The sequence below is a fragment of the Nuphar pumila genome, chromosome 12 (assembly GCF_984573655.1).
Source record: "Nuphar pumila chromosome 12, dmNupPumi1.hap1.1, whole genome shotgun sequence".
NCBI classification, from domain to species: domain Eukaryota; kingdom Viridiplantae; phylum Streptophyta; class Magnoliopsida; order Nymphaeales; family Nymphaeaceae; genus Nuphar; species Nuphar pumila.
In genome coordinates this window covers 44,594,757-44,666,845 of record NC_143260.1, presented here as the reverse complement: position 1 = coordinate 44,666,845, position 72,089 = coordinate 44,594,757, and the positions used below count along the sequence as shown (strand labels likewise).

The 72,089-nt window shown below is 37.5% G+C and overlaps 1 protein-coding gene across 1 annotated transcript; it reads left to right on the top strand.

Annotated features, from left to right (window-relative positions):
* The first annotated feature begins 36,812 nt into the window (after positions 1-36,812).
* LOC149820856 (WRKY transcription factor 71-like) lies at positions 36,813-38,615 on the top strand. Its single transcript, XM_089983441.1, has 3 exons — positions 36,813-37,261; positions 37,676-37,819; positions 37,991-38,615. Exons 1-3 carry the CDS (start codon positions 36,894-36,896, stop codon positions 38,340-38,342), a joined length of 864 nt encoding a protein of 287 aa, XP_089839567.1. The 5' UTR covers positions 36,813-36,893; the 3' UTR covers positions 38,343-38,615.
* Positions 38,616-72,089: the final 33,474 nt, after the last annotated feature.

Here is a 72,089-nt window from a genome sequence, read left to right as displayed (position 1 = left end):
GTTGTTTTCAAAGGAAATGCATGAATCACATAATCATGATATTGCAGAAATTCAAACTATATGATATGCATCCTAATCTAAGCAGAAAAGTAAATCTCTTATTCCAAAGTTGCATTTAATTATTATATCACCAAATAAAATGAAAGAAGGAAAATTGCAGATTTTGGCGCCTTCCTTTGAATGCCCCTGCCAAGCTTGAAATGGGGTTAGCTCAAATATGTGGGTTTTACCAAGGTTTTTCAATAATATCCTAAGATTATTGGACTTAGCTGGATATAAACCTGATTTTCATACTTCCTTGATATTTTAATGATGCAAATGCATGAAAATTAGGTAATAAGTAGTTTCAAATTCAGAATTGTAGTCAAAATGACCAAAATATATTGAGGTTATACCTTTAAAATCAGGGTTTTGGAAGGAGTTTTGACAAAATTTAGGGATTTTAAAATACAAATGGAATCAAACGATGATGAAATGCATGATGACATGCTACTAAATATGATGGGACTATAAAAATCAGAATGATCATTTAAAATTTGGCCAAAATAACGAATTTCGCTTGTTTTTCGCCTGGATCAAGGTTTCGTGAGAACCCTGATTTGATGATAGGGCTAAACCGATCTTCAAACGGTTCTCAAATCATGACAATTTCAAGGCATCCGCAACAACATTGGTCTTTCCAACCTTGTACTCCAAGGCAAAGGCAAACTCAGCCAAAAACATCTACCTCCGAGCTTGTTTAGGCGTCAGCTTCTTCTGTGTCTGAAAGTAGCTCGTGGCCACATTGTTTGTCTTGACGACAAACTCAACACCCATAAGGTAGTGCCGCCAGGTCCTGAGGCAATACACGATGACGATCATCTCACGTTCATGCACCGTGTAACGCCTCTCTGCATCCTTCAGCTTCCGACTCTCATATGCAATCGAATGACCCTCCTGCATAATAACTCCGCCAATGGCAAAGTCTGAGGCGTCTGTGTGGACCTCAAAGGGTTTTGAGTGATTAGGCAGTCGCAACACTGGCTCCCTCACTAAGGTTTTCTTTAAGCCATCAAAGGCATCTTGGCACGCTCCTGTCCAGAGCCATACCCGATTCTTTTTTAACAAATCTGTGAGGGGCGCAACAATGAGGGAATAACCTTCAATGAAACGTCGATAATAATTTGCCAAACCAAGGAATGACCGTAATTCTGACACTTTGCTTGGCGGAACCCATTCCTAGATGACCATTATCTTCTGCTCATCCATACGCAGCACACCACGTCCCACAATGTGGCCAAGGAAGTTGATCTCCTCTTGTCCAAAGAGACACTTCTCTCATTTGACACAGAGGTCATTCTCCTTCAGCACCTGAAACACTGTTCGCAAGTGCCCAACATGTTCTTCCATGTTGCTGCTGTAGATCACGATATCATCCAGGTAGACTATCATGAACTTGTCTAAGTAAGGGTAGAATATCTGGTTCATTAAAGTCGTGAACGTGGCTAGAGCATTTGTCAACCCGAATGACATTACTAAGAATTCATAAGCACCATAGCGAGTGACACAAGTTATCTTCAACTCATCACCTTTAGCAATCCTCACCTGCCAGTAACCCGATCGCAGATCTAACTTGAAAAAGATACGGGCACTGCCTAGCTGATCGGACAAGTCTGCTATCAATGACAATGAGTACTTGTTCTTCACCGTGACCTTGTTCAAAGCACGATAATTCACACATAACCATTTGGAGCCGTCATGTTTCATCTGAAAAAGAACTGGGGTGCCAAATGGGGCTTTCGATGGATGAATAATGTCTGCGTCCAACATCTCATCTAACTGCCTGCGTAGCTCCTTCAACTCAGCTGACCCCATACGGTATGAAACCATTGCGGGAGGCTTCACTCCCGGGGTCAACTCAATTTTATAGTCGACCTCACGCCTTGGTGGAAGACGCTTTGGCAATTTCGGAGGCATCACCCTCCGAAACTCCTCCAACAGTGGGGCTAGGGTCGGTGGCACTATTGCTTCTACCTTCCCTTCTTCTGTATGCACAACAATTAAGAATGTCTGGTCCTCACGCTTGGCACCCATTTTCAGCTGCATCGCCGATAACACTAAAGACTTGCCTTTCTGCGTAAGACACTGCACTGTGTGGGGCAAGTTTGGCCCCATAATCGTCAATGTGTTAAACTTTGGTAGCATCATAACATTATAGCTTCGCAGAAACTTCATACTCAGAATCATCTTGAAATCGTCCAGAGGCACCACAAATAAGTTGACTTTGCCGACCTAACTCCCCACTTGGATAGCCACATCTCTTGCTTCACCAAGGATGAGCTTGGCCTCAGAGTTTACCATTTTGATGGTCCTCTGCTTTGGCTCAGGCTTCAAGCCCAACCGCTCTGCTTCTTCTCGCGAGACAAAGTTGTGTGTGGCCCCGGAGTCTACCATAGATGAAGTAGACTTTCCATTCGTAATGACTTCAAGATACATCAGTTCTTTGCTAACCTGCCTGTTCTCAACTGCGCAACTTTTAGCTGCGTTGATCGACCGCATGGCTCCTATCTGCGGTTGTATGGTCTCAGTGTCACTGCATTCTTCCTACGTTACATTGGCTTGCCCGTTGTCCTTTACGAGGCGCTTGGAGCACTGTCTGGCGATATGCCTATCGCCATAGAACCAACATGTCACAATTGTACCCTTGTTGTTGTTATGCTTTGTGTAGTTATGTTTCTTTTCGAATTGATGGCGTATTAACGCCTCACCTTTGTTGTCGCACCTCTCATCCTTATTTTCTCTGTGGTCAGGCTTCTTCCCGACTTTGTTTGATGGGGTGAAAGGATTGCGCTGAGTGTCAACTAAGCGCTTAGCCGCCACATATGCATCTTCTAAAATATGGGGGTTGCTCCTTTCCACTTCAGACGGTGCCCATGTCTGAAGTCCCACAATGAACTAGTTGAGCTTATCCTCTTCTGGCATGTTAGGCAACTCCAACATAAGCTTCTGGAACGTTCTGACATAATCTTGTAAAGAACCAGTATGTTTAAGCTTACGAACCATCCGGTACGCCTGTCTGTATGCATTCTTCAACATAAAGTAGTTGTGCAGCTCTATTTTGAAGTCGTCAAAGGTGTTTATCACACATTGACCCCTCTCCATGTCGTTGCGCTTCTGCCTCCACCAAGCGATAGCATCCCCATCCAATAACGTTGCTGCATCCTTAATCAAGAGATCTTCAAGCGTCATATTTTAAATATCCAAGTAGTCTTCTACTTGAAACAAAAAGTTCTCAATGGCCTTGCTGTCTCGAGAACCATTGAACTTTGCAAGTCTTGGCACATCAATCCTTGATGGCCTCTCACAATTTGTGTCATTTAGGGTCACTGACCGCTACAATGTACAATTTTTCAACTGAAGCTCCCCTACTTTAGTCTGTAAGTCAACCACTGTTGTTGTCAATGAAGTGATCTGCCCTATCTGTAAGTTCACCTGCTCTTGCAGGCTCTCCACCATATCATTCAGTCCACTGAATGATTCAACTGCGCGTGAAATTGCTTCCTCGTGCGAAGTCACATCTTCTACCAACTTGTTGACAGTTGCATCCATCTCTTCTTGGCCCCGAGGTGAACCCATCTTCTTAGCTTCGGCAACTGCCTTGCCTTTGGTGTTGCGTAGATTTTGATAAGGCGCCACGGTATCTTGCTCACAAATCACAGCCTGTCGGCATGTCAGTCGACACCGACTCTGGAGTCCCTTCTTTAACACGAGAACGAGCTCTGGTACCACTTGTCACGGGCCTATTTCCTTCAATGGGCTAGTGCGACACGATGGTCCTTCCTTACTACCGCAAGCCTACTTGTCAGCTCGCTTGCCAGTCGTCGAAGCTTGTAATCAGAGTGCAAGAGAGCAAGAGAGAATAGAGGGAGAAGAATTGCAATCGCAACGAGGGCAAACAAAAGAAAGCTCAACGCATTTAATTCATTCACAATTTTGCCCAAGGGCTATTATAGTTCAAGCATACGGGCTGCCCCTTCGGGGTATTGATTCACCTGAACCGAGCAGCTTACATCAGACTCAACAAAAGAAAAACAGGCTCTAAGCACAACTTTACAATGTAAGTCGCAAGGGAACAATTGGATTCAAGCATATAAATGATACCTATGACATCAAATGCCTACATGAAAAATGGGTATGAAGATGCAACCGAATGCAATGTAGATGAAGGTGCATTAATGACATTAACACTCTCTTGACATTTTATATATTTTCTGACATGAGAGTAGCAAGCACGGTCCATGGTCAATCAATAGTATCGTGCTCTTAAGATCTTCTTAACTATCATTTGGAAGCCGGTGTGTCCACCACAAATATCACCATGAAATTCTTCTAGAACTTTCTTGGACTCCTCTTTATTCAAGCACATAAGAAGCTCACTACCGTAACCCTTCTTATATAGGACACCACCAATAAGATTATATCTCTAGGCTAGTCTCCTAATGACTTTCTTATATCTAGGATGTTATTCTCAAGAACCGTTTGATTCCAAAATAAACAATGGGGGGACAAGGGATCCCTTTGACTAAGGCCCTTGCCAGATTTGTAAAAAGGCCTCTCTTTCCATTGATATATACCAAGATTGAGGAGGAGGTAAGGACCTGTTGCACCCATCGGACCCATTTGTCACCATGTCCCAACATTTGCAAGCATTAGATAAGAAAATGTCAGTTCAAAGAGTAGAAGGCCTTCTCAAGATCGATTTTCAGCATGAATGATTCTATGGACAAGTGAATTGAGTGAACGACCTCATGGGCCAAGAAGCAACAATCATGAAACCTTCGACCGAGGATAAAAGCTCATTAAATCAAGGATACAATATGGTGAACTACCTACTTGAGTCTTGAAGCCAACATCTTGGTAATAATTTTGAAGGGGTACCAATGAGGGAAATAGGCCTGCATCGTTACATCCTGAATCTTTTTGGAAGAACAAGGGGTGATTTGCCCCATCTTCTAGGGATTTGTGAATTATGAAAAAATTCTGATGCTACATTGAGAAGATCCAACTTACACTAATCTCATAGCGTTCTGAAAATTTTGATTGGAAACCCATACACCCTGGGTGGTTTGCCTATAGGCAAGACCCAAACAGCCACCTTAAGCTCATCCATGGAGAATGGCCTTTGCAAAGAAAGCTGCGTAGATGATGGTAGTTTCTTGAAGCTCATATCTTGTAGGTCGAAAATTTCCTCATCTGAATGTGCAAATTTAGCCTTGAAGAATGTGGTGGCTTCATGGATGATGTCGTTCCCTTGCCAACGTATACCATTTATGATCGTGGAATAGAGGTGATTAGTTCGCCTTCTAGAAGAAGCCGAAATGTGAAAATAGCTGGTGTTTGCATCCTCATTCCTAAGCCAATGCTCCTTAGCTCATTGTTGCCATTGTAACTCCTCTCAAGCCCTGCATTCGCCAATTAAACTAACAAGAGTAACTTTCTGCGATTTCAATTCCTGAATCGCTGCCTTGCTTGTTTCAGAAGATAGTTGATTTTGAACTTGACGTAAGTCCGTCTCCCATTTTTCTAGACGATGAAACATGGGGCCTCCCTTTTCCTTGGGCCAGGAAACTTCATAGTTATTCTCAATGCAACCTAGCGAGCTGCTTGCAGCATGGCCCACCATTCCTTAATACGATGATCCCAACTTTCCCCCCTTAACCACCATAATTCAAGCCTAAAACCATTGTGGGAAGAGTGCCAATCATCTCTCCATTGTAATGTGATTGCTCTGTGATCCGAGATAGAGATGGGATCTGCGAAAGCAGGTATATCATGGTGCAGCTTAAGCATATCCTTGAAGATAAGGAAACGATCCAATTTGCACATGGTAGGAAAGTCGTGCTTGTAAAACGCCCCCTACCACCTTACCCAATTGATTTCAGCTGTTCCCAAAATAGAGACCTGAGCTCATAAGTAGCCGATTCATATACTGACGTAAGAGTACTGAAGGGAAGATCAATGCTCGTCCCTCTGAAAGCTACAATGATGCATAATCTTACATATATAGTTTATATTCTACCCATCAAGACCTCTCGCCAAGCAACCAACAGACACCCAGAACGACCCCTAGATGGAAGAAAAATATGACGGCAACCTCTCACAATATGTATTTTTGTATTTGAGGAAATCTTGAGTACGATCTTTTGCAGCACCTCGGCTAGAGTTGTTCATCCTCGGTTTCATTTTTAGCAAGAAGAGCTTCCGAAGGCTGCCTAGAGAGCTAGTTGGAGATATGGTTCACCTGCACAGGACCTAGGTCAATCCAAAGATCTCATTTTCTTATCATGACAATGGTCTCTTTAACATTTTCGAGTTGTATAACATACAGTCCTCATTTTCTTCAAATCTCCTTTTAAATGCATCTTTTTATACTTGTAAGAAGGCTCCCATGGTGGGCAGGGCATCCACCACCGTTTTCCCCTTTTCTTATTTTCTCTATTCTACATTCTCTTTTTCACACCTTTGTACGAGTTCTTCTAAAACATATCAGGTCAAAAGCAAAGCACATTGCATTTTTAAACATGACGTACGTGCTCGTTCTAAGCTGAATGATCAAACAGCCATCTTAAATTGCGTTTAAATTCCAATAAGTTATGTGCTTTCAGTTGGCAAAAATCAAATGGAAACACAACTTACCGAAAGTCGCCATCATCAGTCCAGTCAAGGCTTGCATAGATGTGGGTGGTTGGCCTTCTCCTCGGCCTATTGACGCCCTCGATGAATCCAGACCATTAGGTCGAAAGGTGATCAGGATCCTTGAACCCAATGTGAGAGAAAGAGAGATCACCTTGGTTATTCTTATCAAACAACCATGCATCTCTTTATATAGGAGAGAAGAGTGGGGTTACATGCATGACATTCATGCATGTGAACCTCTAACACTCATATTGAATGTGAGCTTTTCACATTCACTTAATAGCCCTCCCCACTCTCATTCCTTGTCTTTTGGTGTGCTCTATGTCAAACCAGGTCACATCCGGTTGGACCCAATCTAAAAAGTTCAACATTCTCACATTTGACCCATTAACATTGAAAACCACATAATCGAGGTTCTTTACCGTTATCTTGATTTAATTTTTATGTAGGCTTACATGTTATCCTGTATCACAAGAATGAATCATATGAGTTATGGAGATGAACACCTCTATACAAGATGTCATATTTTCATGTACTATAATATTATTCATTTTTAATGTTTTAGCATGTTAAGATTACCTTTATGAATAGGTTGGTCTCTAACCTATTTTATTGGTCTCTTTTAATATTGTTATTATGTTATTCTCTCTTCTCAAATATTAGATACTTTACACAAAATCAACAATACACAAAACTATAGAGAATCAATTTAGTTTCATAAATGTGATCACATATAACCATAACATATTGTCATACATCAGAAGGAATCAAATAGACTCATCCTTATTACATGTTGAGAATATAATCCTAGTGCTAACCCTTTAGTAATAGGATCCATAACCATTTCCTTCGTATCAATTGTATTAATACACACTAAATAATTTTTAGTTATTTTTTTAACAAGAAAGTACTTTAACTCCATGTGTCAACATAAAGTAAAGCTTCTGTTGTTATTCAAGAAGGACACAATAACTTCATTAACACATAAGATCTTTGGTAGCCTCTCAATAAAGTCCACTATACCAAGACCCATAATGAAGTTTTTGATCCAAATGATTTGATATGAAGTCTCGTATAGAGCAATAAATTTTGCTTCCACGGTATGAGCTACAGTTGTATACTGCTTTCTACTTCTCCATGAAACGTCACCACCTGTCAGTAGGAAAACATATCTAGTAGTAGACTTTCTATTGTCGAGGCATCCTCCTAAGTCTACATCAGAGTATCCAATGACCTCTAAGCAACCAACCTTTCTGTAAGTCAACATATAATCCTTCATTCCTTGTAAATTTCACATGACCTTCTTCACCGCCTTTCAGTGCGCAAAGCCTGTATTAGATTGATATCTACCAAGTATCTCCACAGAAAATACGATATTTGGTCGTGTGCAGGTCTGCGCGTATTGCAAACTCTCAACTAACAAAGTATATCAAGTACTTGCTATATGAGTCTTTTCATTATCATCTTGAAGACAACCCTTTAGACTCAATATATCTCTTTTTACTATGGGTGCTAATCCATGCGAACAATTCTCCATCCCATATATTTTAAGAACCTTAAGGACATAGGATTTTTTAGAGAGGCCAAAGACACCATTAGTTTTATTATGATGGATCTCAATTTTGAGGACATATGCAGCCTCACCCATGTCCTTCATATCAAAATGAGAGGAAATTTTTTTTTGTCTCATGTAAAAAATTCAAATCATTAGTTGCAAGAAGAATATTGTCAACATACAGAACTAGAATCATGAACTTACTCCTACTAGCCTTAAGGTATATACATTGATTAACAATATTTTCAGTAAATTCAAAGTTCAAAATTACTTGATTGAACTTTTTATGCCACTGATAGGAGGCTTGTTTAAGTCCATAAATTAATTTTTTCAATTTATAAACTAAATTATGCATCATCTACACTGAAACCAGGAGGTTGTTGTATGTATACCACCTTTTTGAAAGCCATTTTTCACATCCATTTGATGTAGATCTAAATCAATATAAGCTACGATGACCATGATTATTCTCAATGATTTCTTAGTTGAGATAGGAGAAAAGGTTTTATTATAATCAATACCCTCAATCTGTGTGAATCTCTTTGCAACAAGCCTAGCCTTATACCTCTCTACTTTCCCTTTAGAGTCTATTTTACTCTTAAAGACCCATTTACAACCTATAGGTCTGACTCCATTAGGTTGAGGTACTAAATCTCATACTTAGTTCTCTGCCGTAGAGACAAACTCTTCTTCTATGATATTAATCCAATGCGAACATTTATCACTATCAATGGATTTTGTAAAGATTAAGGGATCATCATCAATATCTATAAAATCATTAGGCGCTTGTAAAAACACTACATAGTCTGGATGAATAGTAGATTTTATGGTCCTTGTGGACCTCCATACAAGAGCTATAGGTGGATCAGATTGAATTTCTACATCCTGTTGTTGTATATCCTCATTAACAACTTATTCTACTTAGAATTGATATTAATTGACCGAATTTTTTCTAATATCATCCAAAGAGACAGTGATTGAGAAAATTGGATTTTTTTTTGCAAGTATGAAAATTGAACTCTGCAATTTCTCAAATTCATAACATTGAGATGCATATATCTCAATATAACTATTTTAAAAAAATCTTGCTTTATCTGTTTTCACTATCTGTAGTGTATAAGATGGACAATAAAACCTGAAGCCCTTTGATCTTTCTTGATAACGAATAAAATTTTTACTAGTCACCCTACTATCAAAAACTTTTATATATGAGTTATACAATTTAGCTTCTGCTGAATATCCCCATATACACATATATGATAAGGAAGGTTTCCTACCAATCCATAGCTCATAAAGAGTTTTTTTAATAATCTTTGTAGGAATATTTTTCAATATGTGTATTGTTGTCATAATAGCTTCACCCCATAAGGTCAAAGAAAGGTTTGACTGATTTAACATTACTCGAACCATTTTCTCAAGCATATGATTTCTCTTTTCATCTATACCATTTTGATAAGCACTATCAGGCATGTATTAAGGTATATTATCTTTCTCTTTTAGAAACCGCGCTAATGGCCATTCTTTTTGTTTCATCTCAGTGAAAAGACCATAATATTCACCACCTCTATCAGACTTAACTACTTTAATAACTTTATCAGTTTGTTTCTTTACTTCTTTTTGAAGTCCTTAAAAACCTGAAAGACTTCACATTTCTCAAATAATAAGTAGAGATACATATACCATGAGTAATCGTCTATAAAGGTGCTGAAATATTTTTTACCTATGTAACACGGGAAAAATGACCCATAAACATCTGTATGCACAATCTCTAGTTTTTTATTACTTTGCTTGGCATCTTTCTTATATGTATTGGTCTGCTTAGCCTTTATGTAGTCAACACATGGTTTTATATCCGTGAAATCAAGGGATAAAAAAATCCCTTATTTCATAAGTCTTTGGACTCTCTCTTTCAAGATGTGTCCTAACCTTCGATGTCAAATCAAATTAGATCGATCATCCTTTAGACCATATTTATTGTTAATCATTATATTATCAATGGAGTGAGATTTTCATATTTGAAATTTGGTTTTCAAATGGTACAAAACATCACACACATATGCAAAACCAAAAGGAATAAATTTTTTAATAATTATAAGCTTGGAGTTTTCAAAATTAAATGCAAAACTAAACTTATCAAGTTTTGAAATAGAAATGAGGTTCCAACTATAGGATGAAACATAAAAAGTATAAACCAAATCCAAAATAAATCCAGACTCCAACATAACTCTGTAGGCCCCAACATTCTTGACATGCAAACACATTTTGTTTCTTGAGAAGATGCTTATTTCATGCTCTGTTGCTTTTCTTTTATTCAAAAATACCCGCAAAGAGTTGATAATGTGCACCGTGGAACTGAAATCAATCTATCAACTATGCAATGAAACATTGATTAAATTGCAATCATAAAAAATGAATGACTCATTACCTTTCTTTTTAAGTCATTTTTTATGCTTCAGGTTGTCCATCTTCTTATGTCCATTATTCTTACAGAAGAAATACTTTATAGAAGAACCTCATGTCTAGGATTTGCCATTTACCTGAGAGTTAAAACTCTCTCCAGAAGTCTTCTTTTTATTTTTCTTCTTGAAGGAACCCTGCTTGAAGCCTGTCCAGATTTTATCTCTGCTGAAATAGAATTATATCTTCAGTATGGCTGAAACTTCGAAATGGGATTCCAAAAATAAACATATTAGGGAGTATAAGGCATTTGCCAATCCCTTTTCGTACGACTCTTCTGTAAGGTTGAATGAAACTAACTATGCCATGTGGTCCAAAACTCTTATGATGTCGGTATCTGGACATCGTAGAAAACATATCTTGTTGGAAGACGAACCCACTGAAAAAGTGGGAAAATATGTTACTTGGGATGTATGTATATATATATGCATACATGTATAGATGGATATATAGGTATGTATCCATCTATACATGTATGCATATATATATATATACATATATATATGTATATGTGTATATATATATATATGTCTGTGTCTTTAGGCATATTTCTTCATATACATTTTCATGTACATCTAGATAGATTCATTCCCTCATGTATATGCATTTAGTTTTACGCCTCTCATGTGTATTTTCTTTAGACATGTGATATTTCATTATATTGATAGAATGTTATCTCCTTTCCAGATGCATTTCTCTACTTTATGCCAAAATTTACTTTTGCAGGAGATATGTAAAGAGTACTATTAAGGTAATTCCGGTTCCATTAAACGAAGTGATAGCTAGATCGATGAGAATTTCCATTTTTAGCTTAGATTAGAATGCATGAGTATGCACATATCTTCTAGAATTGATTGATCCATGACATTTTCCTCTTTTATTTTCAAAATTACACAAATGGGAACAAGAGTGACTCGTGCACCATTTCGTAAGAGGTAATTAATCCTAAGTTGATGATTTACATCAATGGCCATAGTCAGGATGTAAACAAAACTTAGGATTTTTATCTTTTATAAAATAACACTGGATCCACACTGGACCCTTTTTCAAAAATCATCATATTTTCTTTAAATATTTTTCTCTTTTATCAGGGTTTAATGTAAAATTAATTCAATATATATATCAATGGCCATAGTCAGGGTATATTGAGAGTTAATTTCATTTTAAACTCTATAAAAGCACCAAAATATATTTTATTCTTTACTTGAATTGAAATATGATTATTATATAATACATTCAATGACCATAGTCAGGGATGTATTATACATAATGAGAAGTCATATGTGCACTCAACACATTCTCACCCTTCAATCTTTCTTCCTTTTCAATACACTTGATCAAGAGGTCATTGAAGAACTACTCATCATTATGTGTTGTAAGAGATCTTAAAAGATCTATATTCAGTAGATAATAGGGTTAAAATAAGATGGACTAGAAAAGATTATGAAATGACCAACTTCATGTCATTCAATTGAGATGCAATATTTTTCATTTCCAAAATATATTGTCGAATGTGACTATCATCAGAATATTTTATAGACACCAACTTGGATATCAGGGTAATGGCCCTTGCCTTATTAGAATTGATAAATTGAGCCTCAATGTCTCTAAGAAATTCTTTTACTGTCCTATAGTGAGAGATGATGCCTCAAATGTTCTTAGTCACTATCAATTACAAAAACAACAAGTTAAGTCTATTCTAGCGCTCTCACTTCTCATGGGTAGCCTTCTGATCGGCTGTGCTTTGTTCTATAAGAGCGGGAGGTTCGTCAGTTCTAAGAGTCAAATCTAAGTTTATGTAACCCAAAGCGAATAACACTATTTCTTTGCAATCTGAAAAATTTGATCCATCTAATATGAAGATATTATTAGAGCCGTCAATGATTAATAAACTTGGTATTGCAAGAACGAAAGAAAAAGACCATATAAAGGCTCATAACGAGACTCATATTGAAAAAATAAAATTGAGACCCTTTATTATTCACCTTTTTTGCAACAACTATAATAGGGTCACTATCATTCCATTTTGGTGTAAACGATAATACTCAAAGTTGCTTTGCCTTCTCAATTATCAAGGAATTGACTTTAATTGGTGAAACTAGCAGATCATGTAACCAGAGGCAATTCAACACTCTACCTTTGGGTACGAACATGCTTTATGGATTGATATATATACTTACTCTTATACCATTTGTGAATTTGGAAAACAATGACCTTTCTTTGGGTAAAATCATTGTTTCATAAAGTCACACACAATCAAAATACAAAATCTTAACATGGTTCAAAGAATCTTCAATCAACACAACTCAGATCACTTTGGTGATTGCATGAGTTAGTTAATTAAGATATTTTATCGTAAACATATTTATATTATAGTGCAGGCCAATGCACTTATGATAATGCATGTATATTCATGATAAATTATATATAATAACATCAAAAATACAAATTCATGCTTCATCTCATATGCATAAATAAAAATTTGATGAAATACATCACATATGTGATGAATTTAGTTATAATTCATGCTTAAATATCATGGATAACTAAAAACAACATAAAATGCATGCAAATTCATGCATTCATGATAGTAAATACACATAAAGCATGAGAAAATGATAAAAAACATGGTGTTATATGTAATACTCGGGGTCTCGCGATTGGAATCGGCTAAAAAGCACTCTAAACTGGTTTGAAACGGTCTCGAACATGTAAGGAAAGTCTCTGAACTTGTCTAAGAACTGACAAACAAGTCTAAAACATGTACAAAGTCTATAAACCCCTAAAACTGAATGAGAAAACCCCTGTTTTTTCTTAAATAAAATAAAATAGGGTTTTCTTATACAAGAACTAGAGAAAAACTGATTTGAACCGGCCAAAAAAGGCTTCGAACTGGTCCCAAAAAGCACCAAATCAATTATGCTCCTTAAAAGGGGTATACAATATATTGATCTAGTTTTGGACCTAATCTGACCCAGTTCAGATCCAGATCTAAACTCAATGGATCTCGATTCTGATTCCATGGATCCAGACCCGGTCCGAATCCAAGCTCAATCCTAACTGGATCCCGAGTTGGATCCAGACCTTGTCTAATCGAGTCCCGGGTCATGGATCGGGACAAAATGGTCAGTCACAGACTCGGTCCATCCGAAACTCAGGGATGGGTCTGGACCTTGAACTGGATTAGGTTCATACCCAAACCCAAACCCATAATGGATTCGGATCTAGGTCTGGATAAGGTCCCCGAGGTTGAGTGGAGACCTGATCCACCTTGTAAGACCCATAATTTTTTAGTAAAATTCAAAATAAAACTAAGAGGTATTTTATGTAAATTTATTGTATTAACTCAGAATGCGAAACAAATGAATTTTGCAAAGCTAATTATACTTAGGATGTAGAGGGAGAGGAGGATATTTATAGGCTTGCAAAGATGAGAGATAGGAAATCGAGGGATCTGGGTATGGTTAGATGTATCAAAGATGAAACACAAAGGGTTTTAGTCAAAGATGAGGAGATTAAGGAGAGATGGAAATATTATTTTGATAAGATATTTAATGGAAGTCATGCTCAGGATCTTGGAGACTTCTCCATTCATTTTCATGAGATGAATCGTGACATCATGTGCAAGATTCAAAAGAAAGAAATTGCAGATGCTTTGAAGAAAATGAAATTAAGAAGGACAGTTGACCCAGATGGTATACCTATCGAGGCTTAGAAATGCTTGGGAGAGAAATGTTTAGAATGGTTGACAAATCTTTTTAACAAGATTTGGTGGACAAATAAGATGCCTAATGAGTAGAGAAAGAGTACTTTGGTGCTTCTATATAAAAATAAGGGTGATATACAAGATTGCACAAACTATCGTGGTATAAAAATCATGAGTCATACTATGAAACTTTGGAAGAGGGTGATTGAGTCTAGGTTGAGGAAGGTTGTCATGATATTGGAGAATCAATTTGGTTTTGTGTCTGGAAGATCAACTATGGAAGTTATACATCTTTTTTAGACAACTTGTTGAGAGATATAGAGAGAGGAACAAAGATTTGCATATGGTTTTTATTGATTTGGAGAGGGCATACGATAGAGTACCTAGGGATGTTCTCTAGTGGACAATGATGAAGAAATGTGTTTCTCTCAAGTACATTAGTATAATTAAATATATGTACGAAGGAGTAGTAACCAATGTCCACACTTGTGGAGGGGTGACAACCAATTTTCCTATAATAGTTGGGTTACATCAAGGATTTGCATTAAGCCCTTTCCTATTTGCTATAGTGATGGATGAGCTTACGAGATCAATTCAAGAAAATGTGCCGTGGTGTATGTTGTTTGCTGATGATATTGTTTTGATTGATGAGTCTAGAGCTGGGGTTAATGCTAAGTTAGAATTATGGAGACAGACATTGGAAGCAAGAGGTTTTAAGTTGAGTATGAGTAAGACAGAATATATGGAATGTCGGTTTAGTAAGCAACGAAGTAGTGATGGGAGTGTAGTAAAGCTTGGTGAGCAAGAAATACCGGTAGATGACTATTTCAAATATTTGTGATCTATCATTCAAAAGTATGGAGAAATTGATGGAGATGTAAATCATAGGATAAAGGTTGGGTGGATGAAATGGAAAAGCGCAACTGGAGTGTTGTGTGATCGTAGAATGCCATTGTTGTTGAAGGGAAAGTTTTATAGGACAACTAGGCCTGTTTTACTATATGGTACAAAATGTTGGGCTGCCAAGAGACATCATATTTAAAAAATGAGTGTAGCTGAGATGCGTATGCTTAGATGGATGTGTGGAAATACAATAAAAGATAAGATTCAAAATGAGGAGATATGTAAGAAGGTAGGCATTGCATCCATTGAAAATAAGATGAGAGAGAATTGTTTATGGTGGTTTGGACATATTCGGCGAAGTCCTAATGATGCTCCAGTTAGAAGAACAGAGAAATGAGAAAATATATTAGTTAAAAGAGGTCAAGGTAGGCCTAAAAAGACTTGGATGGAGATGATAGGAAAGGATATGAATGCTTTGAACCTCATTGAGGACATGGCATTGGATAGAAATGATTGGAGGAGAAGGATTCATGTGGAAGACCCAGAATGATTTTCTTTTTTGTTCATATCGCCGACCCCATATGTTTTGGGATGAAGGCGTAGTTGTTGTTGTTTGTTGTTGTAATTATACTTAGGATGTATATTTACTCAGGGATATATGATCAAACAATCAATGAGCCATAACTCACTTCTTAAACAAAATTAGGAAATTTTACAAAGTCAATTCGTTTCGTCTCGTCAAGATGAAGAGAATGGTGTACTCATATTTTTTCATGAAAATATCGGCGAAACGTCAAAAATACGTGGGCCTCACGAAAATATTTGGCGGGCCCCATAAAAAATATCTTATGGGCCCCACATAAATATCTCATAGAAATATCAAGTGGGCCCTATAGGGACATGGATGCTATTGTGTCACTTTGCCCTTAAATTTGGATCTTGGATCATGTGTACTAACTAGATCAGAACCAAACCACATGTGGATCTAAGATCCACAAGTTTTTCTATAATTATGAGGAGACCCCTTCTGAAATTGCCCCCCCCCCTCTCTCTATGTTTTCTCCCTCTAGCCTCTCTCCCCTATCTCCTCTCTCTTGGTTGTGGGCTAGACTAAGCTGACTTGCAATAAGCTTGGACCTGCTTGACCAAGTGTAAACCTTGTTGGGTCAAGTCAACTTGACCTACCAGATTAGCATTCCTTTATCTTCCTTTATTTTGGTCTTAGCCTAGGTCAAGATCACTTGACCTAGAATGAGCTTACTTGAGGTGAGCTTGGATCCACCTAACCTAGACCAAACCTAGTTGAGACAAGACTCCTTAGCCCTCACTACTTGATCTCTTCTACCATTTTCTTGACTAGGTCCAACACATCTGACATAGCCTAGCCCACTTGAGGCATGTTCGAACCCAGTTGGACCAAAATTAGGTCCAATTCATTTTTGGTCTAAACCTTATCGTTTTTCCATGCCATCAAGTTCTGGAATAGATGCTCTTGGTTGTAACCATACGGGATGTAAAAGACGTGCCAACCACGACCTAGGAGTGCCTCAACTGCTACGTTGAGCCACCACCATCAATTTTTTGTAGGTTTATATGCCGAACTCTCTCTTTCAAGTTATTTGGTGAAATAACTATCATGTACGTTGAGATTTTTCTTCCCATACACCTTTCTAAATTAATATTCGTTCCTAGTCATTGGTTCATGCCCTTTAGTGTACTACAAACTTGCTTTGGTGTGCACACACGTAGCTTTGTGACTATCGCTTGATATTTACAATGAGCTAAGTGCCATAGAGTCTTAGTCCTTAGATTATGCCCTCTAGGGCATCACAAGCTTGCTTCTTATGCATTTTGTCTTGTCGTCATGTTGTATGGTGCCAAGGCTCCTGCCTTCCATAATTTACTTAGCCTGATGCATGGTTTCACCCACTGGGTCATGCTTATGCATTTTTGTCTTGTCATCACGTTGTATGGCGCCAAGGCTTCTACTTTCTGCAATTTACTTAGCTTGATGCATAATTTCACCCACCAGGCCTTGCTTGCGCACTTTGTTTTACCATTGTACTTTATACGCCAAGGCACCTACTTTAAATAATTTATTTAGCCTGATGTGTGGTTTTACCCACCAGGCCTTGCTTACATATTTTACAATGTCATCGTGTTGTTATATGCACAAGCTCCTGCTTTTACTAAATATAGTTGTGCTATAATAAGCATACAAATGGTGATTGCTCCCTATTGCCAAAGCAATTCTAAATGCCTTGACTCATTCAAAATGTTATTTGGCGAAGAAACTCCTATTGAAAATATTTCACATTTGCACAAAACCATTTTTTCGTAAACATCTAAGTCACCAGCATATGGCCTAACTAAGGCCTAGGTTTCCAATAAACTATAAAAGATATAAAGTACACACAATGGTGCACATCTATCCAAAAATGAGCATAGTGATTTTTCTATTAAACAGAAGAAATGTTGCCAAAATTTCTAACAAGATGCTCACTAAGATTAAAAGAGCGTAGTGATTTTCTCGTTAAATAAGGGAGATATTGCCAAATTTTTTAACAAGATACCATCCATATCAAAAAGTAACATCATACTTCCTCTGTCAAACAGAGGAGGTGCTGCCAATTTTTTTGGCAAATTATTTACCTGAGCTACTATTAATGGCACAATGATGCTCCATTGTCAGAACCTTGCTTGGATGGATCATTCAACTTCTACCTTAAAAGGCATCGTACTCATAAGGGCTGATGCGCCTGAGTAGCTGTTGGGTCTTGTTAGGCCAGTTTTCGATGCAGCTAAATACACTAAGCAGTCGATTTAAAGTGATTCTTGTCTATGTATGTTCATGTGAAACATGGTATTACAACAACACTCGTAAGGGCCATTGTGCCAGAGTTGGTTGTCCACCCATAAGGGGTGAAGAGCTCGTAAAGGTTGTAAATGCTACTAACAGTGGGGTTCTGCATGCATATGAAAAAAACATAAAAGTAGTCCCTGACCACATGGGAACTAGACCATGCTTCGAAAACTAAGTGAGGTTTGGATACATATTTTCTTCGTGCAAAATGCACTAGATTGCCTATGTGGCACTTGATGTCCTAATAAGAAAGATTATGTCATCAAACACCATTAGGACTTACTCATCATGAAATGACAATGATGGTACTACCTCAAGTGACATGTATGATGTTATGGACCAAAGAGTTCAAGTGGTCTCCTATCACTTGGAGGTTAGGAGACCGGGTTATCTTTAAGATCTAGGGATTGAACCCCGCTACTACAGTAAAAAAATATATCCAAACTGGCCTGGTGGGGGTCTCCTGACATGAAAATTATCGCTCCACTACGAATAGGGTAACTTAGGCCTTTGAGGTATACAAAATGCATAGTATAATAAACTCCTAGATGACTCCGTTTGACACTGAAGTTAAGTACTCTCACATACCAAGGGGTGAATGAGTAATATTGAAACAATGCATTAGTTATAGGTACAATGATGAATGAATGAATGTGCGTTAACGTTACTCATGCATCACTCTGTGCAAGATATTGATATCAAGTCCGAGTTCAAATCTACCCAAAACCTAGGATCAGGTCCGGATTCAGATCAGGCCCCACCCTGGTTGGGATCCACTATAGTTGCTATAGTGGAATCTTGGCTGCCACTTACAGCTTAGAGGGTTTAAGCCCTCTTCCCAACAACCTCCCTCAGTTGCCGCTGCCACCAATGGTTGGTCTTTGCTGTTGACGACAATGACCAACCATCCTCCAGTGGCTGCAACGATAGAAATCCCCCGGTAGGGAACAAGGAGAAATCTTTGTTCCCTCAACGTGCACCCACCACCACCCATGGCCGACTACATGAACCATCAGTGACGATCGACATTAGGTGGCCGACATCCGTCAATCGCAACTTTCCATTGGCAATGATAGCCTAGATGTGGCTGGTGGTCCAGGGTACCGCCCCCCTCCTCCATTGTTGGAAGACTACGACCACCATCTGCAGTCGACTACCATCGCCAACGACAATGGCTGGGAACCAGAGGTCTGTCATCGTCGTCCACGATGACCCAACTCTAGCAGTGGCATCCCGACACTACCAATGATGACTTTTACAACAGAAGATGGATTGCATAGGGCTAACCCTCTTTCCACCCTCTACAATCTCATTCGGCATCTATTGCCTCATGCAGCCAGCCTGCACCACTAGTGGCAACAACCGGTCTTCGGCAACCAGCTGCCTAGGTTCACCAAGCATGCATTAGTGAAACAATCAACTAGGGGCTGACAATTGCTCTATGTGGGGCCCTGAAAACCTGACTGAAAATGGATTCTGACGACCCTGCTTGCCGTCAAAGTGTGCCAACACACCCACATGCAGCTGTAGTGAGGAGTGTGGGCCCTTAACCTAATGTTGGTGAAAATCAAATGGGTAATGCAACTTACCAGAAGCCGCCATCATCAGTCCGATCAAGGCTTGCATAGATGTGGGTGATTGGCATTCTTCTCAGCCTATCGACGCCCTCGATAAGTCTAGGCCATCAGGTCAAAATGTGAGCAGGACCCTTGAGCCCAATGTGAGAGAAAGAGAAATCACTTTTGTTATTCTCATCAAGCAACCTTGCATCTCTTTATATAGCAGATAAGAGTAGGGGTTACATGCATGGCATTCATGCATATGAACCCCTCACTCATATTGAATGAGCTTTTCATATTCACGTAACAACCCTCCCCACTCTCATTCTTTGTCTTTTGGTGTGCCTTGTGTCAAATTGGGTCACATCCGGTTGAACCCAATCTAAAAAGTCCAATTCTTGCCCCTTCACCAGAGAGAGAGAGAGAGAGAGAGAGAGAGAGAGAGAGAGAGAGAGAGAGAGAGAGAGAGAGAGAGAGATTCCCACCTTAGACATTGTGAGCCCAAAATGGGCCAGCCATCTTTGTTTTTTGTTTGTCATGAAGGGAAAAGAATGACTCTCAATGATTTTCTGCAGTTCTAACCTTAACCTCGCACTTTTTTTTTGTCTCTGACTACAGTGAGAATGAAAGGAACAAACAAAGAGCTCACTTTATAGTTTTGAGAGAAGAGAAAACATTTGCCTCTTTTTGAGAGTTAGATAATGGGTTGGAGCAGGATAATCGCTGCTCATCTAAGGGAGCATGAGATGGGTTGTGGTGATCTGCGAATTACCTGCTGCATAAAAAGTGAACTCAAGAAGGAAAATTACATGAAAAATTAAAATTAAAAAATCTATTAAAATAAAAATAATACAACAAAAATTACATGTAAATAAGGAAAATATATGGTGGCTTTGTATCATGAAACCATAGAGTGGCACACTTGATTTAACACTCAAACATAGCATAGTTTATTTACTATGTTAAAAGGTTTTATCATGTCTAATATGTTATAAGATTTCATTTTGGTACAATAAAAATCAATGGCTCACAATTTTTGAAAATAAGGACAGCGTATAAATGGTATAAAACATCATATGTTCAGTCAACTTTAACACATGAAATAGAAAATTGGATATGATACACATAATTCAAAAGTTAGATTTTGCTTTTTGAGCTTAGATCTAAGTATCAAGTGTTGTACAGTACCAAGGTTGCCAGACTAGCAAGCGGAAGCGAAAAATGATATGGAAAGCGGAAGCGAGAAGCAATGCATTTTTAAATGTGTAGGAAGCAAGAAGTAAGGAATAAAAAAAAATAATATAAGAAATGAATGAGAATCGAAATGGAATGCAAATAAAAACTAAAATAAAAGTAACTATTCTTAAATTTTATGATTTTTAGTGTAAGAATTAAATTTTTAATAAAATCTAAAAATGATGGCTGCCAATTTAAGAAAAGCACATTGAAGTGAACGAGAAGCATGAGAGAAAACACAAAAAACATGAAAAGTAGAGTGAGAGAACATATAATAAGAATAGATGAAGCATGTGGAAAGCATAGGAGAAGCACGGACAATTGAGATTTTCATCAAGTTTTGAAAGTGAGGAGTATCACGCTTTCAAAGTAAGTTTTCAAGAAGCAGGCTTCCCACCTAAAAAAGTCTGTACAGTACCACAATAGAAGCAAGCTTTTTATTCCATTTGATTCGGCGAAAGAAAATTGTAGCAAAACTCAATCCCATCATCATCTTGCACACTTTCTCTAAGACACATGCAAACACACATACACACTCATGACAGAGAGGGTGAAGTTGATCGTTCTCAAAATTGTGGAACTCGGTTACATGAGGTGGGAAATCAAAATTGGGATTGAGAATTCACAATCCATTTCTGCCGTGAAACCCAAACTTAAAGATGCTGATGTGATTATATATGGCAGGTGAGAATGTGAATACTGTCTTTTACTCTCCTGTGTATCCAAACACACCCTAAGGGCGATACAATTTCGAAAATCCTTCACTTATCCTTCTAAATGACATGCCATTTTAGAAGAGATTATAAAAGTTTTTATGATTGCCCCCTGCTTCTACTTTCATAAGCGGTATGATGATACGACTAGGTGGTGTTGAAAAATAAACCAATGTTTTTGGAGCTTTGAGTAGGCAGAACTGGGAATGAGCTTGAAGAGCTAGTTCATCTCCATCCTGGATGAACCCACATAAGCTCTGACGTAGGTTAGCCTTGGTCTTCACTTGCACCTAGCTAGTTGGGTCTAATTCTTTCTCTATTCCACCATAATTTCTTCATTTACTTGTGATATATGTGGACCCAGATCTTATACGGTTTTGGATCGGACATAGTGCACCTGCTAATTTTATTGAACCCCTAGAATTAGGTTATATAGATTACTGCACCTGTCTTGGGACAGGATCCATCCACTTAACAGTCGTCCTAATAAAAAGCCAACATGCTGCTAATCTCAAACAAGATGTAGACCCGTCAGATCAAGGAGTTATGAGCATATAACTACTACACTGTTTAGAACGTCAACCGTCCACAACCACCCACGATTGTTGTCTTAACCGTCTGTCAAATGGAAAGTGATACCAAACACTTTTGAAAGGAAAGTAATATAGAAGATGACAAACCAAATTTAATAACAACCATCAAATGAAGTGAAAGTTACAAAAGAAGATACTTCCTGCGGCCTTCCTAGAAAGACCACTTTTCCTATTATTTCTTCAAGTCTCAATTCTTTCTATTCATTTCCCTCTTGACATTTTGGTGAGGCTGGTAGCACTCAACGCCTTTAACAAGGGGCGGTGCCAGACATAGGGGGCACAAATACAAAGTAAAAAAATAAATACTAACAATATGTTTATTTTTGGCAAAATTACTAACAATATGTTTCAAAAAACCAAATCAAAACCTTACTTTCTACAATCATCATAAACGGTTCATTTATGCTAGATCAAAAAACCTAATATTCTAACCAAAATCAAATCACACAATATTCATGGATTCATGTTGAATGGTCATTAGAAAAAAAAATATAAAAACCTTAAAGCTATAAACTAAACATTTATATCATTCTAAAAAAGCCAATCAAAACTAATCATCACAAACAATATAAATTATGCATTTATGTTAAGTAATAAAAAACACTAATATTCTAACCAAAATCACAACTTGCAATATTCATATATCCATGCCTAATGATAATTGAAAAAAAAAGCACAGAAAACCCCTTAAACCATAACTAAACATTTATGTCATTTAAAAAAAACAAAACCCTAATCCTTACAATATTATAAATTATGCATTTATGATTAATTAATAAAAACCCTTAATATTCTAACCAAAATCAAACTACATAATATTTATAGATTCATGCCTAATGTTAATTAAATACACATGTACACACCTTAAAACTATAAGCTAAACATTTACTTCATTTTAAAAAGGTAAATAAATACCTTAAATCCTAATAAACATCACATTATACATATGCTAATTGAAAAAAATCACAATTAAATATTTATGATTTGAAAAACCAAAATAGAATAATTCCTGACAAAAATAAAAAACTTAGGGGTTTGATAATAAAAATCATGCATTTATTAATGGAATCATGCTTAATGATAGTTAAAAAAACCTTAAAATCTTTATTGTATAATCATGTAAATTAAAATTAAACAAATCAATACTCAAAATCATAAAAGAAATAATAGATTTATGCTAACAGAAATGAAACGGAACAAATAAAAGCTCTAAAATTCTAATAAAAAACAAGCATTCATTATTCATGCTTAATGCTAATTTAAAAAAATACACATACTGACCCTAGTAGGGGGCGGCGGCCGAAGAGAGAGAGAGAGAGAGAGAGAGAGAGAGGGGACCACAGCAAGGGCTGAAAACCGATGCAGACAGAGCCTCATAGGCTTAGAGAGAGAGAGAGAGAGAGAGAGAGAGAGAGAGAGAGAGAGAGAGAGAGAGAGAAATGTGTAACCAAAGGGGGGTCAGCCCCCTTAGGGTTGGGCACCACTGCCCACCCTGGTGGGCATTGTCCATGCTATTAGTGGGTCAAGGTGGGCACCCATATCCCTTTTAAGGGACCCACCCTCCCGCTAATGTGGCTCCGACCCTGTTAACTATGTATGTATTTGACAAAGAAATGGTTGTTATGAATATAAGGGTACTCATCATTAGGAATATAGAATTTAACATTATTGTGTGGACGAAAACAAATATGAGAAATAAAGTACTTTATGCTATTAAATTAACAAATGCTTATACCTAGGGGGGGGCAATGGGCGGGGGGGCATGGGTCGGGTTTGAGTCAAGGTTTTAGGCCTAAGCCCGTTAGCTATCGAGCTGAAACCTAACCTGTTATATAAGTGGGCTTGAGCTATTTATTATTTTTTTAATAATATAAAAATTAAAAACTTAATTAATTACATAGTAACTATTATTATTTATGTAATGCCCCAAGAATCTTAACCCAAATTTTAGCAAAAATTTAAAAGAAAAATCTTTTTAACTTTAAACAGTGAAAACAATATTTTTCATGACTCTAGAGTGGGTTACATGTATAAATCAACATCGTAAAATCAGAGAACCATTCAAGAATCATTTATGAAAACCAAAATGATTTATATTTCTAACAGTAGTCATTCACAAAGTGCAGTAAGATGGATAAAAAGGACAAAGTTGCAATTACTCAAGTACTTATAATCAAAATAAAATAAAATGCTAAGTCTAGCCTTGGATCCTCAGAGGTCATGATTCTCAATGCCACCCTTACATGTCACCATCAATTGTATGACATATCAATTACCTAAAATTCCTTTCAAGGGCCAGACCTCGTGAAAGCCTGATAAGTATACACCAATCCAAGGTAATTACATAACGTTAAAATATATATTTTTATAAAAGATGTTAGAGTTCATCAAGGCATGGTATATTTCAATATAAGATTCTACAGTTCATCAAAGCATGATACAATTCTAATATAGTTTATCAAGGCTTTAAATAGTTTAACAAGAAACAATATGACATGTTTCAAAATTAGCAATTGTGAAGTAACATGCAACTTTATTAAGAATATGATCGTGCATTATTAGGGCATATTTTCATTTCAAGACTATGTAAATAAGGTCTTTGTTTCTCTTGATTATAGTCTCATAGGCCGACTACTGAGCCCACTCTGGCTCACAGGCATACAACACAAAAGAAAAGAACACTTCAGGCATTTATTATGCTATGTATTTTGTGTTTCTCGAAGGTCTAACTGCTCGAGGTCCAAAGCGAGCGGTCCGAGACCATGAGAAGTTTTTGGAGTAGTAAACATTAAGTATAAGATGCATCCTGACCTAGCTGCATTAGTTGAGAATTTATCACCTAAGACACGTTGATAGCCCCCAGTTTTCTAACCTTTGAGCGATTGAAGACCATTAAGATGCCTTGCTCCCCTAAAACATAATATTATCACTCAAGGCTTGTATCACCTACCTCTTTTAGGTAGACCATGAGGCCGAATGGGTTCAAAATTCTTATTATAAGAATTTGTCATTTCATGTACCTCACATCATTAGGCAAATTGATAACCCTAGTATCCTTCTAGGGAAATTCTAAACCATTTGTATATACCCAACCCATTAAGTATTGCTCATGCACTTTTATTGTCAAAGAGCACTCTGTTTGTGAAGGCGAATAATATAAGTGTGTATCTTCATGTACTCCTCATGGTACAGTGCCTCTTTTGCACCTCATGGGTTTGTATCAACCCAAGTTGATGTATGAGTCAACACAAGTACTTGCATGCTTATATAATATTACATATCATAATGGCATGCACCAAACATGCCCAATGACACTATACCGGTTCTTTGAACCTCTGACTCCTATATGAGTCGTGCATATATCATGTCACACAGTTATTTAATATTTCAACATGCGAGCATAGCTAGAAGGGTTCTATGACTCATAATTCTAATATATGAATTTAAATAATTCGTTGCATGCATGCATCATTACATGTCATTTCTAAAAGCATATCATCAAAAGCATATGCATGAATTATAATGTTTCTCATAAAATGACATGCAAATCCAATCATAAATTTTTTTTTGCATGCATCATTAAAGTTCGTAGAGCTTAAGAAAGCTCATAAACATGCAAAAGTTCATAAACATGCGAAATCACATAAATATTTCAAAAGCTTGTAAAATGCTCATAATTATTTCAAAAGCTCATGATATTTTAAGAGATCATAATTATTTCAAAAGCTCATAAATATTTCAAAAACTCAGATATTTCAAAAGCTTATAATTATTTTAAAAGTTCATAAATATTTTAAATGTTCGTAATTATTTCAAAAGCTCATGATATTTTAAGAGATCATAATTATTTCAAAAGCTCATAAATATTTCAAAAACTCAGATATTTCAAAAGCTTATAATTATTTTAAAAGTTCATAAATATTTTAAATGTTCGTAATTATTTCAAAAGCTCGTAAATGTTTGTCATTGTATTTTCCACATAATATATATATATATATATATATATATATATGTGAAAATGAGTATATTTATATATATTATATAATTATTCAAAAACCCCGGTATATAAGAACCTTACCTCAAGATTTGTGTAGGTTTTCAAGAAGTGGGAAGAGGACATGGCAAAGATTGTGATGACTCGATTCTCGAAACAGCTGTGATAAGAGCAATGATGTGGTGGCATCACAAGGTTGGTGGCGCCCAGTCATGCCTCCTGAAACAGTTAAATTTTTTTTTTAAAAGCCCAGTCCTAGCCCAGCCCTGACTGCAGCAAATAGTTTGATTCGTCCATATGAAATAGATTTTTATTAATAATTGTAGTCATTTTTTATTTTATCTAAAAAAAAAAAAATTCAGGGGCGCTGCCCTCGAACCCCCGACTATCACACAATTTTTTTTTTTGCTACACCCTTGTTTGCCCCCCCCCCCCCCACATGAATCCTAGCTACGCCACTGGTGGCACCGAATGCCGTGCTCAGAAAGCAAGAGAGAGAGAGAGAGAGAGAGAGTTGAGCGAGTGGGGGGGGGGGGAGGAGACATCTCCCTTTTATAGATGGTAGAGCGGGTGGTAGGGGAGGTGACCCCCATCACCCGTGAAATGAGTTCGCGAGTGGCGGCGGAGGTGACCCCCTGTCAGACCTGAAACGAGGGAGGGGGACGGATGCCCCATCGCCTCAGGCCCTAGCAAAGGCGCCTGACGCCCTGCCAGTCAGGCCGTGGCTCTAATCACGGCGATGGCCGGGCGCGCCACCGTGCCAGCGACACGCTAGCACGGTGGCGTGGTTGTGTTAAGTGGGGTGCCACCATGCCGGCGGCACGATGGTGGATGGCATGCCACCATGCTGGCTACACAGTGGGGATGGCGGTGGCCCACCGAAACAGTGGTGGTGGGTGTCAGGTTGCCAAGAAAAAAAAGTTAAACAAAAAACTTAGGGTTGATGGGTTTTTTGCATGGTTTGAAATAAAACGAGAGGGGTTAGGTTTGGGTTGGGTGTGGGGTCCGATTGGATCCCAACCCAATTTAAGTGGGTATGTGGTTGGGGCCCTTGGGTTGGATTTGGAGAGACCTATTTGGTTCTCATCAAATCCAAACCAATTCCTTATTATATATATATACATATTGGATTCATTTAGGCCCTAAACGGACCCAAACCCTTTATTATTAAATAGGATCCATTTGAGACTCAAATGGATCTATACTCTTTTTTTTAGTAAGATCCATTTGGATCTATCAAATGGATCCAAAACACTTTTTCTTTAGAGGGAGATCTATTTGGGTCTTAGGTGGATCCGAACAATTGTTTTACTGTAATGGGATTCATTTTGGGTCTAAAGTGGATCTTAAAACTTTATTCATTTAGTGGGATCCAATTGGGTCTTCAAGCGGATCTAATGTTTTATTTTTTTAGTGGGACCCATTTGGGTCTTCCAAATGGATCCAAAAACCCAATTTTAGTGGGATATATTTGGGTTTCCAAATTGATCCAAAATACTTTTTATTTAGTAAGATATATTTGGGTTGACCTGACTCATTCGAAGATCCAAATAGTGTGGATCAAAGTCTCGTAACCCAATACGGATTCGTTTGAGTACGGACCCCCTCCAGGTCCAAACTCAATGGTTCACGTCCACCAACAAAATCCAATCCCATTTACTTGGATTGATCAATTTGGATCTTCTTTGAGATCTAGATCCAGATACTTTATTCAAAACCTCATAAATTCCTAATTGAATATTTACACTATTTTCGAATGATGCATTCCTCAATAATATATTAAAATATTAAAAAAAATCTTGAATATTACATCCTACCTCTCTTAAATGAATTTTTTCCTCAAAATTCTCTCAAAGACTATTGAAATAACTCAGGGTATTTCTCTCTCATACTGGATTCTGATTCTCATATGCATTCATCGATCCCATGATGTTGTCATCATACTTTGATAAGAAGAATGATTTTCATCCTCAACACTTGATCTCTTCGATCCATGATTTTCATCAACCTTTCGTTCAGGGTCATGTCCTCTCTAATGTCTACATTCTCATATTGAATGATGTGAGATGGGTCAAGGTAAGGAATCGATTCCTACTCTGCAGATATTTGGGACATACCACCTAGGTCATACGGTGGTCCATGCCCCCTACAACCAACGACTGGGGACCAATGAAGATGCCTAGCTCTCCAAAAGCAATAACGGTCATTCGGTCGAGTGTACCACACCACTCTCTCCAAGGTGGTCTTGGGTTTGAATGGATCATTAGGTGTTATTTAACATTAAGCTCATAAATTACATTTCAAGTGCTATCAGCATACGAGCCCACTAGCCCAAGTTTCACTTAGAGAGACTCTATAACGCAAGGTAGTCTTTAACCCATTCAAACTACTCAAAGTTTAAACTCCATCTCTGGGTAAATTTTGGCATGACCTCTTTGAGGTAATTATGTGCATGTATGTCTAGTTCTTTCATTCTTTGGTGCTCCACAAGCACTTGTGGGTCCCACAACCCAAGCTCACTCATGAGCCATATTTATGCTTATACCACATATTCATTATCATCATGCATACACTATATTACATGCTCACATGTTTACATAAAGGCTGCATACGTAAAACATTCATGACTATGCTCATTCAACAAAATCACATGTGCATTCATTTCTTTCTCAATGATCATGCCTCATGATGCATAGTGAACATTATCATATATGACATGAATACTTAACATTAATGATTCAACATGAAACATTCAGTTAACATGCATATCACATTACAAATCAAGTTTTAAGCATCAGTCATCATGTTTAGCACTATAAGAAACAACTAGGCATTAACACATGTTAATTATAAAATTTGGATCCTTATTTACCTAATTTTGAACAAAATTACAAAAAATCATGTAAACTAGTTTTAGAAATTAAAATTTAACTGGAGTTGCCCCACAACCCAAAAAATAGAAATTCAAAATCATGTATAACAAAATTATAAAGTTTTTATAACCAAACCCTATTCTGGAAAACTATAGGACATATACTGCAAACTGTAAAAAGTTTTCTCAACTTGGAGAATTTTCTGGGATTACCTGTGAACTCTTTGGACAAAATCCTTTTTATAGAATCTTCTTATATATATTGGATTCCACTCAGATTTCTCATAATTTATTTTTAATAGTTTTGATTAGGTTTTTAGACTTTTCAAAACAATTGATTGAAACAGTCATGCTGATAGGGAAGAAAGCCTATGCTCTGTTTCAACAAACATTTCACCTCAAAACTGACTTAAACATGATAAAACAAGATTCTAAAATAATGCCCCGGATGTATAGAACACTCTAATATTTTTATTTTTATTTATTGAATTCATATTCTTAAAGATAGTGATTTATTTATAGAACTGGTCAAGTAAAAAACAGAAATAGGATATCAGAGATTTCAAACTCTTAAGGCATTCATTAAGCAAAATTAAGGATGATATTAAAACCTGATCAATCATGATTATAAATGTTCTGAGCATATTTACAACACCTTACAATACATATTTAAGCAAGTTTGTGATAAACAACATTAAAATATTAGCATCCGGCATCCAAAATCATATTTCATTCATGTAGTTATTCAAACAAATTTGCCTCTTTTTATTAACCACATGGAACCTAATCAGTACATTAAATCATGGTTTACACATGTACTAACATGATGATTAACCATACTAACATGAATTAAACTAACTGATCATGCTCATATTAATCTAACATAATCAAGAAACATAAAACTCCTATATCGATTTTGCCTAATCCTTTCTACAAATGATTTTACATACCTGAACATAGATCTAGGCTTATACAAATTTCAGAATTTAGAACTTATATTGCATCATTCTAATCTAATAAACAAACATTAAATATCTTGGAATTAATCAAGATCTACTAAAATAAATAAAATCCAAGCCTCCCCTAACCAATTTTCATTTAAAAGCCAAAAAGAATCAAACTAGTTTCTTTCAAAGTTTCTGTTGCAATATGGATTCACCAAAATGATTATCCAAAGTAAAAATCAACTTTAAAAAGTATTTTCGGGTCTGATCCATATTGGTTCATATCTGAAAATTAACCTTATGCGTAATTCATGTGTTTGGATTAATCTATGTCTACGCGATAGATACACCTACCTCGTTCGTATTTTTGAATCAGCGAAATTCTTCGTCTCCCGTCTTCAAATGTGAAAGCAATACCTCCTATCTTGGCTGAAACTCTAATGACTTCTCTCAACTAAGAAAGAAGGAGAAGAGGAGAAAGATAGAAAAGAAGAGAATAATAAACATGAAATTTAGAAAGAGAGAGATGTGAGGGAAATAAGTAAGAGAGAGACTTAAAAAATTCTAAAGAGACCAATAGGGAGGGCACGAGCTCCTCCTTGGCTCTTTATAGAGTTTCTAAACCTTTCACAATTCCTCAAGTTTCAAAATGAAATGATGTATAATGTAAATGCATGACTAAGTATGTAATGAAATATTGTATGACCTAAATGCATAAATTAATTAGGCAATGAGATTGAATGTGAAGCATGATATGTATGAGGTTTTTTTTATGTTTAAACCATGCTTGCACTATGATTGCTTGTATTTGAGAGTATGATTCAAGGAACCTTCGCAGTATCACTGTACACACTTGTGTGAATCTTTCTATTGTTGTATTTGTCATTTTTGTGCATGTGAGCCATGTCATTCATTTGATAGCTTGTTATAAGCTTGGGTCTATTAAGAACCCATGATGTGCGCAAGAGTGTACCATACTGCATGCATATATCCACACATTGACTTATTGCACTCACCTTCATCGGTGAACTGCTCATATAGGCTAAAGGTGCCAGAGCAACGTGAATGAGTTGGATACATAACAACATCATGTTATAGCTATTGCTCTAAGAGGGTACTTGGGCTACTGAGCCTTGTCTACCTCACGGATCGAGGTGCATGAAAATGTTAAATATATTAATTAAGAAAAACCTTATAAGCCATTCACACTATTGATCTACCTTAGAGAAGGTAGGAGGTACAACCTCGAGTGACCTAAACAAGTGTAACTTTATCTATATATCGTACTGAACATTTTATGGGAGTCATGGAATCCCTTTGGTCTCCAGCCACTCAAAGTTAGGGACCTTGGGGTTATTCATGTGTCCTAGGTGATACACCCCTACTATTGTAGATAGTTCTAGATTACAATCCTTACTGAACATCTAGCCTTTGCAGGAATTCTCTCGACCACAGGTCGCTCACTTTGGATATACAGTCTATTAGGCACTTCGAGAAAAAGAATTCATATAGCATAATAAACCCCTATCGTGACCTCATCATATACGAGAATTACACCAGAGTATCTAGGGATGTTAATTAAAAAAAAAACATGATATGCATTGACTTATGAAATGTTATTTATGATTTAATGTTGAGATGCTTATTTGTTATCTGCATTGATGGTGAGATACGTAATGTTATTTACATTAATGCTGAGATACATGCTTATTTCAGTTATATAATGATATGTAAAATTGGTGAACTATGATATCATGAATGTGATGAATGTTTAAGCATATGCAATACTATTGTTATTGGTATAAACTTACCTGCTCAAAAAAGTTTGACCCTTTTTTATGAAGATACAAGTGATAAATGAACAACGGTGTGATGACGTGATATGGTGGCATGGTCGGAGTCCATATTTCAATTTAAGAGATCACTCTCCTATTACTAGAAGGTCGAAGTGCACAAAATTCGACTAGGGGCTGACCAAGTCTCTCCAATAGGACCCTATGCCCATGACACTCCAAAGTGTTTGCAAAGTCAATCCATCTCAAGAATGACATCAAAGTCTGCCATCTCAAGGAGGATAAGGTTTGTCGGAAACACTTGACATTCAATCGAAACATCAACCCTCAAAAGATGCAAAACACAAAAAGTGTTCTCTTCTAAGGGTGTGGCTATCATCACAAAACTATCCATCTTTGTGGCAGGTGTGTCCAACATCTTAGCAAACTCACTCGACACGAACGAGTGTGTTGCACCGGAATCAAGCAAGACTCATGCAAAAAAATCAACAATAGTCAAAGTGCCTTCAATGACTTGGTGACTCAAGCATGCCTAATCAACGGTAGCTGCATAAACAGGACATGTGGTCCTCCTTTGTTATTGTGTTAGCTATGTCTGAAGTTGTTGTTGAGCTTGCTGATGCTAAATCTATTGAGGCATAGGGCACTTCTGCAAAGGTTGGGGTGAAGCCAATCCCTCCAGACAAAACCGAATGTAGTGGCCCTTTTGGCCGTAATGCAAGCACACTCCAATCTCATGGGGATAAGGTTGTTATGCGTGGTCCCTTTGACATTTCTGATATCTCCCAACATATTGCCTTTGTTGTTGTTGTCTACTCCTAAACCTATGTTGCCTCTAGTACGGGGCTGGCCTCTGGTCCTTCTTTTGTAAATGCTTCTTGAAAGATTTTTAAGAATCTTTCTTCATTCCGAATGCTGATGGTGGTGGATCTACTATGGTCTAACTTTTCTTTGAGGACTTCTAGTCCTCGTCCAAGATGTTCGTTGCCTTAATGACCTTAAGTAAAGTTTGTGGCCTTCCAACAAGAACCTTGCTACATAGATTATCATAACTCCCTTGAGCATACTTTAGTGCTCGAGCCTTCTCTATCAGAAATATATTTGGACAATAATGCTCTAGTTGAAGAAAACAACTTGTGTACTTCAGCAGGGTAGAACTACTCTACCTCAACTCCAAGAACGCTTGGGCCTTTTTGTCCCTAGCATACTCGAAAAAGTATGTATCCAAGAACACTGAGCGAAACTCTTGCCACGCGATCAGGGCAACACTTCCAAGACAGAACTCTTTGGTGGCCTTTAACCAGTTCACGACATCGTCGACAATCAATCGATAAGACCCAAACAAGGTCATCTTCTCATCAAGCACACTGAGAACCTTGAAACACTCCCAATCTTTTGGATCCAGAACTCAGCTTTCTTCGAATCAGAAGTACTCATAAATGACTAAGGATCCATGTCTATGAATCTTTTATACTCCACCCCCTGCGATGACTACGTCTGCGTCTGCACAGACTGGGTCAAGGTCGAGAGGACCTTCATAACAAAATCCCTTTGACTTATCCAGTCATTCAGATATCTCAGCACCTAAAATTGTATAAATAAATGTAATCACTATAATTAAGACTACTGAGTTACTTAACAATCATAGAAACAATAAGTCTACTCATGCATCTATCAAAGAAATAGCAATCACATTCATATCTCATGGTAAATACTACCCACGCTAACAAGGTTAAGTAGTCAGTAGGAGGAGGATCTCAAGCTTTAGGATCAAATCTTGGTCCATTATGAGAACTTCCGCTCTGATACCAAAACTGTGATAAACCTGAAAATTCAAATTTTTTTATATTGAAAAGGATATTGATTTAAAACAACAAAGTTGAAGAACAATATCATTGATGAGGATTGGAGGTCCTCTAAGAAGAATCAGAGCAAAGTCTAGCCACCACTAATATCGTAAGAGATGAAGAAGTAACAAAAGTCCTTTAAAAAGCCATTTTAGAAGAACTAAGAGATGATAAACTAGAGGTCAAACCCCATATCAGAAGCAGTCGAGGTTCAGGGACATGCAACAACAGAGATAATCTATTGGGAGGTGCCAGAGGGACCACGCGGGTTAGTTGTGTCCCAGAGAGACTGACTCTTGTTTGCATTATGGCCAGAAGGGCCACTTCATCATATTTTGTTTGAAGAGATTGGTTGCTCCTAAGCCTTTGCAGCAGTGGCCAATGTCGCAACAGATCCAGTTTTAGTAGCTTTCTTAGTCGCGGCATACTCAGCTAGCCCAACAACAGTAGAAGAGGATAGTAGGTCGCGTGTATGCGACTATAGCAGATGAGACAGGCCTGAGCCATCAAGTCATTGAAGGTACTTTGGATATCGTTAACTTCTCAACTTGAGTATTGTTCGATTTCGGTGCAACATATTTTTTATGTCAAAGGCTTTTGCTTAGTTGTTGGACATTTCAACAGTCAAGATGGATCAGTGTGTGGTGATAGCCACGCCCTTAGGAGCAAAGACATATTGTACATTGCATCTTTCCAGAGTTGCAGTGTCAATCAAGGGTCAGGTGTTCCCTGCGAACCTCATCCTTCTTGAGATGACAGGCTTCAATGTCATTCTTGGGATGTATTAGCTTTGTGAGCACTTTGTCAGTTTGGAGTATCGTGGGCACAAAGTCTTGTTGGAGAGACCTGGCCAGCCCCTAGTTGAGTTTTGTGTGGTTTGACCCTCTAGTGACAGGAGGGTGATTTTTTTGTTGAGAGCTTTAAAGTTTGTGCATTGCGAAGTTCAGATGTTCCTCGCTAACATGGTAGCATAGAACCACGAAGAAACATCAATTTATGACGTAGAGATTGTTTGAGAGTTTGCAGATGTATTTTTTGAGGATTTGCCTAGTTTACCACCACGGAGAGACATAGAGTTCTCGATCAATCTGGTGCTTGGTACAACTCTTGTATCTAAAGCAACATATTGTATGACACCTACTAAGCTAGTAGAGTTTAAAAAGCAGTTAGAAGAGCTTTTAGAGCAAGGTTTCATCCGACTGAGTATTTCATCATGGGGTATTCCTATTCTTTTTGTTAAGAAGAATGATGGATCTCTACGATTGTGCATCAACTATAAGATGCTCAATCAAATGACGATTAAAAATAAGTACCCATTGCCAAGAATCGAAGATCATTTCGATCAACTTAAGATCACCAAAGTGTTTTCGAAGATAGACTTGCACACAGGGTATCACAAAGGTGGTATCAATTGGTTGACAATCTAGCAGTTGTAGAGCCCAAAAGCAGATGGAGGGCAGCCAGGTGTATAGGCATACTCAAAGTGTGTCATGTGATGGCACTTGATCCTGGCTCATACTTCCTCATGAGTCTTGGATTTATTCTTTAACATGCTCTAGATCAAATTATTCCTCATTTCTTGAGAGCTTATAGTTTCATTTTTTGTTTCGCCCCTTGATGGTGGTTGTCCCCCCAACATTATGAGGGGGCCCCATTCCTCCTCCCCTTATTCAAAAGGGAGCAGGTTAGGTTCTCATAGCCCATGTATATATATATATATATATATATATATATATATATATATATATATATATATATATATATATATATATATATATATTCACTAGAATATGAGAACTAGAAATATGGGTATTTTCAACACTTTTTTTGTAAATCCAACCATGTAGATGTGCTTGGCATGGTGAATTTGCTTGGAATCAACCATTGAATCGTGTATTTCTGATGAAAAAATGTGATTTTTGATTACTTGAATATTTATGAATATTATGAGCCATAGATTTCAAAGCCTTAAAAAAATCTCATTTATTCTTCAAAATTGGATGATTCAAATGTGGGTTATTATAAAACCAGACATGTAGATCACATCCCTATGGTTAGATTCAAGAGAAAAGAACAAAAAAAATTATGAAAATTACAGTTCACACATTAGTTCTCATATATATGTGTCTCTCTGCTCCCCTGTTTCGGGGGGTCTTTAATGGCTTCTGCAAGTTATCATCCCTATGACTTGGCTGTCAATGGTTCATGCAATCTCCTAGGAGCCCAAAGGGCTCTAAGGTGAGTTGGGTGGAACCGCATACGTACCCACTCCCACGAGAACAAATTAAGTAGGACATTTTTGACTTGCTGATTGATGAAGACTCATCAAATTTTACATGTACATTTTTAGAAAGCAAAATGAGAATTTATTTGAATAGGTCAAACATGGTTGTTCTAGTGTTCAGTTCCGATCAGATTGGTACCCATTGTAATAGGGAGGATTCGGGCACAGTTGTGGCTCGCTGTATATGGTGGTTTATGCTGCAAGTGTAATGGTCTTGAATCTCCTGATGATAAACATACCCATTGCAAAATTCTGCTGATATGTTTAGCCTATATATCTCAGAGAGAGAGAGAGAGTCGGTTCCAAGTTAGACTCCTGCTAACTGGACTCCGGATCAGATCCGCATAGGCAATTTAATTTAAAACCGATCTGGCATATGATAGCAAATTACTTGTGTCAATCGATGGACATTTCATCATTTTCGTAAAGCCTAATTGCAGCAAGATCCGAATTCCGTGTCTACTAGGGATGGATCCCTCCACGTATCAACCCGGATCCGACCCAATAAGAGAGAGAGAGAGAGAGAGAGAGAGAGAGAGAGAGAGAGAGTATTGACGTCATCAAGTGTCACCTGTCCTACCGACGTGTCTGGTTCTCACGTGCCGAGGACCGACGGCGTGGTAACACGTGTTAGATTTTGGACGGTAACGCTCGGCTTTGAACTTTGACTCACGGAGCATCCTGCGGTTGCAGCGTCAGGAGGAGCAGGTGGTCCCCGCTGACCAAAGCCCATGGGCCCCACAGGGCTCGTCTGAGTACATACAAAGACGCTAACACCCACCCCACACCACAACGCCCTCACCAAACCCTTCCTCCTCCTCCTCCTCCTTTCTCTCTCTCTCTCTCTCTCTCTCTCTCCTCTACTCTGCAACTTTCATGGTGGAAGAAGGAGGTGGATACACAATAGCCTGAAACACCAACTTACCGAAGAACACACTAGAGAAGAAGAATATTCCGAGATGGGTTTCCCGTTTTCCGATGGTTTCGACTATTTCTTTGCGGGAGACTCGGCGGAGATCCATGATCTAGCAGCCAGTTTTGAAGCTCCTCCTCCATTCATGAGCTTCACCGAGTGCCTTCAGACTGAGATCCCTGCTAACGATGGCTCGATCTTGAGCTCCGACGTTCTTGACTTGCCTTACTCCTGGCCGAAACCTTTCAATAATAATATCTCCTGCAATGGGGAGACCGTGATGGGATCGACCATCGTAGCTCCATCATCACCCAATTCTTTGGATTCATCATCCTCCACGGAGGCCGCCGGAGACGAAGTGAGGAAAGGCCAAAGCGAAAGGAAGATTAAGGAAGGGGAGCCAAAGAAGACCATGTAAGTTTCTCAACTGTTGAGCATACATATGTATTGTTTCTTGTTATTAATTTACAGAACTCAAAGTTCACTTCGCGTTGATTATTTTCCTAGTGGGATAGACATGCAACAATAATGCATTTTGCTTTCTCATTAGCTTTACTAGTCTCTATCGGGATAAACCAGGATAGCCCATGTTCCACCTCTTTATCTAGCATTATTCTGGGATAATCAAGGAAGACAGTACGTGCCTCCCCTTAAAAGCAAACGCAGACTAGAAGTCAGAAATCTGTTAGGCTGCTGTTTCCACCTAACTATCCTAACAAGACTTGGAGATTAATGTTTTGAAATTGTAGTGAGAATATGCACACATACTGTATTTTCTGCCCTTGTGATTAGCCTATCTCAGAAGCGGGGTTACTTTTGTTTTGCCAGAAAGAAGCCAAAGAGGAAGGGAGAGAAAAAGGAAAGGGGGGCCCGCTTTGCTTTCATGACCAAAAGCGAAGTGGATCACTTGGAGGATGGCTACAGATGGAGAAAGTATGGCCAAAAAGCTGTGAAGCATAGCCCTTATCCAAGGTTTTTTTCGTCATACCATGCCCTTAATTTCTTTCGGTACTACATCCTTTTTGTCATTTCTTAGCATGTCTTTTCATGTGGTTCCCATATTTTTTTGTTAGCATTTCTAGGACAAGTTTCACAATGATAATGGTGGTGAAAATGGTCACCATGATTGAGTTGTTCTCTCAGGAGCTATTATAGGTGCACCAGCCAGAAGTGTCCAGTGAAGAAGCGAGTGGAGAGGTCGTTCAAGGATCCAACCATTGTTATCACCACATATGAAGGGCAGCACACCCATCAGATTCCAACTGTGCTAAGAAGGAATGGGGCCGGAGCAGCATGCACGCCCCCTTTTCTTGCACCGGCTAATCATGAATTCCCTCTAGGGGGAAGGCTGCAACTCCTTGAGAAAAATCTCCCCTGCTATGATTTCAGTTCCCAGCTGTTCATGAGAAATCCTAGCTCTCATGCGCTTAGCCAGAACATACAGCTGCATGACCATGGCCTTCTTCAAGACATGGTCCCCTATATACACAATTAAGTATCACATAATCTGTATGACTTCATGGCATTAATTAGAATCTGATCTATTCAAATTAAAGCTCTCTTCTTTCTTAAGCGTGAGTTTGATTGATCACTACTATCCGTGGAATGGCAATGTCGATTTCACCATAATTCACAGTTGAATTTCGGTGGAAGTGCATGGCATTCATGACTAAAGCAGTTTGGTTTCATGGTGGTCCCGTAAATAGGGTTATTCATGCTATATATACGTCATTCTTTCAAGTGTCTGTGCCAACTTTACGAAAAAAAAGTATGCCTGTAAAATTGTACTTGAGAGAGAGAGAGAGAGAGAAAGAGAAACTATCAAAGGCCACCGCGTGGGAGCTCCAGCAAACTGAATCTGGTTGCACCAGGTGAATAACACACTTGTTGGGGAAGGACCTTAAGTCATTCATATCATATATTCTTCTTTGGACTTCGGAAGGTCGATGGGGGGTGATTAGCCAGCTTACGTGAAATAAGATTCCTAATGGACTCTCTTTAGAAGATAAGAGGGCCTAATGAAAAGGTCACCTTTTCAGAAAACAATGTCAGACGTCTTCGTGCTTTCAAGATCCAGTGAAGTGTATTTTTTTCAAGAAAGCAACTAAACTTGTCGGTGAGGAAAAAGAGTTATCGAATACTAATGAAGTCATTTCCACAATTACTTATTATTCTTGTTTGATATAAGTAAATGTAATAACAATAATATTCAATTTGTCAGTGAATGGCCACAGTTAATTTCTGTGGTACTTGATGCATTTGTAGCTATTTAATTATCAGCTAAGTAATATCGCCATAAAGATAGCTATAAACAAATTAGTCACACACATAAAAAAGGAAAACACGGCCTGAAATTGGTCATGCCAAGTGAACTACAGTTAGTCCTAGTCGTTGAATGTTTTCAAGGTGCGTACGGGCAGTTGGATGAACTTAAAAAAGCCAAAACTTTGACTCAACTAACCTGATACAAAAGCCCAATCTAGAGTTAGATTTGACCAAAAGACGTGGAACCCAACATCCTCATATATGAAAATTTGTTATTGCAATCTAAATTATAAAATATTTCAAAACCATAATTGAAGCCAGTGACTATATGACAAAGTATAAAATGGCGTCTAATTTTTCATGTTAAGCTCTACTCAAGTGACTTGCAACTTATCATAATATCTGATGGCCCAGGTTTGGCGTAGCGGGGGTAGGGTGAGGCCTAGGCCGTCAGATGGGAGGTCTATGTTTTTAGGCTCGTTGGAAAGCTGACAAATATATATAACTGTGTTTAGTTTTGGGTTGGATTCAAATTCTCCTATGGAGCCTTTGTTTTTTTACTCAAAGTTAGGTACAAATTCCTTTTCTACAAGGTAAAGCAGTCAGCTAGTTTGCCTTTCCAGAAGCATATTTACTGTGATTCTAGTGGCATTAGAAAGATAACAAAATTTTATTTTTTTATTCATTTTTTCTATTTTTTTATTTCTGGCACAAGTGCTCAAAAAATAGCTAATTTCAGTCAAAATAGGGGCATTTTGTGCCTGTTCAACTCATTTTTAGGACTGCTTTTAGGGACATATCTTGGCACCCTCTTGTCCTTTTTTGGCATGCTATAAGCCGTTTTAAAGGTGTTTTAATTTGCTATCTTTCCTCTATATATTGGTAATTTTTCGCATGACATCCAGCATAGGCTCTGGGGTTAGGGTCCTAGCATTAGAGCTTTACGCCTCTCGGTCAACAACAGTAGATATGACAGTCTGGGCGAGTGCGACCAGGTCTTTGAACCCAAACACGGTTTATTTATTCGGGTGACGAATAAAATACAATAAATCTGATGGCCCAGGTGCCAGACATGCTAGATGGGCGGTTCAATGGATTTATTTGACATTGGCATTGGCATTGGCATTGTAAAGTCGATCCATGTATAGTGTACAAGTAGAACGATAACATCTCTGTGTACGTGTGTGCGTGTGTGTGCGTGTGCGTGTGTGTGTGTGTGTGTGATTTTTCTTGCTGATACGTTTCAGTTCGGGGCCATGTGTACATGAGATATTTTATCATGAGCATCTTATACAGTCATCAGCTTCGCTCGCGCGCAGTGATTCGTCTAGTTTATACATTCTATATTGCACTTGTCTTTTTGTTTGAAAGAATATAGCTCTATATTGTAGAAACATTCCCTCGTCAGTACTCTTTTAGCTCTCTACATGCATGAACACACGTATGTGAATCGGCCCACATGCACATAAACTGGGTGAGCATATGTGAACGAAACCGATTGATATAGGTCAAGTATTTGGCAATCATAGCTTTTTCAGGATATGTCCAATCGCATCTGTAGCAGCTAGCCACATGTGTGAATCAATGGTCACCCTTTCTGATATATGAACGTTATTGAGGGTAGGAATTGAACCAGGTTTCAGTCACACATGTGGACTCGTATATTTGAACCAAATCTCAAAAACTCATTGAACTTCAAATAAAATAAAATAACTAAATTTTGTTAAATCTGTTTGTGTGTTTGCCTGAGAGAGAGAGAGAGAGAGAGTAATCAATAGCATAAGCCAAACTTTGGCAGACGCAAACTTTAGGTTTCCTTTAGTAGAGAGTGTTGTTCGTCTTCAGGTACGAAGAACATTCAAAATAAATTATTGGCAATATATCTTACTCGAAGTTAGACGATCCCTTCTCTTAAAAATAAAAAAGTTAGTTGATTGTGCATGGATCATAGATATATTGAATGGACCAGATTCATTCAACTCATTGGCTTTCTAATATTAAATACACTATACCTTTTTTTTTTTTTTGGAAATGAATATTAAACACAATGTATTGACCAAGTCATTAATTAAGTTTGAAGTTTTTTTTGTGAAGAAAGAGTTGGAAGTTGAACCTGTGCTTATAAATCATTCATAAGTGCAGGAATTGATTGGAACCCAGAACTTGTAAATAAAACTTTGACACCGTGAGTGGACACCCACAGTATCTTGCTGCATGAATCAATGAATTCCAAAACGAAATAGTCTATGGCACTTCAATAGAGGTAGCTAGTTTATACTTCTTTTATTTAATGAGATAAATCGAAATGTACCACAAAATGTCATGAATCTTCAAATGAAACCGCTAAGATGAGATTTGGTCAGACTGTGCAGTTGACCTACCAACACTATTGGGATGAAACATACTAGATATGAGAGAGGATCACGTCAGAGGCACCTCTGATGGTAACACCGTCAGGGATGCCTTGATATCGTTCATCTTAAAAATGAACGACACCCATCAAAACAGTGAATAAGCTCATTGTGAGCCGTTCATTTTAAACCAGTCCGATGCCATCCATCCAAAACAAGAACGACATCGAAAAAAAAAAAAGGTGAGCCCATCAAAGTGATGGGCAGGTTTTGAATGTCGTTCATCTTGAAATCAACGGCATCCAGAAGTGATCTGACGGAATACCGTCAGAGCACAATCTGACCTGATCTCGTCTCGTTAGATATGGGCTGACCGGATCTCCTACTGACAACTTTAACAGACAGGTAAGTGAGGAGAAAAAGGAAAGAAAACGGTTGATTCGCATGCATGAGCGAAGTTCAAGATCAGACTGTCACAAAACCACCATAGGCAGCATCGGTTTAAGCGACAATAGCAAATTTGGTTTAAGGTCAGCACAAACCTTGATCGAGGTATATTCAGGAATATTTCATCAAATGCATGGGATCTAGAGTGAAACTCCGAATTTATAGGAATAGAACACCCACATTAATGCAATTACTAAAGCCTGTTACCCTTATAAGGAACTTATGCAGTTAATCAATCTAGCTTAGAATACTGATCTCCATAGTTTATTTTGCCAGATGAATCAATGTGGCAAGAGGCTGCATCTCAGTGAATGGCAGTGAGGAGAAAAAAAAAAAGAATAGTGATCTTGGTAGCCTAGCCTTATGTGCTTGAGTGTTTCATTTGCTTCTCTTCCATGCAAATTTTATTTTCTCAGAAGTATCCTGATTTTTTGCCTATCTAATTCTTCTGATGATTAATTCAATCTATGTTAAAAAAGATATCTGGGTTCCTAAGACCTGCTAAGCCCTTGAAATCAATCCAAATCTTGAGAGCATCTAGATATATTAGAAGAAATTGAACGTGCATTTAACAAAGTAAGTCCAGGATTTAAAACCCGGTTATATCAAGCGTAAAGCAATTATTGAAAAACTTGAAGTCATTAAAATGATTGATATAAAACTTTGTATCAGTCAGAATGAAAAACACTGAACTCAAATGCTTTGACAAAACATGACATTTATGCGGTCCAATATTGCTGTTATTAAAAGATTCCTGCCCTCATTACATGTTACAACTTGAGCCTAAAAATGAAACAGTGGCAGGAAGTATTTAAGCATTTCCACTATCATCACATCAACATCTCTAGTGGCCCATTGTCTGTGTACCTCTTTCACATGCTACGGAATATGGACAACAAATGGAAAACCGTGGGAGCGTGAGTCGTCGTGATGCTGCCAGTCAAGTGTCGCCTCCCTGGAACAACTCTCATGGAAAATGCATTATAGGTATGCTCACCGTACTGCATTTAACGTGATGTAATAGACACGATGGGAAATAGTGCTGAACGATCGAGTTCTATTATAATGTCGAGGTGGCCCAGGAATATTCGCGTGTGTAAAAACTATAAAGCTACCAGTTCACTTTGTCAACTATAAACAGGATTGCCTTCGTCATAAAAAAACAAAAAGAATTTGCGTTATATATATATACACACACACGTGCACACACATGAAATGGTGTAAGGTTGAATATCCTTTCATCAAACAAAGGGTCAGACGTGCAGTGCGTGTCAATTTAGAGAAAAAAATGCCCTTTAGTGGTGGTAGGGACTGCCGCTAAAGAATGTTTTTACGCAAAATTCTTTTATCACCATTGATCATGTGCATGATTAATGGTGCAATTGCGTTGAACTTTTTAGGTGTTCGATGGTAAGCCCCCCCCCCCCCCACCACCACCACCACCACACACACACACACATATATATATATATATATATATATATATATATATATATATATATTAGAGAGAACTGAACATATTAAGCCTCATTTCTCGTTCTTTCCTGTTCTACCCCCATAGTAGATCTGAACTGTTAGATGTGTTTAGCATGCTCTAATTAGTGAGAATTGACTCTTAGACCATATTTTTTTGACGAAAAAATATATTTTTGAGCCAGAAAAAACTGATACCTTCGTAGCCATTGGTTTTGGATCACCGAAAAACCTGTATACAGGTCATATTTTGGTGATTCAAAAGCCGGTTCCCACTAAACAAAACCTATATATCACATCTATGGTGTTAGATGTGAGAAAAAATACCAAAAACAATGAATTTTGATGGGGACAAAACGGGGTAGAAAGAGAAAGTGGGCAAAAGGAGCGCATTATATATATATATATATATGTGTGTGTGTGTGTGTGGATGGATGGATGGTGTTCCCGAGCCCTAAATTGTCCAATTCAATGATCAGATGGTTGAAACAACCCTATAATTAAATGAGATCTACGTGGTTTGTTTAATAGAAAGCATGTTTTAAATCTACATGGTCGTGACTGCCACTAAATGGTGTTTTTAGGCAAAATTCTTTTATCACCATTGATCATGTGCATGATCAATGGTGCAAAGCTGTTTGATTTACGTTGAACTTTTCAGGTGTTCGATGGCAAGCCACACACACACACACACACACATATATATATATATATATATATATATATATATATATGGAGAGAGAGAGAGAGAGAGAGCAATGGATCCATGCTAAATGAAATGTGCTAAATGGGTTTTTTTACTCTTTTGGTGTTTTTTTTTCACTCTGACCCCACAAATGTGTTGGGCATGGTCGATTTATGAAGAATCCATACATGGATCATGTATTTTTTATGAAAAAATTGATATTTGGATCCTCAAAATTTTACAAAGATTTTAAACTATTGATTTTTTTAATGTTATACAAACTCACCCATGTATCCGAATCGAACACTTCAAGAGATGATCCCTATAAAATCAAGTACATAGATCACATATGTATGGTCAAAATTTAAAAAAAAAACTGAAAAACTCATTTAACACAGACCCATTACTCTCTCTCTCTCTCTCTCTCTCTCTCTCTCTCTCTCTCTCTATATATATATATATATATATATATATATATATATATATATATATATATATATATATATGGATAGTGTGCCCCAGCCCTAAATTATCCAATTCGGTGATCATATGGTTGAAACAACCCGACAAATGTGATCTACATGGTTTGTTTAATAGAAATCATGTTTTGAATCATATCATTGAGATATGTAAGAAAGATTTTAAGGGCATCACAAGAACATCTCTTTTATGCAATCTAACCTTATGAATATTTCAACGTAGTTTGTTTGCTAGCAATCATAACTTGGATTCAGTTTTTTAGAAATAAAAATATGGTTTTTTTAGTGGTGAAATTTTGGCACGTTGTGTTCCTTCATTTTTTATGCCCTCAAAAGTATTTCTTGCACACCTCATTGATATGACACTACAAGAAAAACCCTGATTAGCGACGAACATTTGCGACGAATTTTTTCCATCACAAATTAGCGACAGATTGGCGACAAAAAAAAATCTGTCGCAAAATTTGTAGCAACGTAGCGACGGGATTAGCGAGGAAAATATTTCATAGCCAATCTGTCCTAATTAGCGACAGATTGACGATGAAATATTTCCCTCGCTAATCCCGTTGCTAAGTTTCGATTAAAGCTACCAAATTAGGGTGATAAATTTTCCCTCCCTCTCTCTCTCTCATTACGCTTAGGGCGCTTCACCTTCCTCCTCCCCCAGGTCGACTCTGTCGTCGTCTATGTCATCTCTAGCAACGACGACGACGATTACGCCTCCTCGCTCGCGAAGGAGTAAGGCAAAGCCCTAAGCAAGAAGGCCGCGAGGAAGGAAGCTGCCGTTGGCTGTAGCTGCCATTGCGGCTGCCGAGGAGACCGATCCCCTTGTTGAGAAATACGACGATGTGCCGCTGGAGGAACTCCAGTCAAAGGCGATCAACGAACAGAGTTGGACGAAGATCGGGTCGTTGGCGGCGGAGTTGGAGGGCTCAAAGATGTGGATCCGGGGGCAGGTGCAGACGATCTGCGCCATGAGCAAGAACATGGCGTTTGTGGTGCTGAGGGAGATGTGGTTCACCGTCCAGTGCATCGTTACCGTGAGGCCGAGTGAGGTTAGTAGGCAGATGGTGAGGCTCGTTAGCGGTTTTAGTCGGGAGTCGTTCATCGATGTCTATGGCATCATTTCAGTGCCTGGAACGTCGATCAAGGGTGCTTCATAGCAGGTATGATTGTTGTTTTATTCTATTGACTTGTTTTGGTGAGGAGTTTTGGATGCTATTAAAGAATTCTAGTTTTATCATGGTCTTAGTTTAATTGTTTCTAAGAGGCCTAGGGAAAACATAACGTCTTTATCACCTGACTTGTCTGTTGTCACTAGGAAAGGTCTCTCTCTCTCTCTCTCTCTCTCTCTCTCTCTCTCTCTCTCTCTCTCTCTCTCTCTCTCTCTCTCTCATAGGGTGGGACACACTTCGACTTCCCCTATATAGGGGGGTTTGGGAATCATAGATCCAAGGCTGAGGAGTATAATTCTTGTCGTGAAGCAGAGCTGGCTTGCACACCAACCTGGGTCCCCGTGTGCAAGCGTGCTTTTGGCTAAATACAAAAGTGTGGAATCCTTGGTGGGGGGCACAAGCATGCGTCAGCGAACAATGTCAAAGCTTCGTTGATCATGGATCCAAGCTTGGTCTGCAGTTCTGTTACATAATGGTAATGTTGACTCGCAGTCTCAGTTCGTTGGACGCATCTTTGCTCCGAACGGATCTTTTCGCTCAAAAGAAGGCTACCTCGCTCTCCTTCCGTCGGGGGTGGACCGGTTTCCGACAAGCCTGCTCTAGGGCAAGGGTCCGCCTCCGAGATCATGTTTCCTGGCTTGGCTAATCTTACACGATTGAGTGCAGACTGACAACTTCCTCAAATCCATCAGATTCCATCTTTCAAGTAAATGTGTGTTGTGCGAGGCGGCCGAAGAATCTGCGTTTCACCTTTTTTGGGAGTACTCTGTCTTTCAAAACATCTTCAAGGTGACTTGGAATAAGCCGAGGGTTAGCGTGTGCAGGAATCATTCACCGGCGATTTGCTGTGGGGTCCTAAGCAAGTTCGTCATTACAACTATTGGCGGATTATTTGGCGAACCTGGCTTCTCTCGTCATGGTGGGTCGTATGGATGACTCGCAACAACGCTATTTTTCAGCATATTCCGGCAGTGTTCAACAAAATGGTGAACCTTATTTTGGCGGACGTGTACGCCATTCTACGCATCAACATCCCTGATCTACAACACAATCTGCCTACAAGGACCACTCATGATCCAGGGTAATGCTCGCTGACTAACTGTAGTTGTTTCGTGTTTCTCTGTTATCTTTTTTTCATTTTTCATTTCTCTTTTTCTTCTTTTTTCTTTCTTTTTGGGGCTCCTTGGCATGTCTTGGGCCTGGTGGGTTATCCGGTAGGTTCAATGTTGGTTGAACCTGTTTCGTAATGTTGATGGTTATAGTTTCTCTCTCTCTCTCTCTCTCTCTCTCTCTCTCTCTCTCTCTCTCTCTCTCTCTCTCTTCTGCTGTGTATATCCGGTTTATTCATCTGATTATGTTACTGGTTTATGATTGATATTTTTTATTGGTTTTACTAAACTTGGTATTCTTCTTAGCAAAACCTGTTTTATTCTGCATGTTTCATCTAACCCCCGTCTCCCATTTACACGGTGGTCAATTTTGTGAGTCCTGTTTTTTCACACATTATTTTGTGGGTGCAAATCATTTATCTCAGGATGTGTGAATATCATGGTTAATGCATTTAACTGACTTTCTTAATTCATTTTCAGTGGTGGGAGAAGGGTGACTGGACTGGATACAAAGAGCTAGGTACAAAGAGTTCCTTTGTGATGGCAATTCATTATTTGTTGCATATTGATATCTAAAAAAGTTTGAAAATCTTTGTACTGTGAAAAACTCTGTGTTACTCTTGTTTTGCCCATCAAGCAAGCACTCATGAGCCTATTGTATTGTCTCTCATTTGGCTATTTGTAATAAGAAACTGGTTCTCTGACAAAACTGTTGATTTGCAAATAGTCAAGTATGTATTGTAGATGGCGATGACCATTTGAAAGTAATTATTATTTCCAATCCCTTCTTTTCAGTGTAACGATTCAAGATTAATTGCACATTTTTACTGCTATACTTTCTCATGATTGAACATTGTTATCCAAACAAGTTGAATTTACATTTTATATTGACCAATTTTTTATTTTGGTAGGTGTGGAGAAATCTGGAAAGAATGCAGAAGATGATCCATGGTGGGAAACTTGAAAGGAAGTTCTTTACAGGATGAATGGAGGTAGTTTAATGTCTCATTTTCTGTTGTGATATGATTATTACTTTCAAACTCTTTTAGTTGGGTTGCATTTTCAGATTACTTGCTAATTGTTGATGTAACATGAGTACTTCTGCTAGGCCGTTGTACCAGTGTCTTTCACATAACTATATATTTGTCCATCATTATTTGTTAGTTAACTATATGTTTTTGACATGATTTCGACTTCTGGTTAGTAATAGGCATTCTATATGAGCATATCTAGCCCATTTTGTAAAACGTAGCAACATTAACACACACACACACACACACACACACACACACACACACACATATATATATATATATATATATATATATATATATATATATATATATATATATATATATATATATATATATATATATATATATATATATATATATATATATATATATATATATATATATATATATATATATATATATAGAGAGAGAGAGAGAGAGAGAGAGAGAGAGAGAGAGAGAGAGAGATTCCCTCTGTTGTTTCTATCATTCCTCCCCTTCGCAGTTTCCACCATCTCTCTCGCTTGCAATTTCCACTACCTCTTCGGTTGAGAACTCCTCTTTGCCATTTCCATCGCTCCTTGTTCCTCTTGCTGTTTCCACCACCTCTCACCATATTATTTTCACTATGGCAGATGACATGTTGGTGTGTCGTCTACCGATGATGGAGGGCAAGAAAGAGAGTGGGTGGGTGCTTAGTTGTCAAAGTTGTTAGCCAGAGAGCCCCTAAAAAGACTAGGTGGGGTTTAGGCAGAGTAGTTGATACCCCAATTATTTTGTTTTTTAAAATACACAAAATATGGAAACAAATTGGTAAAATTAATAACAAACATGTATATAAAATCAATCAAAAATAATCAAATTATCAATAATAAGCAATAGACAACAAACTCTTGGATCAATATGCAAGTTTTTTTACTGCATTAGAACACATATGAGCATGATTGAATCAATATGCAAGCTTTTTGACTGCCTTAGAACACATATGAGCATGATTGAATCACTGTGCAAGTTTTTTGACTGCCTTAGAACACATGAGAATGATAGAATCACATATAAAGTTTTTTTACTGCCTTAGAACATATATGAGCATGATAGAATCACTATGCAAGTTTTTTTATTGCCTTAGAACACATATGAGCATGATAGAAGCATATATAAAGTTTTTTTACTGCCTTAGAACACATATGAGCATGATAAAATCACTCTTCAAGTTTTTTTACTGCCTTAGAACACATATGAGCATGATAGAATCACATATAAAGTTTTTTTCATGATAGAATAACATATAAAGTTTTTTACTGCCTTAGAACACATATGAGCATGATAGAATCACTGTGCAAGTTTGTTGACTACCTTAGAACACATATGAGCATGATAAAATCACATATAAAGTTTTTTTACTGCCTTAGAACACATATGAGCATGATAGAATCACATATAAAGTTTTTTTACTACCTTAGAACACATATGAGCATGATTGAATTAATATGCAAGTTTTTTACTGTTTTATAACACATATGAGCATTTTGTTTATAAATATTAACAATTTGATTCTCTTGTAGGATGCTGGAGATGATCAGCGTAGAGAAACTGACGGAGGTATGGAGGGAGGGGTAGATCAAGAAAATGAAGAGGATGATGCCCTGAATCTTGATGACTATTAGTTTCATGTATTTAATTTGTTTGACGTACTTGTAATTAATTATAACTTGGCAAAGACTGTATTTTATTGTTTAACTTAGAACCTGTGTTAATTTTGTTTCACCTATATATGTATTTTGTTTTTTATAAGCAGGTTATATGAATTGTATTACGAGAAATTTTTCTCGAGTTTCATAATTCAAAAAAAAAATCTAATTTTTTTTTTAAATTAGTGATGGATTAGCAACGGATTATTTCTGTCGCTAAGTCGTCGTCAATTTCAATCAGATAATGATTTGCGACAGACTTTAATCCGTTGCTACCTTGCCGATGACAAGTTAGCGACAGATTATATTCAGATATAGTCTGACGCTAATTAGCGACGGACATAAGTCGTCGCTATTTAGCGACGAACTAGCGACGGACATAAGTCGTCGCTATTTAGCGGCGAACTAGCGACAGATAAATTCTGTCACAATTTAGCGACTAGGATTATGCGACGGCTGTTATCCATCGCTAAATACGTTAGCGATAGAAGTTACGACTGATTAGCGACGGATAACGTCCGTCGCTAATACACATTTTTCTTGTAGTATGATCCAAGGCATGTTTTTTATCAAACAAACCATGTAGATTACATTTGTAGGGTTGTTTTTGATAGACTAGAAGGGGGCTCTCTCTCTAAGACAAAAGAACACTTAATAAAAACTAAGCACTAAAAATACTTCACTTTGTTGGATAATACTCTTCACTCATGCTAATATATATATATATATATATATATATATATATATATATATATATATATATATATATATATATGTTGGTGGGGGGCTTTTTCTACACACTTCTCATGTGCATATGGTTTTTGGTCTTTTTTTCATTGGCCACAAGTTTTTCTATAAAATTTCAAATTTACAACCCACTAATGACGGCTAATGATATGCATCAGTATAACTACTACTCATATAGCCTTCACGTAGACTTTTCACATTTCATAATGACTACATTTGACACATGGACCACTACTTGACCTATTACATCTACACCATTACATGCATGCCATAAAATCATTGTAAGAATCCACTTCACCCACTATGTGCATGGGCAATTTGCATAACCTCCATACATAAACTTTTTTCCTCATGCCTATGCTACCCATACAACATTATGTAAATGCCAACATTTTCCATGAAATCTACCCATAGCACCTACTTTCAAGTCAAGTCTAACATTTGACTTCAACTCTCAATCCAAATTGGGTTTACACTTTCAATTCCTCTTAATCCTGCTTTGGAGAGCTCTTCATTCAAAGAAGCATTATTATATGTTTAAGGGCCTCACTCTTCAATGGCTTTGTGAAGATATCTGCCACTTGATCTTTCAACTTGCAATGCACAAACTCACTTTTTTTATTTTTCACACGCCCAGGAATTGAATATAACCGAATATCAACATGTTTGCTTCTTCCATATAACACCAGAATCTTTGCTAATGTAATTGTTGATTTGTTGCCCACCATAATTATAGTAGGGACTTCTTGGGGAATCTTCAAATTCTTCAAGATATTTTGCAACTAAATAGCATAAAAAATACATGAAGATGCTACCAGCTTTATAAGTAGACAATGCCATAATAGGTTACTTCAATGAATACCATGTGAATGCCATAGAACCAACATGAAACACATAACCTGTAGTACTTTCTCTATCTTGAAATATGTATCCTAATCATTACTAGAATATCCTAGAAGTTTAAATTCATCAAAAAATAATTAAAATAACCTATGATCAAGTGCTCTCTTTAAGTATCAAAAAATTCTTTGGGTTACGATGGGAAAAATAAGAAATTAGTCATAAGCAGAGATATTAAATTTGATGAAAACACTTCATAGAATTGAAAGAAAAACAATGTTATGGTTGAAGTTGAAGAAGAAGGCAAAAAGAAAGAGCAAGAGCTAATATTCCATTATCTTTACCTTAACAAGTCCCAACAACACCTCCAAATCCTATTCATGATGGTGAAAGATCACCAAAGACAGAGTTTACGTTATTCTCAATCCAAAAGTATTAAAATAAATATACTTTATGTGTCATGTTTATTGATTGTGAATCTTTAGGTTATAATGAAGTCATCTAAGATGAAAAATGAACGATGACCATGGATGAAGAAATCAAAGCTACTAAGATGAACAACATGTAAGAATTGACAACCCTTCCAAAAAATCACAAAGCAATTAGTTTGAAATGGTTATACAAGGCAAATAAGAATGAAAGAGGTGAGGTAGACATATTGAAAGCAAGAATGGCAATAAAAGGTTATAAGCAATGGGCTGAAATCACTACAAGAAATTTGCAAATTAGCGACAAACGTAATCCATCTCTAATCCATCGCAAATCTGTCGCTAAACAGTTTAGCGACATACTAGGGATGGATTAGCGATGGATAACTTTTATCACAATTTTCTAGTCACTAATTAGCGATGAAACATATATGTTGCTACTTTCGTCGCTAATTTGCGACAGATTAGCGAATGCCATGATCCGTAACAAGGCCGTCGCTAATCCGCAGAGATTTGGTTTTGCGACAGATACACATCCATCATTAATTTCGTCGCTATTGTAGCGACGGATTACAATTCATCGCAAAACATCGGTCGATTCAGTTTTGCGACGGATAAATATTTGTCCCTAATCCATTGCTAAATTGGAGGTCGATACTAATTAGAGACGGATATTATCCATCGCAAAAAAAAAAATTGTTTAAAATATAAATATCGAGAAAAAATTTCTCGCTATACAATTTATATATCCTATGCATAAAAAACAAAGTACACAAAAAATACAAATACAAAGTAGGTGAAGCAAATTTAACACAAGTTATAAGTGAAACAAAATTAATAACCCAGTATAATCCTCGCCAAGTTCTAATTTGTTACAAGTGAACATATACAAAGAGTTTCGTTTGAAACAAATTCAACAGATGAAGTTAATCCTCACCAAGATTCGGATCATCGTCCTCTTCATTGTCTCGATCTGCTCCTCCATCCATGCCTCCATCAGCTCCTATACACTGATCATCTCTAGCATCCTACAAGAGAACCAAAATGTTAGTATTGATAAACAAAATATAATGAAATAAATTATATGCAATGCACCTAATCTAAGAAAATCAAAGTAACATGGCTTCATGATACATAGACTAGCAATAAAGTGAATGACATTAACAGAATTCAGTGGTTGTCAAAAAAAATTCATAGTGATGAAATCATGCTTATATGTGTTCTAAGGTTGTCAAAAAACTTTCATAGTGATTCAATCATGCATATATGTGTTATAAGGCAGTCAAAAAAATTTCATACTGATTCAATTATTTATATATTTGTTCCAATAAAGGCTGACAAAAAAAAATCATAGTGATTCAAGCATGCAGTTATGTGTTCTAAGGTTGACAAAAGAATGTCATAGTAATTCAAACATGCATATATGTGCTCTAAGGTTGTCAAAAAAACTTTCATAGTGATTCAATCATACATATATGTGTTATAAGGTAGTCAAAAAACATTTCATAGTGATGAAATCATGCATACATGTGTTTTAATGCTAGCAATAAAAATTCATAGTGATTCAATCATGCATATATATGTTTTAAGGCAGTCAAAATTTTTTTATAGTAATTCAATCATGCATACATGTGTTCTAATGCTAGCAATAAAAATTCATAGTGTTTCAATCATTCATACCTGATGGGCACCAAAGCTCATATTGAATGCAGACAAAGTTTCCTTATCCCCAAAAAAGTTGCACAACTCATTATGGACAACGTTGGAAATGACTTCATGTAAAAAGTCACACATTATGTCCTTAACAAGCTGGCAGACACCATCCCAAGAATTAGCAGAGTCAATCGAACGTTGGGAGTTGATGTTGGCGGGAGAACTCTGAGAGCCCTGGCTGGAGGAGGCAACGACTAGTGTGGTGTTCATATTACTCCCAAACCTGAACACATGACCCTTTTTGGGTTCACCGGTTGCAGTCATCCATGTTGCAAGATCAAAAGACGGATATTGAGTAGAGTCATCGTTGTATCGCTCTACCATCTGCTGCTCGTATGACTCCTACAAAGTAATAATTATAGTATGATCTAATAATTAAGAATTATAATGTTTATGATAATATAATTCATGGTAACTTGTATATTACAATGTTTATTAATACAATAAATATATACCGTTGTCGCTCTCGCCTTTTCTAATACGAACTCTCTCATGGTCTTACGTTTATGTGTTTCAACAAACACATCCTTGTAAGGCACAATGCCTCCTTTTTCGGCTTCCTGCACGGTTAAATGATAAAAAATTTAATTAGAAAGTATCGCAAAAATACTTATAAATTTGATTATATATATATATATTGATGAGTTACCATTTTATTATGGTGGCTCCCAAAAGTCCTAGAACCACCTATGTGTAGATGGGCATCGGGCATCTTTGTTCAGTTTTGTGCAACCTTTGCGGAGCGGTTTCAAACTTCATGGCTCACCCACTTGTCGCACATTGCATCCCAATAATCTATCATGATAGCAGAAGGGCCATGGCCCTTCCAATGCAGTGGATCATCTATCCCACCAGCTGTTTTTATTGTTGCAGTCTTCATATTGTGAAGCATGTCGACAAATCGACTGACAACCACCTTCTGCTGCACTATCCTTGTGTTCTGCTCCTCCTTTACAGTCGTGAAGCGATTCGAAGCCTATAAATAATTTCAAAAAGTTAGTCACATGACTATAACAAAAAATTAAACATGAAACACATTAGCTATGATAAATGATTGTATACCATGAATGAGGACCATAATCTTTCCAACACCTCCTTCAGGTACTCTTTCCATTGAGCGATCGATTCTGGTAGATGCTGAAGTAGTGACTTCCTAATTTCTCATATTACTTCTTGTAGCTCAAACCTCGTGTTGCATATGAATTGGTATACATTAACAATCGACTATCGATACACACTATTTATAAGATAAGTATTAGACAAGTGACAATATAATACTTACGGTCGACTATTGATATGCACTATTTGAATGAGTCATCATGTGTCAGACTGAGAAGACTCTGCATCCGGCGTTGTCTCGTGATGTATATGAGTAGCTGGTGTAAGTGGGTCATGTGCATGCAAAATATCCTCTACAGAACAATGAGTTAGAAATTCATACAATGCACATATAAACTAATCAACTGTTTATTTATTTAAATGATATACCTATTGAAGCATTACGTGGAGATGAAGGCTGAGACTGACAATCACTGAGTTGGGATCCTATAAAGACGATTAACAAGTAACAATTTTTATATCAACATATAAGGAAAAACATAATGAATTCCTATATTTAAATATAACACAAAGACATCTACCTAATGATGTCGCATGGCCTCCACTTTTTCCTTGACCACTGGGTGCTCGACCACTGTAACCTCCACAAACCATATTCTAACAAATAAAAATGTTATTTGGATTAGTTACATAACTCTTGATCTTAGCATGGATATGACATATGCATGAAATGTAAAGATTTAAAGGTCCTACATGAATTCTTATCACTTGGTATGTATTACAGGATGTATTTCCACTACAAGAAAAATGTGTATTAGCGATGGATGCTATCTGTCGTTAATCCGTCACAAAATTCATTACTAACGTGTTTAGCGATGGATTAGCGACGGATAGCATCTGTCACATAATCCTAGTCGCTAAACTGTGATAAAATTTATTTGTTGCTAATTCATCGCTAATTAGCGATGGATCATGTTGGTCACTAATCCATCGCTAAATAGAGACTGATTTGGTTATGTGACGGAATTTAATCCATCGCTAAACTATAACGAGGGATATGTATCCGTCACTAATGTTCGTTGCCAATTTGGCAACTCACATTAGCGATGGCTTAAATTCCGTCGCAAGCCATCAGCTGATTTAAATTGGCAATGGATTAGCGACGGATAATATCCGTCACTAGTTTTTAAAAAAATCTAAAAAAAAAAGTTTTAAATATGAAACTCAAGAAAAATTTCTCGTTATACAATTCATATAACCTGCTTATAAAAATAAAGTACACATAAAAAATATAAAAAATACATATACAGGTGAAACAAATTTAACACAAGTTCTAAGTTAAACAACTTTAACAACCAAATAGAGTCCTTTCCAAGTTATAATTAGTTACAAGTACGTCGAACAAATTAAACGCATGAATCTAATCCTCGTCAAGATTCAGGGCATCATCCTCTTCATTTTCTCGATCTGCCCCTCCCTCCATGCCTCCATCAGCTCGTCTATGCTGATCATTTCCAACATCCTACAAGAGAACCAAAATGTTAGTATTTATAAACAAAATATAATGAAATAAATTATATGCAATGCACCTAATCTAATGCAACAAAGTAAATGGCTGAATGACACATAGACTAGCAATAAACTGAAGGACATTAACAAAATTCAGATATGTGTTCTAAGACTGAAAAAAAAATAGTGATTCAATCATGCAGATATGTGTTCTAAGGTTGTCAAAGAATGTTACAGTAATTCACGTATGCATATATGGTTTATAAGGTTGTCAAATAAATGTGTTATGTATCACAATCATGTATATATGTGTTACAAGGCAGTCAAAAAACTTTCATAGTGATGAAATTATGCTTATATGTGTTCTAAGGTTGTTAAAAAACTTTTATAGTGATTCAAACATGCTCATATGTGTTCTGAGGCAGTCAAAAAACTTTCATATTGATTCAATCATGCATATATGTGTTATAAGGAAAATTTTATAGTAATTCAATCATGCTTATATGTGTTCTAAGGCAGTAAAACAATTTCATAGTGATGAAAGCATACTTGTATGTGTTCTAAGGTTGTAAAAAAACTTTCATAGTGATTCAATCATGCATATATGTGTTCTAAGGTTGTCAAAAAACTTTCATATTAATTTAATCATGCATATATGTGTTCTAAGGTTGTCCAAAAACTTTTATATTGATTCAATCATGCATATATGTGTAATAAGGCAGTCAAAAAACTTTCATATATGCTAATATCATGCTCATATGTGTTATAAGGCAATAAAAAAACTTTCATAGTGATTCAATCATGCTTATATGTGTTCTAAGGCAGTAAAAAAACTTTATATGTGATTCAATCATGCATATCATGTTCTAAGGCAGTCAAAAAAATTTATAGTGATTCAATCTTGCATATATGTGTTATGAGGCATTAAAAAACTTTCATATATGCTAATATCAGGCTCATATGTGTTCTAAGGTTGTCATAGTGATGAAAGCATGCTTGTATGTGTTCTATGGTTGTCAAAAAACTTTCATAGTGATTCAATCATGCATATCATGTTCTATAAGGCACTAAGAAAATTTTATAGTGATGAAATCATGCATATGTGTTGTAAGGTTGTAAAAAAACTTTCATAGTGATTCAATCATGCATATATGTATTATAAGGGTGTCATAAAAATTGTATAGTGAATCAATCATGCATATATGTGTTTTGAAGGTGTCAAAAAAATTCATAGTGAGGCAATCATGCATATATGTATTCAATCATGCATATACTAGCTTGAAATCTAATGACATGAATCTTTATACCTGACGGGCACCGGAGCTCATGTTGAATGCAGACGAAGTTTCCCTGTCCTGAAAAAAGTTGCACAACTCATTATGGACAATGTTGGGAATGACTTCATTTAAAAAGTACTGCATTTTGTCCTCAAGACGCTGATAGACACCATCCCAAGATATAGCAGGGTCAATCGGACGTTAGGAGTTGATGCTGGCGGGAGAACTCTGAGAGCCATGACTGCAGGAGACAACGACTATTGTGGTGTTCATGTTACTCTCAAACCCGAACATACGGCCCTTTTTGGGTTTACCGGTTGCAATCACCCATGCTGCAGGATCAAAAGGCGGATGTTGAGTGAAGTCATCGCTATATCGCTCTACCATTTGCTGCTCGTATGACTCCTACAAAGTAATGATTAAAATATGAATTAATAATTAAGAATTACAATATTTATTAATACAATAAATACATACCGATGTCGCTCTCGCCTTCTTTAATACAAAATCTCTCATGCTCTTACGTTTATGTGTTTCAACAAACACATCCTTGTAAGGCACAATGTCAACTTTTTCTGCTTTCTGCAATGTTAAATGATAAAAAAATCAATTAATAAGTATGCAGAAATACTTATAAATTTGATAATATATATATATATATATATATATATATATATATATATATATATATATATATATTGATGAGTTACCATTTTTTTCTGGTGGCTCCCAAAAGTCCTAGTTCCACCTGTGTGTAGATAGGCATCGGGCATCTTCGTTCGATTTTGTGCAACCTTTGCTGAGCGGTTTCAAAATTCATTGTTTGCCCACTTGTCGCACATGCCCTCTCAATAATCTCTCCTGATAGTAGAAGGCCCATGGCCCTTCCATTACAGTGGATCAATTATCCCACCAGCTATTTTTTTCCTACAGTCTTCATATTGTGCAACATGTTGGCAAATCGATTAGCAGCCACCTTCTGCCACACTACCCTTGCATCTTTTTCCTCGTTCGCAGTAGTTAAGCGATGGGAAGCCTACAAATACTTTCAGAAAGTTAAGACACATGAGTATAACAAAAAATTAAATATAAAACACATTAATTATGATAAACGATTGTATACCATGAATGAAGACATTAATCTGTTCAACATCTTCGTTGGGTACTATTTCCATTGCGTGATCGGTCTTGGAAGATGTTGCAGTAGTGACTTCTTAATTTCTCGTATTACTTCTTGTTACTCGAACATCGCACTGCATATGAATTGATACACATTAACAATCGACTGTCGATATACACTATTTATAAGATAAGTATTGGACAAGTGACAATAAAATACTTACGGTCGACTATCGATATACACTATTTGAATGAATCATTATGTGTTACACTGAGAAGACCCTGCATTCGGCGTTGTCTCGTGATGTGTATGAGTAGCTTGTGTAGGTGGGTCATGTGTAGGCAAAACATCACCTACAGAACAATGAGTTAGAAATTCACACAATGCACATTTAAACTAATCAAATATACAATTATTTAAATGATATACCTATTGAAGTATTGCGTGAAGACGAAAGCTGAGACTGCCTATCACTGAGCTGAGATCCTATAAAGATGATTAACAAGTAACAATGTTTATCAACATATAAGCAAAAACATAATGAATGCCTATATTTGAATATAACACAAAGACATTTACCTAATGATGTCCCACGGCCTTCACTTGGTTCTCAACCACTGTGACCTCCACGAACCATATTCTAACAAATAAAAATGTTATTTAGATCAGTTACATGATATGCAATTTCATGGATACATATTCAAATCGAAAATAACTTCATGCAAGCATGGATACAATCACATCAAACGTGGCAATACATTCAAATCATTCATAACATATCAATGTCAAACATGTATCTGCAGCAAACACACTCCAATATTCTGCTAACTATTACCTCATCAAACATGGCAATACATTTAAATCATTTATAGCACTCAAACATGTATTTCACTAGATCGAGTATGCTTCATCATCACTTGTTTTACTTTCATATTCTTCTTCTTCCTCCTCCTCTTCGTCCTCTTCGTCTTCTTCTACATTGGGTGCCCATCCACTTGGTATATCATTTGGATCACATTCTTTCATACGTGTGCCATCGGATAATAGAGATGTGATATGCAGACCATGTGTGACATCGTGACCATAAGATAAGTCATACATATCATCTGATTGATAGTATTCAACATCTTCAACATACTTGTCTTCTTGTAACTGATCATACTCAGAGTATAGTTTAGACTTCACCTTGCAAACCACCCACCATTCATTTCTATCTAACTTCCTTGTATTCAGATATAAAGTATAGTAAACTTGTTGAGTTTGCGATGCTAATATGAATGGTTCATATGTTTCAAACCTTGATTTATGACTCACCTCCACAATGCTTGAGGCTTTGTCGACTCTTGTTTCTGTGGGATCAAACCAATGACACTTGAATGAAGTTAACCTATTATTTATGCCTAAGTAAGTGAACTCCATTATTTCTTCTATAATACCGTAGTAGTCAAGTTCATTTTCACCATAACTGTTACCCTGGACATACATGCCACTATTCATCGTTGACTTGTTTGCACCATAGTCTTTTGTATGGAATCGATAACCATTTACGATGTATCTGTTGTAATATTGCACAACTTTGGTTGGACTATTTTGTAAATCACATATTCTTTGGTCATTAACACCACCATGGCGACCTAAAAGCATAAACAATGACTGTAAATACGATCAATTAAGTAACATATTATTGTTCACACAGAAAGAATGCATGTCATCGTCCTTACCAACTCTTTCATCCATGCCACAAACTTATTTTCACATTTTTTTTAATTCTGAATCAGTTAGATGTGGAAGTTCTCTTCGCAATTTCAGATCAAATCGTCTGTATTTAACAAATAATTATGTTATCAAAACATGTACGTAGAGAATTAAGTGTAACATATTATGTACACTTACTCAATGTAGGGGTCGATCTCTGAGCAATTAAAAAGGATATAGATTTGTGATGTGTCTTGCTCTCAATCTTCCAAGAGTCTTGATCGATAACTGCCAAAGGCCTTCCCTAGTGGTTTAAATATTGATAGTTTGTCAGTCACAATAACTTGTTCTCCATCATCATTACGAGGTGAGCAAGTGTAACATGTTGAAATGTGAGGCTTAAAGTACATAGATGAGAAATTTGAAATCTCTTCTAAAGTGTATGTCTCACAAATTGAACCCTCCACTCTTGCTTTATTCTGAACCTTTTTTTTAGGTCAAACATGCATCTGTCAACAACATACATCTCGTAATACAATAAATTCTTGATAGCATTAGGAAGAAAAATATAAAATAAATTTCACCATTCAAATGGGTACATCCACCGATATTGCACAGGACCACCAACCCTAAGTTCATATGGCAAGTGTATGATCACATGTTCCATAACGTCGAAAAATGCTAGAGAAAATATCTTCTATAGCTGACAAATAGTAGTGACGACAGAATCCTCGAGATTCTTTACATCAGCTACTACAACTTCCAATGCACACAATATTCTAAAAAATTGACTCAACTCGGATAATACCCACTATATAGGTTTGTCTAACAAATCATGAAATGCTAATGGAATCAACCGTTGCATGATAACATGACATTCATGGCTCTTCAACCCATACAATTGGCCCTCGTCTATCTTTACAACCTGAGCAATGTTAGAGACGTATCCATCCGAAAATCTCAATTGTCTCAACCATTGACATACATGCTTTACTTGATCTGATTCAAGTACGTACCTTGCATTTGGTTTCAATAATTTGCCATTGTACTCTTGGATTTTCACACAGTGGCCATCCCACAGTGGTCAGAACCTCATAGCATCATCCAACAGTATTTTTAGTTCATCAATCAATGACCTTAAATATACATCAAGATTTTGGCCCGGAGAAGTCAGACCAAGGATCAATAGAGACAAGAAAAGATTTTGACGCTTCATACACAAGCTTGGAGGAAGGTTGTATGGGGTGACAAATACTGACCAACACAAGTATGGGGTTGATCTACCCCTAAATGGATTAAATTTATCTATACATAAATCAAGCCTAACATTTCTCACTTCCATTGCAAAGTTCTGATGAGTACGATCCAATTGCCTTCAAGCTTCTGCGTCAACAGGATGTGTGGTTTTGTCTTCATCATGTCGAACTTTATTTGTATGCCATATCATTTGTTTAGTTGTCCTCAAAGACATATACAGTCGTTGCAATCTAGGGGTGAGAGAAAAGTAGCGGAGTGACTTGTATGTCACTTCTTTTGATCTCGTGCTATCATTTCCCCTTGTCTTTGGCTTGAACCGATGATGCCCACATGACGGACATGATCTGCTATTTTCTTGATCTTTGAAATACAACATGCAGCGATTTGGACAAGCATATATCTTTTGATACCCCATAACTAGAGCGTTGACCAAAACCTTCGTACGGTAGAGATTTTATGGCAATTTCTTATCTTTGGGCAACATACTCTTCACAATAGAGCACAGACGATCAAAACATAATTGGCTCAAATTATACTCTGACTTCAAATTCAGTAGTTGAAAAACTGCAGACAAGATAGTGTGACTCTTGCAACTATTCCACAATGGCTCATCAGCATCTTTAAGTAAGTCATAAAATCTACTAGTTGCATTGTTTGCTGCTTCTTCCTCTACCCCAGTTGGTACATCACTAGGTCCCATAATAGAACTCATTTCTGGTCTTGCGACATCAAATATCAAATCCATATATGGATTATCGTGCACCACATCCACCTGTGCGTCAAAATTATTCTAAAATTCTTCACCATGAAGTATCCAATTCTGATAACCACTAACAAAACCCTTCCTGTATATGTGATGTATGTTCTACAAATCAACTGTTCTTACACATCGTGCAGGGGCATCTGATTAGACCGGTGGGATCCATTGTACTGACATTTGCCATTGCGAATTCAATAAAATTGTCAACACTATACATATATTCATGTGACACCTCATTATCAACTATCTTACGGTACATCCACTCACAGTTTACAGTCATTTTATCCTATAATGTTATAGATATTATCATCACCAGTTAAAAGAGAATCATAATAATGCTATGATAAAAAATATCTAATTTATCTATTAATTCTTGTTTGGTGATTATTTGTGAGCAATTTTTTTGTTTCAGTTAATGCATAAATTTTCTTCCCCTCTAAACCACAAACATGTTTAACATAAAATGCAATTTCATGAACTATTATGCATGCATTGATAATTCAATATTTTCGTGTGTAACACCATCACATCATATTTATACACATCATAAGGATATTTAGAAATATGAAATCACATTCCATAAAATGATACATTCATTTAAAGCATGTTTTCATGATACAATTTCACATGAAAAGCATAATCAAATGGAAAATAACATTTAAATACATTACACAATTTCACATGCAAGGATGGATATAGTCACATCGAACATTACAATACATTCAAATCATTCATATCAAAATAATGTCAAACATGTACATGCTGCAAACACACTCCAATATCCTGCTAACTACTAGCATGACTAGCATGGAATCCGAACTTCAAAAATAAGAGCACTTCTATTTTCATACATTCAAATCACGCTCAGCATGATCTCCGAACTCCAGCAAAGCAGTCCTAGATATTCACAACTAAGTGAGTGTGTGAACAGAAAAGTGTTGCATCCAAGAAAGTAAATAACCTATGATGCGTCTGCATCACTTACTCACCACAGGTATTTACCCGATTTGCATTTTGCTTGTTTATTTTTGCATGGCATTTTAACCCGCATGCAATGCTTAGCATTAAGAATCGCACATTTTGCTCTCTTATGCACCTGCAATGCACATTACTCTTGCCCACCAAAGACAAAGACACAAGAAAGAACCAACCTGACAGAGCAAATACAACGACAGAGGTTGGATCCCCTTGCCACTGTTGCTTAAACAAGGGCAGGGGGCTGGAGCCCCCTATCGGAAAGTACCAGCGGCAGGGGTGTGGGGCCCCCTGATGACCGAGCAAACACAACGGTAGGGAGGGAGGATCCCCTGCCAATGTTGCTTAAACAAGTGTAGAGGGGCTCCACCCCATGCCGGAAAATACCAGCGGCAAGGGTGCTCCGCATCCTGCAGACGGATCCCCCTACTGTTGGAAAATACTAGTGGTCGGGGGGCTCCTGCCCCTGCCGGTTGAGCAAACAGAACAGCAGGGGGTGGATCCCCCTACCACCCTTGCTTAAACAAGGGCAGGGGGCGAAGCCACCCTGCCAAAAAATACCAGCGGCAGGGGCGGCGGATCCCTTGTCGCCCTTGCTTAAATAAGGGCAGGGGGCGGCCCCGCTACCAGAAAATACCAGCGACAGCGGGGGTGGATCCCCTGCCGCCCTTGCTTAAATAAGGGCAGGGGGTTCGCCTCCCTGCTAGAAAATAACAGCGGCAAGGGGCTCTGCCCCCTACCATAAAATACCAGCGGTAGGGGGGTCCCTGCCGACAAGTTTGAAAGAGGGAGAGAGGAGAGGCGCGGGTACGGGAGGCGAGATCACCAGTGCACTTTCTTGTTGGTGGGTCGTCGGAGAGCGAGGGTGGTCGGCAAAAGAGCGGGGGCGAAGATGGCCGGGGTGGTCGTCGGAGAGCAGCACAGGGGCGGTCGGTGGAAGAGCAGGTGCGGAGATTGCCGGATATTGGGAGGTGGTCGGGGCGATCGTCGAAGAGCGGGAGGTGGTCAGGGCGGTTGCCAGAGAGCAAAAGGTGGCCGAGGCAGTCGCTGGAGAGAGGTAGGTGGCCGGGGCGAGCAACGCGGATGAGAGAGAGAGAGAGAGAGAGAGAGAGAGCAAACATAATTTTGTGCCCTAGATGGCATTTTATATCGAAAATTAGCGACGGATTCGTGACGGCATAATTCTGTCGCCAACACCGACGCTAATTAGCGATGGAATAATATCCATCGCTAAGTTCTGACATATTTTGTGACAGAATAATATATGTCGCTAATCCATTGCTACTTAACGACGAATTATGTGACAGAATGATTCTGTCGCAAATCCCACAACTAATTCCAAATTTAGGGACGACTCATTTTCTCTCGCTAATCCATCGCAAAATTGTGATGGATTTTTTTTGTTGCTAATTGACATTTTTCTTGTAGTGTTTACTAGCTCGAGTATGCTTCCTCATCACTTGTTTGACTTTCATATTATTCTTCCTCCTTCTCCTCCTCTTCGTCCTCTTCATCTTCTTCTTTATGTGAGGTTCAAAGTACATAGATGAGAAATTTGAAATCGCTTCTAAAGTGTACGCCTCACAAATTGAACCCTACACTCTTGCTTTATTATAAACCTTTTTTTTGAGGTCAAACATGCATCTGTCAACAATATGCATCTTTTAATACAATAAATTTCTAATAGAATTAGAGAGAAAAGTATAAATAAAAATATACCTTTCAAATGGGTACATCTATCGATATTGCACAGGACCACCAACCCTAAGTTCATATGGCAAATGTATGATCACATATTCCATAACATCAAAAAACGCTGACAGAAATATCTTTTCTAGCTGACAAATAACAGTGACAACAGAATCCACAAGATTTTTTACCTCAGTTACTATAACTTTCAATGCACACAATGTTCTAAAAGATTTACTCAACTCGGATAATACCCCTTATATAGGTTTGTCTAACATATCATGGAATGCTAGGAGAATCAACCATTGCAAAATGACATGACAATCATGGCTCTTCAACCCATATAATTGTCTCTCGTCTATCTTCACAGCCTGAGCAATGTTAGAGACGTATCCATCTGGAAATCTCAACTGTCTTAACCACTAACATACCTGGTTTACTTGATCTGGTCTAAGCACGTATCTTGTCTTTGGTTTCAATACTTTATCATTGTACTCTTGGAGTTCTAATTTTGGTCTTTTACATATTAGTTTTAAATCCATACGGGCTTTCGAATTATCCTTCATTTTTCCTTTGCCATTCATTATTGTATTAAACACATTATCAAACACAATTTTCTTCACATCCATCATATCCAAATCATGTTGTATCAATAACGTCGGCCAATATGGTAGTTCCCAAAATATAGAATTCTCTGTCAAATTGTGCTTCTTCCCAAATCTAAGGAAGAGCGTCGGACTACGGGCATCTCTAAAATCATATGGAAAGTATCACAATCATTTTAAAATCTCTATGCCAGACAACCGTGTAGGTGGACCTTCTATTTCAGTCGTGCCTACTCGAAACACATTCTTTTGTCGTCATAACGGATGGTCACTGAGTAGAAATCGACGGTGACAATCAAACCAACATTGCTTCCTTCTATGCATCAATCTAAAAGATTTTTTATCCTCCATGCAGTATAGACATGGCAACCTCCTATGTGTGCTCCAACCAAATAACATACTATACGCATGGAAGTCACTGATTTTCCATAGAACAACAGCCTTCATATTGAAGTTTTGTTTTTTGTAGGCATCGTACGTGAGAACACCGTCATCTCACAGTATTTTGAGCTCATCAATCAATGACTTTAAATATACATCAAGATTTTGGCCTGAAGAGGTCGGACCAGGGATCAATAGAGACAAGAAAAGATTTTGACGCTTCATACACAAGCTTGGAGGAAGGTTGTGTGGGGTGGCAAATACCGGCCAACATGAGTATGGGGTTGATCTACCCCCAAATAGATTAAATCCATCTGTACATGAATCGAGCCTAATATTTCTCACTTCCATTGTGAAATTTTGATGAGTACGATCAAAGTGCCTCCAAGCTTCCACGTCAACAAGATGTGTGATCTTGTCTTCATCATGTCGAACTTTATTTGCATGTCATATCATTTGTTTAGTTGTCCTCGAAGACATATACAGTTGTTGCAATATAGGGGTGAGAGGGAAGTAGCGAAGTGACTTGTATGACACTTCTTTTGACCTCGTGCTATCATTTTTCCTTGTCTTTGGCTTGAACCAAGGATGCCCACATGATGGACATGATCTACTATTTTCTTGATCTTTGAAATATAACATGCAGTGATTTGGACAAACATGTATCTTTTGATATCCCATACCTAGAGCATTGACCATAACCTTCGCACAATAGAAATTTTGTGGCAATTTCTCATCTTTGGGCAATATACTCTTTATAATAGAGCACATACGGTCAAAACATGATTGATTCAAATTAGGCTTCAAATTTAGTACTTGAAGAACTGCAGACAAGATAGTGTGACTCTCGCAACCATTCCACAGTGGTTCATCAACATCTTTAAGTAAGTCATAAAATCTACTAGCTGCATCGTTTGGTGCTTCTTTCTCTACCCCAGTTAGTACATCACTAGGACCCATAGCAGAACCTAGTTTTTGTCGTACGGTATTAAATATCAAATCTACATATAGATTATCGTGCACCACATCTACCTGTAGATCAAAATTGTTCCAAAAATCTTCACCATAAAGCGTCTAATTCTGATAACCACTCACAAAACCCTTCCTGTATAGGTGATGTCTAACACCATGAGGTTCTACAAATTGATTATTCTTACATATCGTGAAGGGGCACATGATCCGATCGATGAGATCCACTATACTGATACTTGTCGTTGCAAATTCAATAAAATTGTCAACATCATTCATATATTCGAGTGACACCTTATTATCAACTATCATACGGTACATCAATTCACGGTTTGCAGCTATTTTATCCAATGATATTACAGATATTATCTTCACCAGTTAAAAGAGAATCATAATAATGCTATAATGAAGAAAATATTTAATTTATCATGTATTGATGGTGGATGTAATGATTTAATATATCACACACACACACACACACATATATATATATATATATGATGTCATTCAATCACAAGAACTATGATGCATGCATTGATAACTTAATATTTTCATGTGCAAAACCATCACATCATATTTACACTCATCAGAAGGACATTTAGAATGATGAAATCACATTCATCAACATGATACATTCATTTGAAGCATGCTTTCATGATACAATTTCACATGGAAGGCATAATCAAATTGAAAATAACTTCATGCAAGCATGAATACAGTCACATCAAACATGACAATACAATCACTCATTCATACCACAACAATATCAAACATGTACATGCTGCAAACACACTCCAATATCGCGTTAACTACTACCATGACTAGCATGAAATCTGAACTCCAAAAATAAGTGCACTTTTATTTTTCATACATTCAAATCACGCTCAGCATGATCTCCAAACTCCAGCAAAGCAGTCATAGATATCCACAACTAAGTGAGTGTGTGAATAGAAAAATGTTGCATTCAAGAAAGTAAATAACCTATGATGTGTTTGCATCACTTACTCACCACGGGTATTTACCTGATTTGCATGCTTTTGCCTTTGCATTTTTCTTATTTCTTTTTACATGGCATTTTTAGCCACATGCGATGCTTAGCACTAAGCATCGTGCAATTAGCTCAGCTACGCACCTGCAAAAGCACAAATATACAAATGGAAACTTGAATTCTCCAAATCAAATGAGAAATTGATCCCATAAATCAAAGAGAAACAAGGACTCTGTTTGGAGACAGAAAGGGGGCTAAGCACCTCATGGCAAAAGCACAACGCATAGCCATGACAACGTTGGGTACCAAAGCCAACCCCACTCATGCCCAAAGCATGCACAATATGCTTAAAACTCCCCCCACTAGCCGACACAACCTCCGAACGAGTGAGCAAGCAAGCCGGGGGCACAGGCATGCTGAACGCGAGAGAGGGGGAGCGCAGAGAGCAGGGAGGGTCTCGCCCTCCCCTGCCGCAACAGGGAGACAGAGAATACTGGCAGGGGCTTTAGCCCCTGCCGAACTGCCATGGTTGTCGACCTGATGGAATACTAACAGAGGCTTCATCCCCTGCCGAACGGCCATGGCTGCCAAAAAAGACAGACAGACAGGGCTTTAACCACTATCAGTCGACAGGAAAGAAAAAGGAGGACAAGAAGAATAAGACATGCAAAGGGGAAAAAGGTTACTTGCGGGGGCGGCTGGCGTCGCAGGTTACCTGGCAAGGGTCGCTGGTGAGAGCACACGAGGGAGGCAATGAGGCAACCAAGAGGGTTGCTTGTATCGATCCTGGTAAACAGAAGAAGAGGACGAAGGAGCGGGAAGTAGTGGTGGTGGCACTGTCGCCTGGCAGCGGTGCTCGCCAACGACGGCGGGTCAGGAAAGGTGATGAGAGGGAGAGTGCTCAGGGGTCGTCAGCGGTGGCAGACGGTGGTGAGAGAGATAGAGTGAGGGAAGGAGGAGGAGGTGAAGGAGAGGGCGATGGGCGGCGGATGATGGGCGGCAGGCGACGGGCGACAAGATGAAACAAAAAGGGAAAAGAAAGGGGCTCACATTAGGATTTTACGAGAAATTTAGCGACGGATTACCAACGCAAAAATTTCATCGCAAACGCCGTCGCAAATTTGTGACGGAGTAGCGACTAAAAAATGTTGTCGCTCATCCATCGCGAAGTTACGACGGAGTTTGAGATGAAATTTTTCTGTCATAAATTTGCAACGGCGTTTGCGACAGAATTTTTTTGTCGCTAATTCTGCAACTAATTCCAATTTTAGGGACAAATAGTTTTCTCTCGCTAATCCATCGCAACTTTGCGATGGATTATTTTCGTCGCTAAATAACGTTTTTCTTGTAGTGAATTGATTGTCAAGAGGTATTTTCTCTTGTTGACAGATTGGATATCATTTTACTAAATTATTGTTATCTAAGCAAAGAGCAAAATATTTCAAATAGATGCTAAATTGACATTCTTAAATGACTATCTTAAAAAAATATATATGTTGAACAACCAAAGTTACAATATTAAGGGGTATGAAGACAAAGTTTATAAATTGATAGAACACTCTGACTTGAAACAAAACCTTAGAGCTTAGAATGCTAGAAAAGTATTTTTATGACAATGAGTTTTAAAAATTGCCCATATGATCATGTGTTATACTTAAAATTAAATGAAAATGGTGGCATTATGATGTCATGTCTGTGTTGATGACTTGATATTTACCGATAGTAATCTCACCATTTAAAGTGAACTTAAAAGGTCCATGACTAATGAGTTTGAAATAACCGATATTGGTTTCATGAATTGTTTTCTTGGCATTGAAGTGGAGCAATTTAAAGATGAAAACTTTTATTCTCAAGAGTTGGTTTGTGTCCAAACTAAACTCTGAAAGGTGTAGTTTGAGTCTAGTCATATGCCATTGGAGTGTATCTTTATGTAGTCTGAAACTGAGACTAACGAGTTTTGTTTCAACTCGAAATCCTTGGAGACAAGCATATTAGCAATGCATTTAGAATCCATATCCTACCCTAATTACCTTTTACAACATCTTATAATTTATAGTAATAAATTAAGATAGGATTAGGATGCCTAAAATTAACAAAAAAAATAGGATTCTTAAATCCTAAAGGGGGCATCCTAGGCCTCTACTGATTCCTATTTTGGGGATCTCCAACTAGTTGCAATCTCTAACTCTAGAGCTTTGACTTTCTCTAACTTCATCTTGCATATCTGACCATCCCTTGCATTCCACGATCCTCCCCTTACCTTTGGTACTTTGGCATCAAGCATACAACATTGAGGTTCTATTGGACCGAAGCTTCACACATGGACTAAGGAGCATGCAGACCCTTGGGTTTCAAAAGATACTTTCCATATCTGCTTTCATTATTTTCTTGTTTCTATCATTCAAATTTAGGAATTGAGCATGTGCTAATCACAATTTTACTGTTAGGGAGCCAAACTTTAAGAATCTAGATCCCATTTGGGGGGATCTAAGCACTACAAGAAATATGTGTTGTACTGGCACACCATGGCGGTAGCGCCATTGTAAAATGCATTTTAGTGACACAATTGCACTAGTAAAACATATTTCTTTGGCGCACCAAAGAATATAGGTTTGGTTTGGACACAAACCAACTCTTGAGAATAAAAGTTGGTTTCTCTGGCACATATTTCAGTTGCACCAAAGAATATAGGTTTCACTGGCACTGCCTCTAATTGCGTACCATTATCTCTTGAGCAACCCAAACTGTGCCAGTAAAGGGTTTTACTTTATTTTGGTTTTGCTGGAGGACTCCCGCCCCTTTTATTTTCAGCCCCAAACTTCTCTCTCTTTGAGAGAAACCCTTTTGCATCGGACATAGGATGCCGCTCAGCTGGTTGCTGCACCCAACCCCTGCCCGCACTTGTTTTCTCCCTGCTCTGCTCTTCATTGAAACTAAAATAAGATTTAATTATAATTAGAGTTTTAATTTTACTTTGGAATGAATTTTTTATCGGATTTAAGTTGGACTTAATTAGAATTTAATTTAAGTTTTCATTTAGTAAGGATTTAAATTGAGTGTGCATTTGAATTTGGAGCATCAGTGAATTTTGTTAGAATTTAAATTCGGATTTAGATTTAATTTAGATTTAATAAATGGGTCTTGGATATTCTAATTGGATTTGGATTTTGTTTTGATTTGAATTTTCATCTAAACTATAATTAAATTGAATGTCAATTCGAAATTTGAATTATACAATAATTTGAATCTTTGTTGAAATTGAACTTGAAATTTAAATTGAATTTGAATATAATACATATAATTTTTTTTGAAATTAATAAATAATTAAAATATGAATTTATATTTAAATTAGTGTCTTAATGACAGAGTCGCCATTATCAGTCCTGGCAATATCTCAGGGAGGCAGCCTCTCAGGATATTTTTCCTAGATAAAGAACACAAAAAGCAAATCTGAAAATTTAATTATTATTACGCAGTGTTCTTCCTCAATTCATTTGAAAAACATCAAACATTTGGAAAGGTAGAATAATAAATTTATATGATGAAATTTTCCCAAGACATTTTCCTATGTTTCCAACACTATCTCGATATTATTCGTGTTCATATTCATAATGCTTCATCCTCAAAATCATTTCTACCAACTTGTAGCACTAGCATTGCCATATATTTAGAATACCAGTAACATCCGTTGCTATGCCTGATGGGCAGACTGAATTCAAATGCTACCTGAATCAGATGCCATATCTTCTGCATACTGCCAGACTTAGTGCCAGAGGAATCAAGATCTAGTCCTTAGTAAGCATTCTCAAATGCAGTAGCAGTCTAACATAAAAAAACACATAATCAAGGAAATCAGAGGTGCAGTTTAAATCTTCAACGCAATGTAGAAATTTCACCATCACATTAACGTCAGTGAAGAAATTCACAAAACTAAAGCAAAGCAACAAACTTAAGTCGTACATCCTCCTCGTGGAAAATGTAAAAGACAGAAAGCAACTTATGCTGACCAGCAACCACACAGAAGATGAAAGGAAAGAGATAAACATGCAGAAGCTCAGACAACAACACTCTAGTAGAATTGTCTGAGCCACAAATGGTGCATCCATCGTCGAGGTCAACCGGAGAAGTTGGCGGGCCAACAACAATCTAATTGACAACAAACACGGTCGTATGTGCCTTCTATACACATACAATGAACTACCAATTTATCAAGATTCAACTAAGGAAGGCGGATCGGATCAACTTACAGCTGCAAAGAAAACAGAACAGAGACAAAGGAAACACAAAATCTGTTTCGTCCTTGCGAATGATTTAGGAAGAAAATCATTAAGTGTAGTGGCGGTCTCTGCATAGTATTTCTGAGGTGCTCTTTATCTTGGCTGCATGATCCAGCTGACCAACAAACAGATAAACAAACATCAATGAATTTAAACTGCAAAAATCACATATTATTGTTCTAAACAGGATTTTTTCTATGTATATAAAAATTGGTTTAGTAAATCAGAGAACTGGAGTGCCAGATACAAAAGACAAGCCAGGATA

What these genes read in the sequence shown, in the direction of transcription:
- LOC149820856 (XM_089983441.1), top strand. Translation starts at nt 36,894, where the DNA reads ATGGGTTTCCCGTTTTCCGATGGTTTCGACTATTTCTTTGCGGGAGAC. An exon ending in GGGGAGCCAAAGAAGACCAT is followed by an intron (nt 37,262 to 37,675) that starts GTAAGTTTCTCA and finishes TTGTTTTGCCAG; the next exon opens with AAAGAAGCCAAAGAGGAAGG. An exon ending in AAGCATAGCCCTTATCCAAG is followed by an intron (nt 37,820 to 37,990) that starts GTTTTTTTCGTC and finishes TTGTTCTCTCAG; the next exon opens with GAGCTATTATAGGTGCACCA.